Source organism: Eulemur rufifrons, chromosome 2 (genome assembly GCF_041146395.1).
Source record: "Eulemur rufifrons isolate Redbay chromosome 2, OSU_ERuf_1, whole genome shotgun sequence".
Classification (NCBI taxonomy): domain Eukaryota; kingdom Metazoa; phylum Chordata; class Mammalia; order Primates; family Lemuridae; genus Eulemur; species Eulemur rufifrons.
In genome coordinates this window covers 22,162,086-22,229,953 of record NC_090984.1, presented here as the reverse complement: position 1 = coordinate 22,229,953, position 67,868 = coordinate 22,162,086, and the positions used below count along the sequence as shown (strand labels likewise).

General features: G+C 57.0%; 3 protein-coding genes across 9 annotated transcripts; all 3 read left to right on the top strand.

Moving 5' to 3' along the window:
* Nucleotides 1-21,994: 21,994 nt before the first annotated feature.
* On the top strand, nt 21,995-42,786 carry CSK (C-terminal Src kinase). 7 transcript variants are annotated; one of them, XM_069481776.1, is made up of 14 exons: nt 21,995-22,063; nt 22,580-22,632; nt 37,671-37,750; nt 38,094-38,207; nt 38,328-38,440; nt 38,808-39,027; nt 39,911-40,004; nt 40,188-40,253; nt 40,336-40,435; nt 40,528-40,618; nt 41,066-41,139; nt 41,239-41,434; nt 41,544-41,630; nt 41,953-42,786. In XM_069481776.1, the coding sequence occupies exons 3-14, from the start codon at nt 37,736-37,738 to the stop codon at nt 42,133-42,135; spliced, it is 1,353 nt and encodes a 450-aa protein (XP_069337877.1). In that variant the 5' UTR covers nt 21,995-22,063; nt 22,580-22,632; nt 37,671-37,735; the 3' UTR covers nt 42,136-42,786. The 7 variants fall into 7 exon arrangements, with proteins under 7 accessions (XP_069337877.1, XP_069337895.1, XP_069337868.1 ...); XM_069481794.1 differs by having other exon boundaries at nt 21,995-22,632; nt 41,239-41,338; nt 41,381-41,434; XM_069481767.1 differs by adding an exon at nt 30,241-30,373 and having other exon boundaries at nt 21,995-22,632.
* A 6,093-nt stretch (nt 42,787-48,879) lies between these two features.
* Nucleotides 48,880-59,765, top strand: LMAN1L (lectin, mannose binding 1 like). Its single transcript, XM_069457445.1, has 14 exons — nt 48,880-49,051; nt 51,226-51,398; nt 51,514-51,621; nt 51,711-51,769; nt 53,203-53,302; nt 53,671-53,791; nt 54,592-54,647; nt 55,206-55,338; nt 55,641-55,826; nt 56,388-56,443; nt 56,832-56,899; nt 57,754-57,874; nt 58,493-58,620; nt 59,636-59,765. The coding sequence occupies exons 1-14, from the start codon at nt 48,880-48,882 to the stop codon at nt 59,763-59,765; spliced, it is 1,611 nt and encodes a 536-aa protein (XP_069313546.1).
* A 1,070-nt stretch (nt 59,766-60,835) lies between these two features.
* CPLX3 (complexin 3) lies at nt 60,836-64,652 on the top strand. Its single transcript, XM_069457432.1, has 3 exons — nt 60,836-60,999; nt 62,190-62,277; nt 64,428-64,652. The coding sequence occupies exons 1-3, from the start codon at nt 60,836-60,838 to the stop codon at nt 64,650-64,652; spliced, it is 477 nt and encodes a 158-aa protein (XP_069313533.1).
* Nucleotides 64,653-67,868: the final 3,216 nt, after the last annotated feature.

Genomic DNA, 67,868 nt, shown 5'->3' with positions numbered 1-67,868 from the left:
TCTAAAACTCCTCCAGAAACAGTCCATTGACTAAAAAAACAAAAAGGCAAGTAACACGATAAAATACTGCTCAAACATTTTTAAAAGTGCAGGCCCTCCCCTCCCTCCACACAGCTGGGGGGTGCATGGTGCTCACTTCCACAGTGGTAGCGCCCCCCCTTCTACTCTCATGCTCCCTAATTTCACCCCCAATGTTTCCCCCTGCAAAATGCAGGCAGAGTTGGATTAGCTGCTCTCCTAGGAGCTCTAGGTTCTAAGTGCACAATGAATTTCCTTTGTTCTTTCCAAGATGAGAAGGCTGTTCGTTATGTTTTATTTCCTGTGTGCGAGCCAGGTCCCTCCCCACTGAAAAATAGACACAGCAAGACAGAGCTTGAAGATGCTGAGATTTGAGCCTCTCCCTCCACCACACACACACACACACACACACACACACACACACCTGGACTGACCGTCACCCTATCTCCTCGTGCCCCTTAATTTCTGAGGACACAACTTTCTGCCTGGAGGGGCCACTTGGCTATAGTGTGATTCCAAGCTACCTCCCAGGTATGGGGGATGAAGGAAGGAAAATGATGGCAAGAATCCTCAGGGAGAGTCCAAGAAAGAGGCAGAAGAGACATGACCCAGAAGAATGGCCGTGCCCACCCATCTGTCATGACCCCCTGTGCTGTGTTTTGAATGTGTCCCCCAAACGTTCATGTGTTGGAAACGTGGTTCTGATGCTGCAGTATTGAGAGGTGGGACCTTTGGGAGGGCTATGCCCTCATGAGTGGATTAATCCATTCATGGATTCATGGGCTATTGATGGGATGGGTTAGTTACCATGAGAGTAGGTGTCTTATGAGACACTGTCACCTTGCTGTGCAATGCTCTGCACCACCTCAGGACTCTGCAGAGAGTCCCCACCAGCAAGAAGGCCCCTGTCAGATGCATCCCCCTGACCATGGACTTCCCAGCTTCCAGAACCATGAGCTAAATAAGCCTCTATTCTTTATAAATTAGCCAGTCTGTGGTATTCAGTTTTAACGACAGAAAACAGACTAAGGCACCTGGCTTTCTGGAACAGACTCACCCGGACCCATGGGCAGTAGAACGGATCTCTGCAAAGCAAATCCTGTTTTCCTATTGTCTCTTTAATAACTGTATTAGAGGTGTGTTGTGCAGAAAAAAAAATCCACTAATAATTCAAGCTGAAGATTTAGTAAGAAAATGGTTCACACGGTGACCAACCCCTAGGTGTTACAGTTCTAGGAGTGAGGGCTTTGACCCTGCCAGCACCCCTTTCCAAGTAGCCCTCTTGACATCACCAAGAATGTAGCTGCCACTTCTTCTGTCTGAGTAGTTACCACAAAGACTAATAGAGTTGGCTGCAATGCCACTCTTGACCAACACGAGCTGCTGTCTAATATGCCATCTGCACTCTCGCTGAAGAGTTCCTTTGTTTTACTTTTGCTTTCCTTATCATTCATCAAAGCTGGACTATGTCTGTCCTACAAATTATGATACTCTTAGGTGGGCTGAAAATGAGCCAGATCTTCATTTTTAAAGAATTCATCCAGTGGTTGGCCGGGCGAGATAGCTCACGCCTGTAATCCTAGCACTCTGGGAGGCTGAGGTGGGAGGATGGCTTGAGCTCAGGAGTTCGAGACCAGGCTGAGTAAGAGCAAGACCCCATCTCTACCGAAAATAGAAAAATTAGCCAGGCATCCCAGCGTGCGCCTGTAGTCCCAACAACTCAGGAGGCTGAGGCAGGAGGATCACTTCAGCCCAGAAGTTTGAGGTTGCAGTGAGCTATGATGACACCACTGCATTTTACCCACCACTGCACTATACCTGGGGTGACAGAGCAAGACTCTGTCTCAAAAAAAAAAAAAAAAAAATAGAGTTCATCCAGTGGTATTATTGCCCCAACATCCTGGAAATAATTGTGGCCGTCTGTGGCTTTGAAGAGAATAATAATACATTTAAGAAGTTAAATTAGCTGGAGCCCATGCTAAAATCCTAGAGGGAGGCAGCACTTCGCCTGAGCTCTGTCTGTGTCTATGCCTGTCCTCAAACCCCAAGCAAACCCCTAAGGAACTGCCGCCTGAGAGAAGGCCCAGCTCCTCTCCCAGAGTGAAGAAGGCACAGCTCCGCCCTAGGAAACCGCAGTCTGAGAGGGAAGACAGAGTCCTGCCCTGGGATCCCAAGACTTAGCAGGGCATGACCCTGCCCTGGACATGACAGACGGAGAGAGGAGACAGGGCCGAGCCCTGGGAGCTCTAGTCTGAGGGGGACATGGCAGTACCCTGCAGGACCCCGGGACTGGTGGGAAGCTCACTGATGCACCAGATGGCGCATTTAAACACCCCCAGCAAGCAGCAAGCAGACACTGCCATACTTTATCAAGCCACGGCTCAGCAAGGCCCAGCTCCCTGGGGGATTTCAGGACAGGCCTGAGTTGCCGCAGGGTCACCCAACAGTCACTGCTTCATCCAGCTCTGTGGTCAGGAGTTGGCCTGAGCTTCTCACGCACACCTGGCCAATCTTTAACTGGCTGGCCTAGGGCTCCCCTCTGGCCTCAGCCAGGGCAGAAGGAATTGGACACACAGACTTTGCTCCCATGCACGCCATCCCTGTCCCCTGAAACTGGCTGGAGGCAGACTGGACCAGCCTGTCCTGCCCCTTCCCGGCAGGCCCTGGACACACATCATCTCGGGCTCATCATCATGGGATGCGAGCTCCGTTGTCCCCACTTTAGAGATAAGAAACCTGAGGCTCAGAAAGCCCGAGCTGGGAATGGGTCAGGGAGGGACTTGGGAAGGTGCCATTTGCCCTACACCATGTCCACAGTCTCTTCCTGGCCTGTCCCTCACCCCCGAGTCAGGACTGTGTGGCTGGAACAGGGCAGCTTGCAAAGGCAACACGATCCGTGGCCGGTGTGCAGAGCTGGAAAGAGCGCTTGGCGGGAGCGTTAGGAGGCTCTGGGTGCTGGTGCTCGAGCAAGCCCTGCCCTCACGGGCCACGGGTCCCCGTCTTCAGTCTTCAGCCGCCTCCAGCACCATCAGCATGAAGTCCGGGCCACTGACAACGACCCGCTCTGCCAGTGCACTTAAGGCTGTGGGTCGAATCCAGTGAGGGTCTGGAAGACTGAGAAGCGCAGCACACGGGAAGGGTGATTTTGGTGAGGACAGGATAGTGGGGAAAGCCCTGGGCTGGGAATCCCACCTCGGCCTTCCAGGGAAAAGTAAGAGACTTCTCCAGGCCTCTCAGCCTGTCCGGTTCAGATCCTCAACTCCTGTTATCTCACGCATCTGCCACCAACCAGAGCTTTCCATCACATCTCTTAGCTCAGATTCTTTGTTTTTTTTTTTTTTGTTTTTTTCTTTAGACATGAGGTGTCGCTATGTTGCCTGGGCTGGAGTGCGGTGGCTATTCACAGGCGAGATCATGGCGCACTACAGCCTCAAACTCCTGGGCCACCACACTGGGCTAGTTCAAGTTCTAGAGAGAGAAGTTTGATTGGCTCAGGTCATCTTTTTGAACCAGGCCATTCAGGTCAAAGGTCACAGGGCAGTCAGTGGTTGGGTCCCCTGGGAGTGGTGTCCACCGTGGCCCAAATAGCCACAGCCAACAGCAACAGGAGCAGGGTCACAGCACCTTGGCTACCTTGGCAGGGGGGCCGTACACACCAGGCCAGCAGAGACAATGGCATAGGGAAAAGCCAGCAGAGCCACACAAGAGCCTCCACTCGTCACTTTTCCATCCTGCCCTGCCCAGCCCTCCTCACACCCCCAGTGCAAAGCAAGCTCACCCTTGCTCTCAGTCTCCCCTGGGACTCCAACACTGGGACTCCTAACAGATTAGACAAAGATCCATCAGTGTTCTTATTCCAAACCAGCTCACCCCTTCTCTGAAGGAGGCTGTGACGCTGGGTTCGGGGGTCCTGCCTGGCTCTTTTCTGCCTCAGGGTGACCTCCTTCCCAGGATCCCCTCCATCCCTATGCAATTAACCCAGTCACTGGGGTTCCCCTCACCCAGATCTACCCAGATAAATCTCAGTCCTAAGGCAACTTGTCCTCCAAGGAAGGATTTTGCAGCTGTCAAAGGAATCTGAGGGGGAGTGCATGCAGACTGTCTGAAAACATGGTAGTGAGTGCACCGTCTGGGTAGGGGAAACCAAGCTGAGCTGGATTTTCCTAGACCAGAGTTTATGAAATTCAAAGAGTCAGTCCATGAGTTTACCCTCCACCTTCTCACTGCCACTGCCTCCTGTCCCTGGGAGGGCTGCCACCAGAGGTGGCCACACATTGAGCTGAGCTTCCCATCCCTCAGCAGCCTTGTCAAAATCAGCTCCCTGAGACCTCGCACTCTGTTCACCCCTCTGCCCTGGAGTGCAGCTATGATGGGGGCTCTCAGCACAACAGGGGCACTTTTGGGCAAGGAGCCTGCCCGACGCCCCTTGCCCTGATGCCCCTTGCCCTGCTCCCTGAGCACCGAGAGTGCCAGCAGGTTTTTCTGAGTTTAGAGGCATAATAGCGTGACACTTGATAGGCTTCCCAGGCCAGCCCTCCACCCCAGGCCAGTAATTAAGATAACAGAATGCAATCGTCCACAGGGAAAAGAGTGGAGCAGGAAGGCTGGCTTACAGATCGAGATCCAAACTCCAGCTCCCCACTAACCTTGGGCCAGCTGCACAACCTTTCTGAGTCTAGATTTTCTCATCTCGCAACTGGGGATGATAATCCTACCCCACAGGGTTGGTACAGTGCCAGGTACCAGGCCAGTGCACAAAACACACACACGCACACACACACACACCACACACACTTGCATGCCAGGAATGTTGGGAAGGGTGGTCTTGGGGTGGGACGGAGCCCCTGGAGTGTGTGTGGCATGGGCAGGTGTGTGCATAGCGGGCCTACGCATGTGAGCCGGCATTCCCCAAACCCTGCACCCTCCCGCTGAGGTCTTGCCAGGGTCTGGGCTCAGCCCACTTCCTTCCACTGCTCCCCCCACACAGAAGCTGGGGAGGGCTGGGGGTGCTGGCGTGCCAGGAAACAATGGGCCCCCAACCCCTTCCCGCCCATTGCGTGAGAAGGAGCTGCCGGAAGGAAACTCACCTCCCAACGGGACAGGCCACCGCCCCCTGACGCCTGCCCCGGGGAAGCCTGGAGACCCCCAGGCTGCTCAAGGCGAGGGCTTCTGTCCACTCCAGGCCTCTCAGCCTCAGCGCACCCTGTTCCCACCACCTGGACTGGCTTCCCCACCCCTCTTTCAGAGAAGACTGTCCCTGACCCTCTCCCTGGGGCTGGGCTGGGTCCCCCCCATGAGTCAAGGGCCCTGTTCTCATTCACCTCGGTGTCCCCATGTGTAGTCTGCCCCAGAGTAGTCTCAGTGAGTATTGGCCAACAGAATGAGTGACAGTGAAGGCGGACAGTCCAGGGGTGATTGGGGGCCCACAAGCTGAGCCAGAAAGGCTGGGAGAGAGAAGGACTCAACCAGGGTGGCCAGAACTCCCTCACTGCAGACAGGGGTGAGGTTAGGGCCCCAGCAATGCCTCCCCCAGCACAAGGCACACTGCTGGGGTGGGGGGTGCTCTCCCCAAAAACCCTCCCAAAGCTTAGCTCAGAGTTTCACCTACACCCCCAACTTCCTCTCTCACACACAGTCACTCTCATTCCAGGTGGGCCAGTGCGTCCACCATCAGATGAGGGCTCCCTGAGGCAGGGCCGGGGGGAGGAGGGCCAGAGGAGGCGGGGGCTGCTCTCCCACTATGACTGTCCACACCCAGCAGGACAGCTCAGAGGGTCCCCACCAGGCGGGCTGCTGACCAGAGACTCTCAGCATCAGTTTTTCCACCTAGAAAATGGGGGAGAGGGCAGGGGGCCTGGACAAAACCAACCCCGTGCTGGGCCTGCTGGCCTGGGGTGTGTAGTGGAGGCTCTGGCCAGGGCACATCCCGTCTGGAATGCAGGTGGCTGCTCAAGTCTGCCTGATCTTGCCCAGCTACTTGTTTTCCCACCATGGTCCCCCAAAACTTTGGACAGGGTCTCAGCTCCTAATGTCCAGGGAGGCAGTATCACCAGATCCAGGTCTCCTAGTCCTCAGATGTGACCATTGCCAGCCAGCAGGAGAAGAAGCATGCTTCCCAAACCTGCCTGATTACCTGGCCAGCCACCTCCCCACCTCCACTTGCACCTTGGAGGAAGCTCTAATCTGGGGACCAAAAGATTCCTTGATTCCCACGCAAGGAGGACTCTCAGGCACGCAAGCCAGCGGCTCCCTTGGCCCCGAGGGCACAGGAGATAGCAGGCACACCTGCGAACACACGCCTGGCTACAAGCACGCACATACCTGGCTGGTGTGCTGATCCACCTGAACACACACCTGGAGAACTCACGCACACGTGTACACCTGACGCTCCAGGCCCACGTCTGCCCATTCATGTGCACCCACTGAGAACTGGCCCTCCACATCTGCAGCCTTGTGCACACACCCCTGGGACTAGCATTTGACATGTGGGCCCATGCCTGTCCCCACTCCCACAGCCCCACTGTCCTCTTGCCTGCACAACCCCAGGAACTACACCCTCTTGGGGACCCCATACCACCTCCACTGCAGAGGCCCAGAGGACACTAGGGGTGTGACAGGGCTTTGGGAATGGACCCCAGGCGGGGCCCAGGGGTAACCAGGCGGTGCAATGCTGTGTGGTGGGGCATACGGCAGTCAGTGCCCTTCCCCAGAAATCCTACCAATTCATTCATTCATAAAAGTTTTTATTAAAAGATAACATTTTAGATCAGTGGGGAAAAGATATAATATCGAATACATAAGGTCAAAAAAAACTGGATACCTACCTCTCTCCTAACACCAAAATAAATTCAAATAGGTCAAAGATTTAAATGTTAAAAACAGTCCTCCCAGCTAGCTCCATCGGTAAAGCAGGAGACTCTTGAATGTTAAAAATAAAACCATAAAGGGCCAGAAGTAAACATGAAATTGATTTTTTGAAATAATATGAGAGTGGAAAAAGCCTTTCAAAGTTTGACGGAAGTCCAGAAGCTGTAAACTAAAGATTAAATGCTGCTATGTAAAATTCAATCATTTCTGCATCCCAGAGAATCGTAAACACAGTCAGAGGACAGACACCCAATGTGTGCTGGCTGGCTTCTAGCCCCCCTCCTGAGTCCCTCTCCATCCTGTGCTCCATCCCGGGAGGCTGACCTGCAGGGGCCTCACCCGCGGGCTCCCTGGCCCTCTGGTTCCTAGCTGGGTCCATGGAACAGAGGCTCTAATGGGAGACAGGGACACATCCTCTCAGGCGTCCCTCTCCCGGCAGCTCTCTGCCTCAGCAGTATCCTTCAGGCAACTGCATTACCCTTGCAGGTCCCCCTGTTGCCTACCTGCCTCCCTGTAAATAATCCCTGTGTTAAACTCTCCTCGAATTAAACTGATTTGAGCATACCATCTGTTTCCTACCGGGACTCTGAATGATACACAGATAAAAGGTTAATATCCTTAATATGCAAAGAGTTCCCATAAAAAACCAACAATCCAATTAAAAAAATAGACAAAGAACATGAATGGTTAACAGAACACGAAAATATAAATGAATTTTAAAACATAAAGAGATGCTTGGGGCCGGGCGCGGTGGCTCACGCCTGTAATCCTAGCACTCTGGGAGGCCGAGGCGGGTGGATTGCTCAAGGTCAGGAGTTCGAGACCAGCCTGAGCAAGAGCGAGACCCCATCTCTACTAAAAATAGAAAGAAATTATATGGACAACTAAAAATATATATAGAAAAATTAGCCAGGCATAGTGGCGCATGCCTGTAGTCCCAGCTACTCGGGAGGCTGAGGCAGTAGGATCGCTTAAGCCGAGGAGTGTGAGGTTGCTGTGAGCTAGGCTGACGCCACGGCACTCACTCTAGCCTGGGCAACAAAGTGAGACTCTGTCTCAAAAAAAAAAAAAAAAAAGAGATGCTTGGCCTCCCTTCTTACCAGTGAACTGTAACATAAAGATATCACATACAATTTTTCACCAATTAAATTGGCAAAGATAAAACACCAAGTACTATACTGTGTTGGCAAGGGTGTTGAAAAACAGGCACTCGTATTTATTATTGGTGAGAGTGAATTTTAGCTGAAAAGTAAAGCTCTAAACATTATGCTAAGTGAAATAAGCCAGTCACAAAAAGACAAATACTGTATGATTCCACTTATGTGAGATGCCTTGAGTAGTCAAAATCTTAGAGGTAGAAAGTAGAACAGTGGTTGTCAGGACTTGGGGAAGAAGGAATGAAGAGTTGTTGTCAATGGGCACAAGTCTAGTTTCACAGGATGAAAAGCGTTCTGGAGATGGATGGTGGTGGTGGTTGCCCAACACTATGAATGTATTTAGTAACACTGAATTGTACACTTAAAAGTGGTTAAGATGATAAATTTTATGTTATGTGTATTTTACCAAAATAAAAAATGGAAAAAAGCAAAGCTCTAAAAAATAAACTTGATAATATTTATCAAAATTTTAAAAGTACATATCCTTTGACCCAGCAATGCCACGTCTAGAAATTTATTCTTCAGCTAAGCTTACACAAATGGCAATAACATGGCTGGGCATGGTGGCTCACACCTGTAATCCTAGCCCTCTGGGAGGCCGAGGCAGGAGGATCACTTGAGATCAGGAGTTCAAGATCAGCCTGAGCAAGAGCGAGACCACGTCTCTACTAAAAAATAGAAAAAAATTACTTCAGCATGGTGGTGTGTGCCTGTAATCCCAACTACTCGGGACGGTCAGGTAGGAGGACCGCTTGAGCCCAGGAGTTTGAGGTTGCTGTGAGCTAGGCTGATGCATGGCACTATAGCCTGGGCAACAGAGCAAGACCCTATTTCTGAAAAAAAAAAAAAGACAACATGTTCAAGGATTTTGTTGCAGCATTCCATTAATTCTATAATAGCAAAAAATGACTAAAATATATCCATATAAAATAACATGCATGATGTGGAAGAACCTCCAGAACAAGGTGTACAGACAGGTTGTTTTTAAGCAACTTAAAGGAATGAGAACAAGATATATAGTTTTGTTACCATTTATGTTTTTATTTATCTTTTTGCCACTCTAGCTTCAGAAGCATTTATATTTTTAAACACAGATATGTGCTAATATATGCAGAAAGCATCCTGGAAGGATGGATAAGAAAAAGTAAGTTTCTTCTCCAGGAAACGTAACAGATGTATAGGGATGTGACTTTGAGGGAGATTTCATCCTTTCGTAGCTTCTGGACTTTGTACCATGTGTACAGATTTTCTATTTCAAGAAGCAATTTACATTGATTGAACATCTATTATGTACCAGATGCTGTGCTGTGCTGGCTGGTGGAGACATGACGATGAACAACATTAGCATGGTATCTTCTGCTCTCGTGAAGTTTATGGTCCAATGGGGAAAAAGACACTAAAACAATAAATATGCAAATAAATATCCAGTTACAAACTGTAATGAGTGCTATGAAGAAGCAAGCCTCCTAGGAAGGGACAAACAGAGATGATGACTTTAGATAAGTTGATCAGGAAGGCTTCTCAGAGGAGGTAGAATTAAATCAGAGCAGAGGAAAGAGTTCTAGACAGAGGCACCAGCAAGTGCAAAGGCCCTGAGGCAGGAAAGGGCAAACGAGCACCCCTCTTAGGGAAGGCACAGCCTCACCTGTGAAATACCCCATTTTAGAGATGGAGAGACAGAAGCTCAGAGAGGGGTGACGGCTTCCCCAGGAAAGCGAAGAGCCAGAACTGAAACCTAGATCTTTTGGTTCCATGAACTCAGTTAGTTCTATTCTGGCTATGCATTTGGGGACCTTTTGCAGGTTTGTAAAGACCAGGAAGGGAGGAGAAGTGGGGAAGAAGCTGGCCACTCCCCTGGCTTTGTCCCCACATCAGAGACTGAGAGAGGGAAAAAAATCAGAAGGTGCATGCACGTGGGAACCTGTGCACACGTGCCATGGGCACCAACCACAGACCACAAACAGGGGAGCTGCTAACTTACCACAGTCACCTTGGGCCTGAGTCGGACCTTCCTCTTCTTTGCTCCACCCCCACCCCAGCCCTAGAAATGTGCCTGTCCTAAAGTGCTACTGCTTTTGTGTACAAACCTGAGTATGTGTGTCTTTGTGCACCTTTCAGCTTATGGGTGCAGCACTTTCAGTGTGTTTGCACCAGGGGCTCCCTGAGGACAGCAACCAGCTCTCATTTTCCTCATTTCATGATAATGTAATCTTCAGAGACATCCTATTAGGCATACGCTATTATTCACTCCTTTTTACAGGCAAGGAAGCCGAGGCTTGGCGATGTCTCGCAAAGTGCCCATAGCTGAGCGGGCAGGCAGGGGTGGGGCAGGCAAGATTTCCCCCTTGCCAGCCTGGGATCTGCTGGGCTCTGGCTCCTGCCCTGCACCCTCAAGCTGGAGTCCAGTGGGGTCCTGGGATCTTTGCCCTGTGTCCTCAGAGATGCACCTGATGAGTTTGACCGGGCCTGCCTTCTCCCTGAGTGAGTTCCTCTGCCATTTCCTCATCCACAGAGGGCCCCAGTCCAAAGGGGGAGGTGGAATTCCTCGCTGCCCACCCACAGGGGTGCCTGTGCTAACCAGCACAGAGCCCAGGAGCCCTAAAATGAGCACACTCACTACACACAAGCAAGCACCATGACCCTCCCACCCAGGGGATGAAAGAGGGGCTCCAGGAAGACCCCCAGCCCCACATACCCCACCAGCTCAGCACCCTGACTGAAGTCCCCCCTTAACACTTCCCACCTGGGGGTCCGTGCTGTCCTGCGGGGAACCCTCTCCTCCTGAGTACTAGGCCCCCTTCCTCCCAGCAGCCATACTCACGTTCTCCCTGCTCCAGAGGAGGGGACTCTGTCCCTAAATGTCAAGGTGGAAAGCTTCCTAGACAGTTGCTACTATAGTCTTCAAATACTGCAAACTTTTTCCAGTGGCAGGATCCACCGTTCAAAGGAAAGCTTCCAACCTTGCCTGCTCCCACCCACCCAAAAAAGTCGGGCTTGCGCTCTCCGGGAGGAGAATAGCCCCTCCTCGCCATCAGCCGCCTGCCCCTTCCCCGGTCTCGCGCCTCAGCCCTGTTGGTCTCAGGCCAGGATAGGGCCCCACCGCCGGTGAGGAGCGAGAGACTGCAGTCTGTGCCTCCCCCTCGTGGCCACTCCAAGAAACGAACGCATGCTTGCCACCGCCGCGGACCTTCACGCGCAGTGACTCTGTTCTACAAGTGCAGGTTCAAAACAAGTCTTAAGTCCTTCTTATGCATGAATTCTGGAGAAGCCACTAAGAGTGGCCAGGGGATGGTCCCCTCACTCCGTCCCCATCATTCCTTGGCCTGGTCTTCACAGACCCACCTGAAGTAGAAATTCCTTGTCCAACTCCCTGCCAGGAGTTCAACTTCTGTTCTCATACTTCCAGGAACAGGGAGCTCACTACCTCCAAAGCTGACCCATCCATCATCTTTTCTGTGCTGGGAGCACCAGGAACACTGATGTTGCAAACCCATCCCTGACCTTCTGGGACTGTCACACTGCCACTTAGCTGGAGCTACAGGTGAGCAAACAAGGGTTACAGGTGCACCAAAGGTACAGGGATGGAAGTGGCCATTTCCACAAGGACCTACGCCCCAACTACCTCTTCTCAGGGATCTAGTATTCATAGGAATTAAATTCCAGAACCTTGGAGATGCCTGGAGTCTGGATGCTCCCTTAATTTCATCTGGGAGTCACTGAGCACCTGCCCTACGCCAGGTCCTTCCTGGCACTTTGTCCCACCAGACAGGTGGGGGTAGAGGTACAGAGGGGAGGTCACTTGCCCTGGATGATACCTCTAGTCATTTGCAGAGTTGGTTCTAACTTCAGGCTTGCTGGTAGCTCTTGCAGCCCATGCAGAATTGCCCAGGCCAACACATGACACCCCAACCTGGCACCAATGCCCCACGCTGCCCCTCAAAGAGCCTGGCCAAGCCAGAGCCTGCTGAGAAGGCTCAGGCAGACTGTGATGCCAGGAGTTTGACTCCAGCCTGGCTCTTCGTGGGCCTCCTTCCCGGCCCTGACTCCACGCGTGCCCCATCTCTGCCTCCCGCCTGGGGGTCCAGGACCATCGCAGCCAGACCCTCCTGTCCCAGCTGTTTCCAGCAGGAGGCTGCCCTGCACCAGCAGCTCCTGAGTGCCGAGTTGGAGGACTGGTGGGCAGGAGGCAAACATCTCTTCCAGCTCATAGGCCTTTTCTGCCAAGTGAACCTGGGACCCGGCGGCCTGAGGCCTCTGCAGCTGCCCTCTGGGGACCTGCTCATGAGACAGGAGAAGGAGCCCAGGCTTTGGGGTGGTTCTGCAAATCCCCCTCTGCGGGCCTCTTTTGTCATAACAGATAAGATCTAGATGCACCTGTTTCAAATGAGAGTAAATGTACAAACACCCAGCACACAGTAGGTGTTCAACGAAGGGCACCTTCCTGCCCGTCCTCACCTTGCCCTCATTACACTGAAAAATCCAGGCTGTCAGCAATGCTGAGGCCAGTCCAGGAGCCCCTGGGGCCAGCATGGTGGTGGCCTTGGAATCAGGAAGCAGCCCGAGGTAGGGGACCCTAGAGAGTCACGTGCTGGTCTGACTGACCCCCCACCAGCACCCCATCTATTAACAGAAACGCCTTTCCAGAGCCATATGGGGACCTCCGGGGGTGATTTCTGGAAGAGCTGGCTTCTGCCGTCTGAGAATGGATGGCCAACCCGCCCATGCTTTCCGGAAGTGGCCTATCACCTTCCCTTCCAGCTGTCCTTGGTTCCCTGCCCTCAGCCACCGGGGCCAGCCCAGCCCAGCACCTGCCCTGCGACGCTCCCAGTCGGGTACGGCCAGCTTGGGCTCCAGCCCTAGTTCAGCCTGGGACAGGGTCCTCCCCAGGCTCCTAACAACCTAGAGCAGATAGGCGCCCGCTCCGCAGGCTGGCCCCGGGGCCTGCTGGCCAGGGCCACGCGACTTGGCCTGCCTCCAGCCCGGGCTCTTCCCTTCCCCGTGTGATCTGAGCTCTGGCCACCAGGAGACGCTGTTCCCCCTCAGACCTGAGCCGACCTACAGGCCGGCGCCATCGAGCCCAAACTCAGCTCTAAAGGAGCGCAGAAGGCAAGTAACGCCCAAAGTGCAAGGGGAAGACAATGGCCTTTGTCTAATAGCTGCTATGAATCTGGCACTTCCCACGCAAGACCTTACCCCATCCTCCCGCCCGCCACGATGGGGGTGGGGGTGGGGGGCCGAGTCAGGCTAAGTCACAAACAACAGAAACTGACCTCAGGCTAGCATTAGCAAAACCTGAGTGTACTGCTCAGAAAAGTAACAGAAAAGATGGAGAACTGAGCTGGGGAATGGCAGGCACCCAGTGAAGATGAGGGAGGCCTGCAGTGTGGTTTGAACAGGATGCTGCCCCTGAATCGGCTCCCAGGGACCCACACACCCTTGCCCTAGCTTATTGACTCCTCCTTGCCTCTGGTCCTTCACCCCAGCATCTATCCGTCACTCGTTCAACAAAGGCTAGGTCCCTGTCAACACCCAGCACCGGCCCCAGGCAAGGGGATGGTCCCCAGCTGCCCATCAGGCAGGCCTGCCCCTCTGTCCCAGGCTGCCACGCTCGCTTACTGGCCACATGGTGGAGAGCAGCAGTGAGGTCTGGCTACAGTAGTGGCAGCTCAGGACTTGAAGTTGCTGAGGGCTGCAGGTTCCAGGAGCCAAAGCATGGCCATAGGGGTGAGTGTGGCTCTCTCTGGTGGGTAACTGGCCCTGGACCGGGCACAGTGGCTCATGCCTGTAATCCTAGCACTCTGGGAGGCCGAGGCGGGTGGATCACTCTTGATCAGGAGTTCGAAACCAGCCTGAGCAAGAGCGAGACCCTGTCTCTACTAAAAAGAGAAAGAAATTAGCTGGACAACTAAAAATATATAGAAAATATTAGCTGGGCATGGTGGCGCATGCCTGTAGTCCCAGCTCGTCGGGGGGCTGAGGCAGGAGGATTGCTTAAGCCCAGGAGTTTAAGGTTGCTGTGAGCTAGGCTGACACCATGGCACTCACTCTAGCCTGGACAACAAAGCCGGACTCTGTCTCAAAAAACAAAAAAAACTGGCCCTGGCTAGAGGGAGAGGTGACTGGGACCTCTGGCGCCTACTTCTGTCAGAAGGGTGCTGGTGCTCCCAGAAACCCAGTGGTAAGGTTAGGGGTTCAAGAAGATGCACTGGGAAAAGGAAAATAGGATTGCACGCAGAGACCTGAGACCTCTGCTCCAGTGACAGCCAGAGACCCCAGGAAGAATCCATTCGCTCGCTTGTTCATTCCACACACATTTATTGCTACAGGCTATGTGCCGCCTGCCCCATGGAGAGACAGAGGAAAGGGAGCCAGTTGCTGTCCTCACAGAGATCACCCCAGCCAGACACGCACTCTCTAGAACAAAACTCTGAGGGGCTTAGCAGCCAAAGGGAAGGGGTGTTTCCCTCCAGGTCCTCTGGACCCCCTGAAGAAGGGCCCTCTAGGCGTCATCCCTGACTCAGGTGGCTTCTGGAGCCTCCTCTGGCTCAGGGAGGATCTCCCCCAGCTGCACCTCACCCCCAACCAGGCAAGGGGTCTTTCAAAAGCTCCCCGATCTCTGACCTCTGTCTGGGACAGGCTTTGGCACACAGGTTTATGCACAAGTGCAACACCTGGGCAGGAGGATTTGCATGTGATTTGCAAAAGCTGGGCCTGAGGCTCACCAGTGCACAGTTGCTCTTTCTCCGACCCCCCCCCCCACCTCCTTCTCCTCACCTGCCCCACCCTGAGCCAGGTCTCCAAGCTTTGCACTACAGGGAGCCCCAGGGCCTCTTTTCTTGCATTTCCCCAAACAGCTCCCATGAGGAAGCCCCAACAGCACCAACTGGGGCTTCCAGTCAGCAAGGCAGAACATGGGGACTCCTAGGTTGAGGTTGACCCACTGCAAAAATGACAGCTGACACGTGAAGGTCTCTGGGCAGCATTGAGGGGGAAGTGTCAGTCTGCAAAAGGCTCTGTGAGCCCAGGACTCCAGGTGGAAACCAGGTAGCGCTGGCCCTGCCAATCCCAGCTACTCTAGTGCCTGGAAAGTAGTAAACACGCCCTCAGTATTTGGTGAGTGGATGAATGAGGGTTTTCAATGCAACAGCCATTGTGAAACTGTAGGCTCAGCAGCAGACAAAAGCCTTGGCCCTACCCCTCAGACAGCCTGGAGAGCCTGACTGAACCCAGCAGGGGACAACTAGGACTACAAAGCCTGTTTTAGGAGTGAGAGAAAAAATATTCATCCAACCAACGGTGAGGAGGGAAAGTCTGCCTTGTGTTAAAGCACTGTGCTAAGCGATCAACATGGTGACATCTCACAGTAGCATCCTAAGTCCCCTGTGAGGTGGGTCCCCTCATTTCCGTTTTAGAGATGAGGAAACTGAGGTTCAGAAGGGTTCAGTGACGTCTTCTTAAGGTCACACAGTTGGGAAGGGGTGAAGCCAGGACTCTCGCTGGAAGCTGTTAGGATCAATGGAGTGAAAATGATGCGATGGCAACCTGGGTCCCTCCTTCCCTAACTGGGGTCTGACTGAGTTTCCGCATTAAATCCCTCTTCGGCCTCCTTCTCTGCAACATGGAGGTGGTGACGATGCCCACGTTGTGAATATATTGGGAGGATCGAATGACACTCAAACGTGTGAGTGCTTAGGACGGTGCTGGCACTCCGTAAACCCTCCAGTAGTGTTGCCTATTATTATTAATTGACATTCCCATCCCTGTCACTCATTCGTTCCACCAACATTTGAGCACCAGGCTTCAGCCTCCAGCATAGCAGGACACAGGCACAAAGGGGGCAGCCAATGCTATAATACCAAGAAGAAGGCCATGAAGGGAGCATCACAGAGAGGAGGGATGCAGCCTCTGGGATCACCTAAAGGGAAAGGGTCATCTAAGCTTCCTGGAGAACAGCCAGTCACTCTCTACCCAGAAGCAGAAGTGATCTTTTTAACATGCAAATCCGATCAGCTGAGGCTGTGGTGAAACCGTTCAATGGGGGTTGGGGGGGGGGCTTCTACTGTGAGGATGAAGACCAAAGACTTATGTGGTCCCCTCTGGCCTCTGCCCCAAGGCTCTGCCCCCATGCACAGTACCCCCCATGCACAGTACCCCCCATGCACAGTACCCCACCCCATCCTGGCCTGTTTTCCCTTCTCGCAAAGCTCATCCCCTTCCAGCTCCAGGGTCCCTGCCAGCCCCCGCAGGCACCCCTCTTCCTGGCCGTCCTCTGCTGTGCACTCACACCGCACCTACACCACCCTCCTGGGAACCCTCATCACCTGTTGAACATCTGTGCCCCCCACTGGACAGAATATTCCAAGAAGACAGGGACCCAGGAAGAGGAAAACATGTACTCGGGGGAGGCCCTGAGTTTGCAGGGATCCCAGGTGCCTCAGCCAACTTGTGTCATGGACTTGGCTCTGGATCTGCCCTCTCTAGGGGGACACCTAATCCAAATTGGGAAGCCCAGGAGCCATGACTTTTGAGGTCAGGTGTCAGCCAGTTGAGCCCTGAGTTGGTGGAGGCCTGCGAGGCCCTGTGTGCAGGCTCCCTCAAACCCCACCCTACGAGTGGGGTTCTCCAGCTCCCAGTGGCCTCTCAGTTGGGTCACCAACGTGGCTAACACCACTAAAGCCATGAAGCCACCAAACCACCACGAGTAGGACTTCTAGCACCACCATGAAGGAAACAAACACTAACTTCCTGGGAAACCGTCTTGGAGCAAACCAGTGCAATGGAGAGAACAGACCTTGGTCTGTCATGAAAAGTAGTTTTGCATAGTAAGTGCTCAATAAATATTAGTTATCATCATCAATAATAATGATGAAGTGCCTGGCACATAGTAATTGCTCAGTGAATGGTAGTTTCTTGGTCCCAGGGGAACAGAAATTGGAGGCAGTAGGCAGCCCCCCAACCCCCTCCACTCCCAGGGCCCTCGACTTATGCACAAAGAGTTGGACCTACAGATCACCAAATCCAACCCTTCACTACACAGTTGGGGAAACTGAGGCCTAAAAGAGAAGGACTTGCCCAAAGTCAGAAACAAGGTCTGTCCCGAGAACCTGGGGTGTCCAGGCCAATGGCCTCCTAATAAACTCATCCAGCCTTAGGAGGGAGGTTTTCAATGTGTGAGTCCCCTAGATCCAGGCAGGCATGCTTCTTCCTAAAGACAGCTGTGGAAAGGTGGGGGCTCAGGTCCCTAAGGAGAATGATAGGGGCTATCTGCAAGGCCAAGGCTTTGCCTCTCCATGAGACGGGCTCAGCTGCTTGACTTGACGGAGTCCCCAGGAAGCTGCTCTCCCATGGGTCAGAAAGGAGAAAAGGTCACAGGGGAGGCCCCTCCTGGCCCCTAGTTCCCCAAGCCTTTGGTAACTGTGGACATCAGCATGGCCACCCAGTCAATAGGCCCCTGGCATTGAGATGATAGGGACCACTGTGGCCTCTTACCTCCTCCTGGTTTCTGTCCTTCCATAGACTCTCAGCCCCCAGCACTGGTCTGGTCTCCCTGGCCATCTTCCCTTAAGGCCCCCTTTGCACTTTCTTTTTTTTTTTTTTTTTTTTTTTGAGACAGAGTCTCACTTTGTTGCCTGGGCTAGAGTGCCATGGCGTCAGCCTAGCTCACAGCAACCTCAAACTCCTGGGCTTAAGCAATCCCAGCCTCCCGAGTAGCTGGGACTACAGGCATGCGCCACCATGCCCGGCTAATTTTTTCTATACATATTTTTAGTTGGCCAGATAATTTCTTTCTATTTTTAGTAGAGACGGGGTCTCGCTCTTGCTCAGGCTGGTCTCGAACTCCTGACCTCGAGCGATCCACCTGCCTTGGCCTCCCAGAGGGCTAGGATTACAGGCGTGAGCCACCGCGCCCGGCCCCCCTTTGCACTTTCACCCCCAACCCACTCCACAGCTCATTGAGACCCTAAAGCAGGGAAGTGGGATTCACACCAGGCCAAGTGACCCCAAAGCCCCTGTCCTTTCTGCTTGGTCCCACTGCCTCCCGGGTGTCCCTGGGTGCTATTTCCTCTCTGTGCCACCATGAGGCCTCTTTCTCTGCAATGCTCCTTCCATAGCCCCTTTCTGGATGAGGCTTATTCCCCAAGGGCCTGGGTAGAAGCCCCCTGGTGGGATGGTGACAACGAGGCCAAAGGACAGTCCCCAAAACTGGAGGCCAGCCACTGTGAGGGCACCTGGAGGTGCTGTTAGCAAGGAAGCTGGCCCGGCCCCTCTGCTCTCTGCTTGCTGCCAGCTCAGCCTGAGCACCTGCTCTGCAGGAAGTAGAAGGGGACTTTGCTGGAAATCTGCCTTTAATCTTGGCTTCCTGTTTTCTGCCCTAGGGGACCGCCCAGACCGTCTGAGTTTCAAGCTATTTCACACCAGCTTCTCTAAACTGTCATCTCAGAGCAAAGAGGCTGGGGGAGGGGAAGAGGCTGGGTGGAGGAAGGTGCAGCTCTTCTCTTCTCAGGGGACCCTGGGAGCACAGTCCAGCCATAAGGGCACATAAGCTCTGGACTTCTGGCGACCAACTCAACTTTGCATCGAGCTAGCCCATTTGGCTCCTATTGTCAAAATGCAGCCAAAAGTCCCAGCTCTGGTCCCGTTCCCCACATCCAGCCATTCTGCAATAGCCTCTCTCCTCTTTTCTGTATCCCCTGGCCTAGGGACAGGCCCCACCGCACCAGGGACAAGCATCCCAGCCTTGGAAAGCTAGTGTTTAGCTCTCAATGCTGAATGCTGCCTTGGCATCTACATATTTCACAGGCGTTTCAAAATCAGTTTCTCCAAAACCAAAACCAAGCTTTCTTTTTTTTTTAGAGACAGGGTCTCGCTCTGTTGCCCACGCTGGAGTGCAGTGGTGCAATCATAGCTCACTGCAGCCTCAAACTTCCTCCCACCTCAGCCTCCTGAGTAGCTGGGACTACAGGCATGTGCCACCATGCCCAGCTTATTTTTTTTTTTTTTTTTTTTTTGCTAGAAACAGAGTCTCCTATGTTGCCCAGGCTGGTCTTGAACTGCTGGGTGCAAGCGACTCTCCCGCGTTGGCCTCCCAAAGTGATTATAGGCATGAGCCACCGTGCCTGGCCCAAAACCAAGCTCTTGAGTGTTTCCCCAGCGCATCGTCCCTCTCCCACCTCAACAAAGAGTACCACCATCTCCCCAGGTGCTCCAGCCACACCTGAGGAGTCATGCGTGATCTCTTCGGTGGCCTCACTCCCCATAAACTCCCCTCATGGAGAGCTGTCATGGGGACTCCCCTTTGTCCATCCTCTGCTCTACCCACTGCTTCCACCAGGGCCCACGCCCATCATCCCTGGTCTGGACCGTGCAACAGCCTCCTCACTGGTGTTTTAACCTTCACTCTTAATCATGTCACTCCCCTGCTTAAAATCTTTCAGTGGCTCCCCGTTGCTCATATAATAAAATCCAAACTCTAGTATTAAAATCTCTGGCCCACAGCAGCCTACAGGATCTGGACCCTTCCTCTCATACCACTCTGCCCTGCTTGCTAGTGTCCTCACCTTGGCCTTCCGGCTGTCCCTTGACCCACTGAGCCCTTCTGTGCCTCAGGGTCTTTAACCATCCTGTCCCCTCTGTCTGGAACACCCTCCTCCACCTCTCCAACACTGGCTCGGTCCCTTCCTGGGGTCTTGAAGCTGAGATCTGTCTCCCCCAAGGCCTCTCTCATCCATGGGTTGCTCATTGCCTTTATTCCGGTGTCTGATTACCCTATTTACTTAGGTGGTCTTGCTCACTCCTTCATCTCCGGCCTCTGGAGCAATGCTGAGCACTTAGTAGGTGCTCAGTAAGTATTTGCTGAGGTTGGAAGTTAATTGGCTCTGTTCTGTGGGGTGGCGCCCTTATTGATTTGTTCATGGTTTTATCCCCAGTGCCTGGGGTTCAGGAAGGTTAAAAAATGTATTTCACTCTGCTGTGAAGAGGTGGAGTCAGGATTCAAATGCAAGTCTATTTGACTCCAAAGTTCACACGCTGGGCCAAAGCACACCCAGGGAAAACAGTCAAGTGTGTTTGGGGGTAAAAGAGGCTGGGCTGGTGAAAAAAACTGAAACAGAGATTAGAGAGTTTTTCCCAAATCCCCAGCCCTTTCTTTCCCATTCTGCCAGCTGATTCTGCCAGGGGAGGGGAGGAGATGTTAATTTCCCCCTTCCAGAAGCCTTTGCAGAGCTGCCGAAGCACTATCTTTCTGGCTGAGAGGCAGCCCCCATCTGGCCCCATATTATCATTCCATCTTGACCTCAGAGGAAAGAAAGGGAAACCAACTATGCTGAGCACCCTCTCCACCCCCTCACCCCCAGGCCGTTATCTTGCTGAATCTGCACCATCTCTCATGAGAGAAGTATATTCTGAGCCTGATCTTACAGAAGAGGAAACCAAGCCCAGAGACCTTAAGTAACTAGCCCAAGCTCACAAAGCTAGTAAGTGTCCCAGCTGAGATTTAACTCTGAGATGTGGACCCCAGATCTATGTATTTTTTCCATTACATCACACTTACCTCTGAGACTTACTGGATGTGTCCTCAAGGGCCTCCCTCCCCAAAGGGCTGGCTCCAGCTGGGAAGGTGCCCCAGGGGTACACTGGGACGGGGCCAACCTGTAGTTTTTCAGGAGCAGGGGGCATACCCAACTCTTGGCATTCGAGGCTCTTTACAATCTGCGACCACACTGTCTCCCAGCTGTCTCCCACGGGCCCTTTACTCTCCCTGTCACTCCCTTGGGCCCCTTCATACTTATTTTGTGTTCTAAGACTTTGCCAACATGCCTCACATCCCCCTCCCTTCTGTCCACCTAAGCCTGACTCTTCACCTCCTACCTACACTGGAGTCTCTGGTCTCCTCCTCACCACTGCACCCCTTTCTATGCCCCCCATGTCTGAGCACAATGTCTGCTCTGGTAGCTCAGAGCAGATCACCTCTTTGCTCCTCATTAACAATGATATAATAACAGCCCGTGCTTAACTGAGGGCTCACCACATGTCAGCCACTGCACACTAAGCACTTTAAACGTATTAACTCATTTCCTCCCCACAAAACCTTAAGAAGTTGGTGCTATTATATTCCCCATTTTGCCAAATGGGGAAACTAAAGCACAGAGAAGTTAAGTAACTTGCCCAAGGTCACAGAGCTGACAACTTCCTTGTTGCCTCTGGGCAGAAAATAAACTCCAAGAAAGACCCACGGGGCTCTTTGGGGCTCTCTTACCCCCAGGGCTTGCAGGAACCCATCTCCCACCACTCTCCCCCACCCACACTGCCAGCTGCAGCCCGCTGAGCTATTTATAGAGCCCAGAAGCCACCAAGCCTCCCAGACTCCCTCCCTTTGTGCATGCTGTCCCCTCTGCCTGGGTCCCAGCCCTGTGAAGTCTCCCGGTTAGCCCTCCCTTCTTTTGTGCTTCTGGTAGACCTTGTGCACCACCTCCCCACTACTATCAGTTGTTCCTCTGCGACTGTCTGCTGGCCTGTCAATCTACCCCTACCCGACTGAGAACTCCTTGACAGTAATGAAGCGGTCTTGCTAGTGGACCCCAGAGCAGGGTCTGTCTCGTTGTCAGTACTGGGAAATGTTTGTGGATGAATGAATGGATGAATGCTTATTGCTGTGAGTGAGGCCCACTCTCCACAAACAGAGCTGAGGAGAGGGGCCCGGTCCCGGCCTCCGTCGCTCCTACAGCGGGGCAGCTGCGCCCCGAGAAGGCCGGGCAGGAGCTCCAAGGCGGAGGGTCGCCCTCCGGGAGGGCCCTTCGGAGCCTTGGACGCAGGCGGGCAGGTGGGGGCAGGGCGTGAGCGCGGACACACCCCCCGCGGTGCCCCCGGCGCCCAGCAGGGGGCGCGCCCCGCCGGCCCACGCCCCGCCGCGCGCCGGGCAGGCCCCCTCGCGCAGGCGCGCTGCCGCGGGCGGAGGATCCGGGCCGCGCTTCCTCTCGCCAGGCCTGCGAGCTTCCTCCCCGCGGAGCCCCGGGCGAGCCGAGGTTGGCTGCGACGCCGAGCCCGCCGCCGCGCTCCCGCTGCCGCCCCACCCCGCACCCTGCCCCGGGGTCCTGCCGGGGCGGGGTCCGAGCGGGGCGACCGTCCGGCCGCGCCGCTGTCGGGGCAGTGCCCGGCCAGCCGTCCCTCCCGCCCCAGCCAGCCTTGGCCGCCGGAGCCTCTGGGGCGTGGAGCGCGGGGAGCCCCGCAGCCCCGGATCGAGCGTCCGGGGCGGCCCCTGGCAGCCGGCGCGACGTTCCAAAATCGAACCTTGGTGGCGGCCGTTCGGAAGCGGAACTCTGCCGGGGCCGCGCCGGCTACATTGTTTCCTCCCCCCGACTCCCTCCCGCCCCCCTTCCCCCGCCTTTCTTCCCTCCCCGACCCGGGCCGCGCGGCCATCCCCCTGCCTCTGTCTGGCCGGCCCTCCTCCCCTCTTTCCGCACCCATACCTCTTTGTACCGCACCCCCTGGGGACCCCTGCGCCCCTCCCCTCCCCCCTGGCCGCATGGACCGTCCCGCAGGCCGCTGATGCCGCCCGCGGCGAGGTGGCCCGGACCGCAGCGCCCCAAGAGAGGTGAGTGCCTGGCAGCCTCTGAGGAGGTGGGCGTCCGAGTGTCTCCTGTAGGGGAGAGGGTGGAGGTCGCACGTCCAGCCTCCGTTGCCGCTACTGTCGCGTCCACTCCCATCCCCCACCTCATTTACCCCTTCCTTCTCAAGTTCGAATTCTCCCAGGAGCTACTGTCAGACCTGACTGGGAGGGAGCGCACGAGGGAGGTACTCAGGTTATCCCGAGCCCTCCCTGCGAGGAGCATGGAGTAGGGGGTGGCTGGAGAAAGAGGATCAGTATGGGCTAGAGCCCTAGAGAGTGGGCTGGACTCGTGGGAATTTGCCCTTCCCTGCCCAAGGCCTCCCTGCAGATGCCCTGGCCTGCTTGGTTCTGACCCCTCCCTCTTTTCCCCACCGAGGCCCCGCTGGCTGCAGGCAAACCCAGGGCCCAGCCGCCTCACTTGAGCCCTGCTAAAAGCCCAAGTCCTGGGCCTGAGTGTGTCACCCTAGCCCTCCTGGAAGAGCAAGCCTACGCCAAGGGACCTCTGACCCTTGGGTGGGTAACTGGGCCGGGCTTTGAACCTGGGTGAAGGTGACACTGGGGATTAGCACCATGCCCCCACCTCCTAGCACGCTGGTCAGCCCATTCTCCCAGGCTCCTCAGGGCCCCGGCCAGGTGTCAGGAAGGGGTGTGTCCGGCCACCAGATCTTTGGAGCTTAACTAGGGGTTCACTTCCCCGCCTATTTTGTGGACTAGGCAACCGAGGCTCAAAGCGAGAAGTCACTACACTGGGCCTCTGGTAGAGTTAGGCCAGCTGTCCTTTCATCCCCAGCTCTGCAGAGCTGGACTGCTGTGAGTGGAGGAAAACTAGGCAGGTGCCTTCACCCAGCAGGGATGCAGGCCCCCAGCCTGGCCCAGGAGGGACATTGTGGGGTGAGCATGTGCTCCCCTGCAGAGGGCTGGAGGGAGGGAAAGGGCTTCCGGCCCCATCTCTGGCCCTCAGGCAGCATTGGCATTGCCAGTGAGATTTCCCCTGGGTGCCTAAGACTGGGCCCACTAGCAGGGGATGTGGCGAGTGTGTGGCATGGGGGCAACTGTGTGGTGTGCCAGGAAGTCCTGGTCCTGGCCCCTGGCACTGAGTTGAAACAGCCTGATGGTCAGTCCTAACCCAGCCCTCCCCGCACCTGTGGCCCAGCTGGCACAGGAGCAGCCCAGTTCAGAATATGAGTGGGATCAGAATGGGCAAGGTGGGAGCCCTGTCTCCACTGGCAGCGCCCTACAACCTTGGCATGGGTGGGGTGTCAGAGGGAGGACACCCCAGGGGCCTATTTCAGGCTCCTAGTGCCCTATGGGTGTGGCCACAGCAGGAACAGGGCAAAGGCAGCAGGAGTGAGACTGGGAGGGTCGTCTCCTCCCAGGAGAGCAGGCGGTTCCCTGGAGGATGCTGAGCCCTCTTGGAGCTGCTGGCGGTTTCATTCTGCTCGGGCCCCATCCTTGATTTAGGGTTTTTTTCTGGTTGACCTGACATGCACAATGAAGAGGACCCAGGTGTCCTGAGTCTGTGAGGCTCCCCTCACATAGCCCCACACCCAGCCCTAACTTCCTTTCCAGTCTAAGGGGCTGGGGCTGGGGCCTGGCACGGTTGGGTGCTTTTTTACCAACTGTGAGCTGTGAGGGTGCACGCAGGGTCCTAGGGCCTTTGTAGAAAGGAGTCTGGCTTCTGGCTAGCACGTGTGCAGGGGTGTGTTTTTTTATTTGGTGAGTTTGGTGCCATCCTCCCTCTCAGAGGTGGGTGTTCTCTCTGCACTGGGTCAGGGGCAAGGAAGGACTAGAAGATGTTCCCCTTCACCACTGCAAGAACACCAGACCCCAAGAGGCTGAGCCACCACAGAGTGGCCCATGGCAAGGGTTGGAAAGGGGACAGAATTCAGCTTCCCCCAAACAAGTATAGGCAGGGGCTGAGGCCCCCGATCCACAGTGGGCAGCACTGCTTGGGTCAGTCCTGGGCTCCATCATTTGAGGGATTTTGAAGCCTCAACATATCGTTCCCAAAGAACAGAGGTGTTGCATTTGGGAAAGAGAAGGTAGAGAGAGATTCCCACGTGTCTGAGGGACTGTCCCCTATGGGAAAGGCCATCCCATGGCAGAAATGTCCCAGACATCTGGGCTAGAGCTGGTGAGCGGGTCAGTCCCAGGAAAGCGAATCTGAGCTCACTGTAAGGAAACTGTGTACGTACTAATTTTCTTGATTTAGAAAGTAACAAAACAGCACTCTAGAAAATTTAGAAAAATGAAACAAAAATCACCCACTATTTCTTTGCTAAGCGGTGACTGTGTTAGCATTTTGGAGTTCCCTGCCAGTCTTTTCCTGATTTGTTTTTCCTTCCTGGCTGTTAGCGTGTGAGTGTGCCTGCCATGACACCGTTTTTCATTGAATACTGTGTCTGTGGGCATTTGTTCATGGTGCGCCACGGTCTAGGTAACTTTGCCTCTAGAAAGCTACAGAATATTCCAAGCGCTGCTGCCACAGCACCTCACCTGTACCCTTTCCCTGCGGTGTCGTCGTCTCCCCTCTGCTGTTGTGGTTATTACTACGGGCCCCAAAAGCAGCTGGGGTATTGCAGAGAGCAGGTAACTTGGCACCTGACTCATACAGGTTCCAGGCTCAGCCATGCCACTTAGGCCAAGGGTGGAGGGACCCTGGACAAGTCACTGACCTTCTGAGCCTCCTTTGTATAAATAACGGGGATGGTGATTTCCTTCAGAGGAAGGTGTAAAAACAGCGTGAACTAGCCCACCAAGGAACTAGAAAGTGCCTGGCACAGCCCCTCTCCTCTGCTTACCCTTTATAAGTAGGGGTTGGCACTGTTGAAGGAATGCCCACTGCGGGCATTCTCAACATGTGGGGAAGACTTCTGAGCCATGGGCCGAGGTCTCCTGACCACTTACTCAGCAGAGAGATGGTCCCTGCCGAGGGAGCCCCTCTGAAACCCTCTGTCCCTGAGGTTCTGGGCTACTGTGGCCAGTGCCCTGCCCAGCCTCGGTGCCGTCCCTTCTCCCTATCGCCTCGCGATTGGTTGGCCCAGGGCATGGGGCTGGCCCTGGGAATATGGGCTGCTGGTTGCTGTCCTGACCCCACCCATTCCTCTTCCGGTCTCCCAGCATCAGAGCTAAGTAGACAAGGCCTCTTCTCTGAGAGCCCAGCTGCCTCCTGCCTCCCAGCGTAGTCTAGGCCAGCCCAGCCCAGCATTTCCCCAGTGGAAATAGAGGCCTCCTTAGCCTGAGCCTTGGGCAGGGAACCCAGGCAGCCTAGGGACAGCCATGCAAGCCACGTCTTCCCACCCTTTCCCAGTAGCTAAGGAAGGGAAGAAAGCTGGGGAAGGGGGATTCTAGAGCCTTAGAGCCTCCCAGCTGGGAGTTAGAAAGGAACATAAACGCTCCACAGAGTCGCTGGGGAACTCTTGTGTGTTAACATCCTCCTCCTCGGCAGGCGTTCCACAGGCCTAACCTGAGCGTGTACTGCTGTGGCACACCTTGCTTGCTCTTGTTCCGCGTCTGTGGAGACCAGAGTAACTGGGAGTACCCTCCTGCAGCCAGCCCGCGGGCAGTAGGAGGAAACCAGTCTCAGCTGGGCACTCCCTGGGCCTAAGAGACCATAGCCCCAGATGACCCTAGGGTGGCCCAAGAGCAACCTAGACAGGGGGTCCTCCCCCCAGGTGGTCCATTCAATATAGAGGTCCCACAGGCTTGTGACCTCAGACTTTTGCCTGTGGAGTGTCTCCCTCCTCCCTGGTCTTGGTGCAGGGGAAGTAGGCATTACAACTGCCCTCCTGTCCCACAGCTTGCGCTGGGATGAGGTCACAGGGTGGAGTCCTCCCCAAGATGCTGGCCTGGCTCAGGCGAGCACTTTGGGTGTTTCTCAGTTCCCCCCACCCTTAGTTGGGGACAAGCTGGGTGGAGGAGCAGGCCACCCCCACGCATGGCAGGGAGCACTGCCTCCCTTCCTCCCTTCCTCCCTCCCTCTGGGTCCCTTCATCCAAGGGCTGGAAATAGAATCCGCTAAGTAATGATTAAAGTCAAATTCAGACCTAAAAATAAAGAGCTGGGGAAGGAAGAGCTAGTGCTCCCTGCGTGGCTGAGGGGAGAAGCGAGCAGGGAGAGGCTGGTTTCATGTGGCTGAGCCCCTGCTCCCCTGTATCAGGAGTGCTCCACCAATTGAGGGGTGCTCTTTTATCAGGCCTGATGGGGCCCACAGTGCTCATTAGTTATAAACTACACCGATCAGGGCAGACTGGCAGGACCTGGTAGGGAATCCATTTTTCCCCTGGGGAAACTGAGGCCGAAAAGGGAGAAGTGGTTTATCTAGCAGCTATCTGGGAGCTCCGCTTAGCAGGCCCCCAGAGACTGGAGGGCCCCCTGCAGCTCAGCCCGCCCTTTCTGCCTGCTCAGTTTCTCTTCCTGGTTTCGAGGCGCTGTGATGAGGGCAGCTTCTCATCACACACTAGCTGCACACACCCTCCGACCGCAGCTTCCCTCCGCCTCCCCTTCCGTGGTCTGGGCCCAGAGTCGAAGGAACAAGCAGAAGAGAGGCTGCTTGGCCTGTTGGAAGCCTTGTGGGCGGGTGAAAACCTGGTGTCCTCTGACCCCTGTCCACGCTGGCTGCTGCTTCTCAGCCCTGATCAGCCGGCACCTGGTCGCTACTCAGCCTGGTGCATCTGCGGCCTCTGCTGCCTGCGCTGCAGGGAGACAGGAGGGGAGGATGAAGAACAAACCCTGAGAGCTCCCCTGCTGGCCAGCAGAGGAGACTTGGGGGGGGCCTGTGGTTCCAACTTCCTGACAGGGCTGCTGGGAGCACAGAAGCTGGGGATCTGTGTGGGCTGGAGCATCCCAGAGGGCTTCCTGGAGGGGAAGGACCTGGGAAAATCAAGCAGCATTTGAAGGAAAGGCATGTTGAGAGTGAGGTCCTTGGGAGCTTCTACCCTCTCTGGGGCCTGCTAGCTAGTTGCTATGTGGCTCTGGACAAGCTCTTGGCCTCTCTGTGTGAGGTCAGGGTGTGCAGCCGAGTGAGAAATGGGCACAGATGTACCTCCGCTTCCCAGAGCAGAAGAGCCAAGCTCTGGGCAGACGTCCCCTCAGTGCCCCCGGTCTGTCCATTTTCAGGGGGTCATCTGTCTGCCCAAGGAAGGGTTGGAAGAAAGGTCTCCTGACCCAGGATGAGACAAATCTTTGAGCTCAAGTCCCCGTTCTGCCCGGTTGGAAGCTGGGAGACCCGCTCAGAGCTTTGTTTCCTCCTCTGTCAGAGATCAGCAGTACTTGTCCTGTGGGGAGTTTTGAGGATTAAATAACTAATGCCGGGCCTGGCCCGGTTCCGGTTCGGTCAGCAGGCTCTAATGCCTGTGCTTTCATTTTTTTTCACAGCCCATCCTGGTGGGGGAGTGTGTCGATAACGCCCCCTTCTCCCCACGTGGGTAGCAAGCCTGTCTGTCCTTAGTGTTGGCCCCCTCGCTTTACCTCCTGAGCTGTTTGTTCCGCGGGTCCCGGTTCTGAAACGGGGAGACCAGAAATCTGAGGTCAAAGTTCTAGACAGCTCATGGGCCTCAGCCCTCCGTCTCCGCACCTGTAATGTGGCTAGGAGACGTGGGGGTAAGGGACAAGGACACTTCATGACTTTCAAGAGGTTGTTAGAGGTTAGTGCTGAGAGGCCCTATGTAAATGTAGGCAAATGAAGATGCAAAGACCACGGCCTGTGCTGAGGGGGCTGGGGGAGCAGAGGCCTGGGTTAGGGCCCTGGGGAGCCCCGAATCCCCAGTGCCCTGCTCATGTAGGTAATTAGGCTCCTGAGCGGTAATTAGAAAGCTTTCTGGGCCAGGAGAGGCCGCCTCAAGCTGCAGCAGTACCCCAGTGCCCGGGAGGAGGCTCCCCGTTAGCCTGCTCTGGCCGCAGCCCCCACCTCTCCCAAACCGCTGGACGGGATCTCTGGTCCCGCTGAGCCACGGGGGCAGGCTCAGTGAGTTGCTATAATTTAGTTTTTAACATTTCTCAGCCATTAAACCCGGCCCTCCCCCTAGGTCAGGGGTGCTGACGGCTGAAAGGAGCTCAAGGTGGGGTAGGGCGGCATGCACTAGAGCCAGGCATTCTTCTAATCCTTCCTGGCCCCCAGGGAGGCTGAAGCGTCTCCGAGGGTCTGGCGCTCAATTCTGCTGCCTCTCCTGAGACATCTGTGCAGTGGGGGTGCTGAGGGCCCACCTGCCGGGCCCCAGGTTCAGTGGGAGCCCTCCAGCCTGGTGCGTGGCGGCCGGGGTGCCCTCTGCAAAACCAGGGGTGGGGCTGGTTTTATTGCTGCGAAGCCAGCCCAACCGCGGGTGCGTGCCCGCCCTCCTTAGGTGCCCTGCCCTTTCGGAGGGGGTGTGCCCCAGTCTGAAACTTAATTCCGCCTGCATCTGTACTGTGACCTGGAGGCTGGGCTCAGAGCCTCCCTCAGCCTTCTTCAGCCTTAGTTAACTCCCTCTGTGCCACAGTTTGGACTGGTAATCCTGGCCTGCTCCAGCACACCCTTCTCCCAGGTGTTTCCCCCCCACATCCTTCCCGCTCTGGTTCCCTTGCCCGTTCTTCCTGGAAGCCTTCCCGGGTGGCCCCATCTCAATCTCTTGAGGTACCGAGCACACCAGGCCATGACTGACCATCCAGTAGCCAGAAGGACAGGAGCCAGGTTTGCATTTTGTTGGGGTCCCCAGCACCTGGCCCCGGGCTAGGCACAGAGGAGAGGCTGATGAGTGGAGATCTTGGGGGTCCCCAAGGGCAGGACCTTCTAGGCCCTATCCTCATTGCCCACCCTGGCCCTCCAAGCATGGCTCTGGGCACACACACAGGCTCCTGAAACACTGGCTCAAAGAATGAGAAGGCAGGGTGGACCTGGCTATTGCCTGTTGCTTCCAGTGGCTGCCGCCAGAGGGTCCAGCTGGGTCCTGTGGCAGGACCAGTCTCTGGGGGCCATGGCCCCAAGTTCCCCCAGGTCTCTTGTGCACTTCCCTTTTCAGTGGGTATTTTTAGCTGGGTGTAAACAGTTACTGAAGGCTCCCACGCCCCATTAGGCAGAAGAGTTTTGGTGAAGGGGGCTGGGCGAGGAGCCCCTTGACCTGGCCTGGCCCTTAGCACCTGCCTGGCTTTTGGAGGTCCACAGTTGTCTCCAGGGCAGGAAAACGGCAGCCTGGGAGTTTCTGGGCTCCCAATTCCCCTTGATCGCCCCTCCTTACCAGCCTGGGCTCCCAAGAAAGGCCTGCCTGAGGCTGCAGCCACTGACCTCAGTGCTTGGGCACAGTGCCCAGCCTGTTCCTAGGACCCCAGCACAAGGGCTGCTGGGAGCAGGCTTTGGGGCAGGAAGTCAGAATGAAGCACTGGCCCTGTCATATCCCAGGCCCCTGTCCCCCAGCCCTGTGAGGGTAAGGTGACGGCTGCTGTCCCTTTGGGGTTAAATATAGTCTTGTTAGTTATGGGACCTCAGTGTGGCACAGCCAGCCTGGCTTCCCCTTTTGTGCATTCCTTCATCCATTCGTTCAGCACTCGTTTACTGAGCGGCCCTTGTGGGCCCAGCCCATGCTGGGGATGCAACGTCAGGCCCTAGCTTTCCCCCTGCAGAGCTCCCAGTCCACCCCAAGCCGCAGGCCACAACCAGCGAGATTCTCAGTGGAGCACAGGGATGTGAGATGCCGTCGGGCCAGGGTGGGGCCAGCCAGCACAGCTGGGGACCCCAGAAAGGCTCCTGGCAAAGGTGGTTTACAAAAAGTTACTTATCTTCAATTTCATTTTTAAGGGGAAGGTAATAGATGCATGTGGTTAAAAAAAAAATAAAGTCCAAAAGGACAAAATAGCAAATATACAGTAAAAAGTAAGTTTCCCTTGAACTGATCCCTTCCCATCCCAGACGCAACCTCTGTTATCAGTTTCCTCTGTTGCTCCAAAGATAATCTAAGTATATTTGAGTTTAGGGTATGTATTGTATGTCTTGTTTAAAAACACAACTTGTACCGAGGCAGGAGGATCGCTCAAGGTCAGGAGTTCGAAATCAGTCTGAGCAAGAGCAAGACCCCAACTCTACTAAAAAAAAAAACAAAACACAGAAAAAATTAGCCAGACAACTAAAAATAGAAAAAAATAGGCCAGTGTGGTGGCCCATGCCTGTAGTCCCAGCTACTCGGGAGGCTGAGGCAGGAGGATCGCTTGAGCCCAGGAGTTTGAGGTTGCTGTGAGCTAGGCTGACGCCACAGCACTCTAGCCCCGGGCAACAGAGTGAGACTCTGTCTCAAAAAAACAAAAAACAAAAACACACAACTTGTAGTATACCATAGATGATCTACACCTGGCTTTTTTCACAGCCTTTTATGTTGAGTATTTCAAACCTACCAAAAAGTTGTAATAATAGTACAATGAATATTCATAAATCCTTCACCCAGATTTACCAGTTCTTAACATTTTGCCACGTTTACTTTACCTCTTCTTTTATCTACACAAACGTGTGCATGTATTTTTTTTGCTAGTCTGTTAGTTGTAAGCATCATATCTTTTCACTCCTAAGAATGTTAGCATGTGTCTCTTAACTAATCTTAGTACCATGATCACCCTTAAGAAAATTGACTTTAATTCCATAATATTACTTATTATTTTCATTTCTTCAGTTGTTTCAAATGGTTTTTATCACTGGGTTTTTTCCCACCCCCCCATCCAGAATCCAATTCAGGATTGTTCATTGAATCTTGTTGTCATATTTCTTTAATGTCCTATTTAATCTAGAACATTCTCCAGCCTTTTTATTTATTTATTTTTTTATGACAGTGACATTAAGAATCTGTGCCAGTTGTTTTGGATTTATCTGATTGCTTCTTCCTGATTGGAGTCAGGTTAAACAGCTCTGGCAGGAATACCACACAGGTGACGCTGTTTCCTCCTCGGTACATTGTAGAAGGAGGCACTTAGGTCTGCCTGTTGGTGAGGCTTAATTTGGTTACTTGGCTGAGGAGGTGTCCACCCAATCTCCCTGTGGTTCAGGTGCTCTTTACTCTTTCTTTTTTTTTGAGACAGAGTCTCACTCTGTTGCCCCAGCTAGATCGCAGTGGCATCAGCCTAGCTCACAGCAACCTCAAACTCCTGGGCTCAAGCAATCCTCCTGCCTCAGCCTCCCGAGTAGCTGAGACTACAGGCACATGCCACCACACCCAGCTAATTTTTCTATTTTTAGTAAAGACTAGGTCTCGCTCTTGCTCAGGGTGGTCTGGAACTCCTGAGCTCAAGCAATCCTCCCACCTCGGCCTCCGAGGGTGCTAGGATTACAGGCGTGAGCCACCGCACCCGGCCACTCTTTCCTCTTTCTGATTAATGTGTGGGATGGTACTCAGAAGCGGTGCCTCTGCACTGTTCCCCCAACAACTTTTCCTTCTCTGACTTGAGCAGGTATTTGGCCATTTTACTTACTCTAGCATGGGCGCTGTTCCGTATCAGCACCTAAAGATCTGTTCCAGCCCCATTATAGCGGAATGTTATGTTTTCATGCTGTGTTGCTCCCTTCTAGGGACATCTGGTGATTTATTTACCGAGTCCCCCACTGATGGACATAAAGGCTATCTCTCCATCTCTTGTTACCACGTGCAGTACTGCAGGGACTGTTCTGCTGTAGTTTTTTAGGGCATGTGTGCAACAGAAGTGATTCCTCAGCTGCACCCCCAAGACCGAGTGGAAGTTCCTGGGGTAGAGAAGGGGGAGAGAGCAGGGGAGTAATGGCAAGGCAGGGAGGTGGGCAAGGCACAGGTGTCCTGGGAACAGCAGGTGGGAAGCAGGTCTGGCTGACGTCCTGGAAGTCAGCTAATCCCAGAAAGGCTAAGTGACTTTTCCAAGGTCACAAAGCAAGTTAGTGACAGAGCCATGGACAGGACTCAGAGCCCCTGGCATCCAGGACAGTGTTCCTGCAGTGCCTCCATAGATTAGCCTGGCCTTACGTTTAGGTAGCCCGGGGAGGACCCCTCTGCCTGACGCAGGCTGCATTGTGGAGGCCGAAGTTTGCAGTAGCCCCTTCCAGTCACTCACTGTCAGCCTCTGACCTGGCAGGGAGGGTGTGACCTCCTGGGGGCGTCAGAAAGAGGGGCTCCAGTCTAGGTACTGGCTGGGAGGCTGCTGAGCCATCATGGGCTTGTGACCTCACCCGGGAGGAGCTGTCCAAGAGGCCAACAGCTCCAGCTTGCAGGTGTCTGTGGGCAGCGTTCCTGGTGCTGAGAGCTGCAACCCCAGTCCTCAGGGCAGGCCTCAGAGCTGAGAGTTATCACCAACCCATTGCACAAGTGGAGGAGCTGGGGCCAAAGTCACAGCCAGTAGAGTGAAGGTGATGAGTTTAGCTCCTCTTTCCCCTTTCCAGATCCTCTGAGGCCATCAAAGGCTGGCTCCTCCAGGCAGCCCACTCTGACCTCTCCTGGGCCTGTCCCTTCTGAGCCCTGCCGTCTGTGCCCCTCATGGCTGCTTCTCTCCCCTCCCTCCTCTTTCTCTCTTTGTCACTCTGCTGGGCTGGTGTGGTCCCAGCCCTGTAGCAACTCCTGGGCACAGCGTGGGGCACATAAGCCAGGAGGCACCAGGGGTGGGGGACGACTGGCTGAGCAGCCCAGGAGCCTGACACGTGAGCAGGACAGGGTGCTCATTGCAGGTGTGACCCTAGGTGAGGCCACCTTTTCCCTCTGGGCCTCATTCGGGGTCCTTGTCTGCAAAATGGGGATAACGATAGCCCCTCTGTCTCTCAGAGTTATTAGGGGGTTTGGTGAACCATAATGTGCCAAGGACAGGGCCTGGTATGGAACAAGTGCCCAGAAAACAGGGCCTGGTATTATTTTTATTATCATCATCATCCTGGCAGTGGGGAGGCGGCGGCAGCAGCTGCAGGCCAGGAGGGGAGTGTTTGCAAACTGACAGCTGGAAGGGTGACTAACGGTGCCGCAGCCTCCGCGCCCTCCTGTGGTGGCAGCGACTCTGGAAGGAGGGGGAGGCGTGGGGATGTGGAGAGCTAGCAGGGCTCTGCTCAGAGGGGCCTGGAGGTTGGGGGCCCGGCCACCCACAGCGGGACCCCAATTTAAGCTCTGGGCTGTCACCCCTCACTAGCTGTGTGACGTCAGGCAAGTCGTTCCACCATGGGAGCCTCGGTTTCTGCTTCTATAAAATAGGCGTAATGAGTTCACGGGGGCCCGGGGTGGTTCCCGTAGTCATGGTGGCTCAGTCGCGTGGATGTCGAGGGAGAGGTTTCCAGGCTCATCCTCCTTGGGCCTCAGTGTCCCTGCCTAGACAGTGAGGGTTGATGGGCTGGCCTCTGGGGACAGGAAGGGAGGGCGCGCACCAGACACTTCTAAGTTCAGGGTTTCATGCCACTTCCTCCATGGCCTGCTTGTAGGGAACCCCTGTCCTGCCTTTCGGGGTGAGGAATGGGAGGTTCAGAAGGGCCGAGTCACACCCCAAGTTGAACACCCAGCAGAGCCGGGTTTTAAGCCCAGGTCTGCCTGGCTGTAGAACCACGTGTGAGGCCTGGAAGTGGCGGTGGCGGTTTTCCCCGGCCTCCCTTCCCCAGCTCCTTCCGCTCTCTAAGATCACATGCTCCCCTGCTGGAGCCCCGGCCCCAGAATCAAACCCGGGTTCCTCACGTTGACACCGGAAGCCCCCTGCCGCCTGGCTGAGCTCCTGCCAGGCCCACTTGCAGCCATGCCGTGAGCAAGGGTGCTCAGGGTGGGCCCTGGAGCCCAGCGGGGCAGAGTCGGCCTCCCACCCTCCCTCGCGTTTCTCACGCTGTGCCCGTCTCCTACCCCGACACCTCTGCTCAGGCTGCCACACCAAGCTGTGGGGCCTTCCCCGGCCCACCCGCTGCCTTCCTGAGCCCTCCGGTGTTCAGGGCTCGGCCCAGCACTCTCTCCTGGGGGGGGGGGGCTGCCCGAGCTCTGCAGGCCTTGCTCACTTCACACCCCCAGCACTTGCACAGAAAACGTCTTGCCCCACCGCCTGGCCTGGGGGAGGCAGCGTCGTGTGTGACCATCAGCCGGGCCCCCAGACATCCATCCTGTCAAATGAGCCTGGCCATGAGGCTCGTAGAGGAGCTTCTCTTCTAACATACTGTGATCATGGAGAAGCCACTGACCCTGTTGAGGCCTCAGTTTCCCTACCTCTAGAAAAGGAACAGTAACTCTCTGTTTCCTGAGACAGGTCCAGGGGGCCTTTGGGCTGGGGCTACAGTGTGTGTGCAGACAGGGTTGTGTTGCTGCTCTTGGGGTTGGCTGGGATAGCTTTTTAGGGGAGTCACATTTATGAAGATCAACATATAGTTGACCCTTAAACAATGCAGTGGTTAGGGGCACTGAACCCCCTATACAGTCAAAAACCCACATATAACTTTTTTTTTTTTTTTTTTTTTTTTTTTTTTTTTTTTTGAGACAGAGTCTCACTCTGTTGCCCAGGCTAGAGTGAGTGCCGTGGCGTCAGCCTAGCTCACAGCAACCTCAAACTCCTGAGCTCAAGCGATCCTCCTGTCTCAGCCTCCCGAGTAGCTGTGACTACAGGCATGCACCACCATGCCCGGCTAATTTTTTCTATATATATTTTTAGCCGTCCATATAATTTCTTTCTATTTTTAGTAGAGATGGGGTCTCGCTCTTGCTCAGGCTGGTCTTGAACTCCTGAGCTCAAATGATCCGCCCACCTCGGCCTCCCAGAGTGCTAGGATTACAGGCGTGAGCCACCGCGCCCGGCCAACCCACATATAACTTTTGAATGGCAAAAACTTAACCACTAATAATCTATTGACCGGAAGCCTTACCAATAACATAAACAATTGATCAACACATACTTTGTATGTTATATGTATTGTATACTGTATTCTTACAGTAAAGTAAGCTAGAGAAAAGAAAATGTTAATAAGAAAATCATAATGACTGGGCGTGGTGGCTCACACATGTAATCCTAGCACTCTGGAAGGCCAAAGTGAGTGGATCGCTTGAGCTCAGGAGTTCAAGACCAGCCTGAGCAAGAGCGAGACCCCATCTCTACCAAAAATAGAAAAAAATTAGCCAGGTGTGACAACTCGCGCCTATAGTCTCAGTTACTTGGGAGGCTGAGGCAGGAGGATTGCTTGAGCCCAGGAGTTTGAGGTTGCAGTGAGCTATTATGATGCCACTGCACTCTACCCAGGGTGACAGAGCCAGATTCTGTCTCAATAAAAAAAAAAAAAAAGGAAAGAAAGAAAATCATAAGGCTAGGTGTGGTGGCTCATGCCTGTAATCTTAGCACTTTGGGAGGCCAAGGCAAGAGAATCACTTGAGGCCCGGAGTTTGAGACCAGGCTGGACAATATAGCAAGACCCCGTTTCTACAAAAAAATGTAAAATTAGCCAGGCACGGTGGTGCACACCTGTCATCCTAGCTACTCGAAAAGCTGAGGCAGGAGGATTGCTTGAGCCTGGGAGTTGGAGGCTGCAGTGAGCTATGATTGCACCACTGCACTCCAGCCCAGGCAACAGAGCAAGACCTTGTGTCTAAAAAACAGTCTGGACATGGTGGCTCATGCCTGTAATCCTATCACTTTGGGAGGCCAAGGCAGGAGAGTTGCTTGAGGTCAGGAGACTATTGTGAGCAAGAGTGAGACCGTGTCTCTACAAAAAAATAGAAAAATTAGCTGGATGTGTTGGAGCATACCTGTAGTCCCAGCTACTGGGGAGGCTGAGGCAGGAAGATTGCTTGAGCCCAGGAGTTTGAGGTCACAGTGAGCTATCATGATGTCACTGTACTCTAGCCCAGGCAATAGAGTGAGACCCTGTCTCAAAAATAGAAAAAAGACAAAAATCATAAGAGAAAATATATTTACTATTCATTAGGTGGAAGTGGATCATCATAAAGGTCTTCCTTGTCATAAAGTTGAGTAGGCTGAGGGAGAGGAGGTAGAGGAGGGGGTTGGTCTTGCTGTCCTGGGTGGTAGGGGTGGAGGAAGGAGAAGGGGAAACAGGCACATTCGATGTACCTTTTATTGTTAAAAATAAAGTCCACGTGTAAGTGGGCCTGCGCACTCACTTTACACTTGTTATTCAAGGGTCAACTGTACACCAAAAGGTTGCCACTCATTAGGGTATAGCTCAGTTAATTGCCACAGAAGGAACCCACTCCATGATGGGGCTCAGACGGTTCATACTGATATAACCAACACCCAGAGATCCCCCTGTGCCCCTCCAGCGCTGCCCACCCACGGGCCGCCGTCCTGATTGGATTGCTTTGGCCAGATTTTGAACTTGATACAAATGGAATCACACAGTATGTGCTTTTCTGTGTCTGGCTGCTTGGTTGATGCCAGGTTTAGAAAGTCGACGGGGTTATTTCACAGCTGCGGTTTATCTGGTCCATCCGTGTTTGCTGCTACGCAGTATTCCGTTTTGCGAAAACACCACAGTGTATCCATTTGCCTCTCGATGGGCTTCTGGGCCGTTCCCAGGTTGAGGATTGTTACAAATCTTGCTGCTGTTAGTCCTCCGCGCCTGCCTTGGTGGACACGCGCTCTGTGTTCCCTTGCGTGTGGACCCAGGATTGGGATCAGTGTGTATTTGGGATGCGGCCTGGGCAAGGTTTGGCAGGTGAAGGACCTGAGGGCCCACAGAGCATGAGTGACCTTCCCAGGTCGCACAGCACCTTCAGAGCTGCCCCGGGCCCTCCCCCGGCAGACCAGGTAGCTAGCACCCGGCCCGGGGCTGACAGGGCTGCCGGGCACGGGGCTCCCGGGCTGCTGACCCCCGAGCCCCTGTGCTTCTCTTAGTCATGCTGTTGGGCCTGGAGGGCTCCCTGTGGGCTCAGGGATGGTGGCCCCCTCTGTCCCCGGGGGTCCTCGGTCCTTATGTTCCTCTTCCTCTACCCAGTGCTCTGAGCCGGCCAGGACTGCAGAGAACAGCCCTTGCCTCAAGTCCCAGCTCAGAAAGCGCTTGGTGCCTGTTCACAGTCCTCGGGGAAGGAGCTAGATCTCGATGATGGGGGAGCATCCCCTCACACCCCTCCTCAATCTGCACCCTCCTCCCACAGCTCTAATGGTACCCAGTGACAGGTCGGCTTTCCTGTGACACGGGGACGCCAGCGCTCCTGAGAAGATGTCGGCAATACAGGTACGGTGGGGTGGGGGTCGGGGGTACATGAGCAGCCCGCCACCCCCGCGGGGTGCTTAGCAGAGGAGAGTATGTGGGGCTTGGGTCAGCCCACTCCCCTTTCCCCCAACCCTCTGTCCCAGCCCGGGCTTTGAATAGAGAAAGATTCCCATGCACACTGTCGGACACAGGTCTGGGGGTCATTGGGGGACTCTCAGCTGCAAGGCACCCAGAGTTCTCGGGGAGGGGGGCCTCACCCAGGCTCACAGAGGCCTGCTAAGAGGCTGTGACCTCACCGGAGTGCAGGCAGGTGAGTGGAGAAGTGGCCCAGGCCGCACCCACCCACCTGTCGTCTGCCTGGCAGGCCGCCTGGCCATCCGGTACAGAATGTATTGCCAAGTACAACTTCCACGGCACCGCCGAGCAGGACCTGCCCTTCTGCAAAGGAGATGTGCTCACCATTGTGGCCGTCACCAAGGTAAGTTGGGGACCTTATGTGCCCACCCCACCCTCCCACTTCTGGGGCTTGCCTCTGGGGCTAGGTCCCCCTGCAAGGGAGACCAGGTCTGAGAGTGTGTCTGGGCTGCCCTCTCCCCAGGACCCCAACTGGTACAAAGCCAAGAACAAGGTGGGCCGTGAAGGCATCATCCCAGCCAACTACGTGCAGAAGCGGGAGGGCGTGAAGGCGGGTACCAAACTCAGCCTCATGCCGTGAGTACCATGCAGAGGGTCGGGGAGAAAAGGGGAGGAGGCCCTGTCCTCCCTGGAACAGCATCAGAGGAAAGCAGGGAGGCCAGAGTAGGGCTGCAGCGTAGGTGAGGGCTTCCTGAGCAGGGCAGGGCGCGGGTGCTTCCTCCCGGAAGGAAGAGGACAGGAGGGGGACAGAAGAAAGGAGGGACGGGGAGCAGGAGTGGAGGCCCCGGATGCCTGACTGAGCCACTGGGAACCGTGGGAAGGTGCCGAACAGAGGGAGCACCTTCAGAAAGGGGAGCCTCGCAGATGCATGGGGGAGGCTGGCAGGAGGCACCTGGGTCTGTACCCTTGGGCCACCGTGACCTCTGGCCCGGCCACCCCCCAGCTGGTTCCATGGCAAGATCACACGGGAGCAGGCCGAGCGGCTTCTGTACCCACCAGAGACAGGCCTGTTCCTGGTGCGGGAGAGCACCAACTACCCCGGGGACTACACGCTGTGCGTGAGCTGCGACGGCAAGGTGGAGCACTACCGCATCATGTACCACTCCAGCAAGCTCAGCATCGACGAGGAGGTGTACTTCGAGAACCTCATGCAGCTGGTGGAGGTGAGCCGGGAGGGCGCCTGGCCCATGGCCTCACCCCCCACGCTCACACACTCCCGACCCCACCGGGGGCGTGTTGTGCAACCTCTGTGAGCCCTCTTCTCTTCACGCCTCGATGGAGTACCTGTTGCATGCCAGGGTTGACCTCTGACCCCACAGTGCCACCACAAGGAGGTAGCATTATCGCCATTTTGTAGACCAGGAAACAAAGGTTCAGAGCAGTTAAGGGACCTGCCTGAGGTCACACAGCTATAAAGTGGAGGTGCCGGGATTAGAATCTGGGTCTGTCTGACCCCAGAACTAGCTTTCCATCAGCCGGTCACAGACCTTCACGCCCAGATGTCTGCAGATAAGCATGAACCGTGCACCTGCATCGCCGGGGCTTCCCGGGCTCCTGCACCCGCATGGACACACCTGCATGTCCCTTCCAAGGCCATCTCTGCCAGCCCCGGCCAGGCCTTACCTGGCATCTGGTAGCCCCAAGTGGCCTCCCAGATGTCGCCTGCTCTCATCTTCCCCTGCTGGCCTGGCTTAGACTGTGGCAGGGCAGTGTGGGGGTCTTGGGCACATCTGGCTAGAGATCGGTGTCAGGACTGAGCCATGGGTTGCCCTCTGCATTAGGATACTGGTGACTCCCAAAGTGGTAGCAACAACTGAGTGTGCAGCACCGGGGTGTGGGTGACGTGGGAAATGGGCTGCGTGTCAAGAGTCTTCCCTCACCCCTGCCCTGCCAGAGATGAGGAGCCCTCCCTACTCAAAGGGGCTCCTGGCCGGGCGGGACCAGCCTCTGCTGCCCTCCTGTGGTCAGACCGGGGCAGTGCATGTGAGCTGATGGCGCTGGGGCACGGTGGGGGCTGGCTCTGAGTGCCCTGCCCCCACCCCGCAGCACTACACCTCAGACGCAGATGGACTCTGTACTCGCCTCATCAAACCAAAGGTCATGGAGGGCACCGTGGCGGCCCAGGATGAATTCTACCGCAGTGAGTGCGCCCCACCCCACACCTTTGCCCACCGACCTCCTCCTACCCAGGCCTCCTGGCACCGCCCCCATCCTGGAGGCTCTGGAGACCTAGGAAGCCCACACACCTGACAGTGCAGCCCACCTCTGCCATCCCAGTGGGGACCCCAGCCCGACCTCCACGCCCCTCGCTGTCCCCCCGCAGGTGGCTGGGCACTGAACATGAAGGAGCTGAAGCTGCTGCAGACCATCGGGAAGGGGGAGTTTGGAGGTGAGCGGAGGGGCCGGGCGCCCCGGGGGGGCCAAGGGCACTGGGGAGTCCAGGGAACAGCGCCCGCCTCTCTTCCCCCCAGACGTGATGCTAGGCGATTACCGAGGGAACAAAGTCGCCGTCAAGTGCATTAAGAATGACGCCACCGCCCAGGCCTTCCTGGCTGAAGCGTCGGTCATGACGTGAGTTGGGGCAGGGGCGGGTGGGAGGCTGCCCCGGGCAGGAGGCTGGGGAGGAGGCTTGGCAGGCTGTGACCGCCACCGTCCCGTCTCAGGCAACTTCGGCACAGCAACCTGGTGCAGCTCCTGGGTGTGATCGTGGAGGAGAAGGGCGGGCTCTACATCGTCACTGAGTACATGGCCAAGGTGGGTGTCGCCAGGGTTGGCCCCCTGCCGAGCTGAACATGGGCTGCGGACTTCCAGCTGCCCCAGACCCCCACTGTACCCTTGGGTCCCTGATCCCACCGTCCCCCGTCCCAACTGGGCTTTCAGGTCACCAAGGGCTGGGCTCTCATCCTTGTTCACCATTTATTCACCATGACCTTGGATGGGCCACATCAGCTCTCCCAGCCTCAGTTTCACGTCTGTGAAATGGAGACGGGAACAGAGTCTACCTCAGGCTGTGGGAGCGAGAAGCAGTAATGCACGAGTGATTCTGAGCAGTGTGCAGTGGCCACGTCCCGCCCCTCCCTGCCCCCTCCCTGTCCTCTCACCTCCCTGGGTGGCCGTTTACCCACCTCCCAGCCCGCTGTTTCAGGGGCTGCAGGGCAAGTCTGACTGTGGCCTGGTCGGTCTGTCTGTCCTGCCCCCCAGGGGAGCCTGGTGGACTATCTGCGGTCTCGGGGCCGGTCAGTGCTGGGCGGAGACTGTCTCCTCAAGTTTTCACTGTGAGTGAAGCAGCCCCAGGGCTGGGTGGGGTTTGAGGGATTCCCTGCCCTTCAGCGGGAGCCCCAGTCCAAGGGGACATGTGGCTGGTCTGTCCCTAGAGACGTCTGCGAGGCCATGGAATACCTAGAGGGCAACAACTTCGTGCACCGGGACCTGGCTGCCCGCAACGTGCTAGTATCTGAGGACAATGTAGCCAAGGTCAGCGACTTCGGCCTCACCAAGGAGGCTTCCAGCACCCAGGACACAGGCAAACTGCCGGTCAAGTGGACCGCCCCCGAGGCCCTGAGAGAGAAGGTGGGCTGGCCTCCCCCAAGGGCCTGAGCCGTGGTGGGCAGGGGTCCAGGGTCACTCCCCACCCCCAGGTTCCCAGGATCTGACGCTGCTTGTCCCACCCACATGACAGAAATTCTCCACCAAGTCTGATGTGTGGAGTTTCGGAATCCTTCTCTGGGAGATCTACTCCTTTGGGCGAGTGCCTTATCCGAGAATTGTGAGTGTGGCTGCCGGGGCTGGGCTGGGGCCGGGCTGGGCAGAAGCCGGGGCCGGGGCTGGGGCCGGGCTGGGGCGGGGGCTGGGGCCGGGCTGGGCTGAAGCCGGGGCTGGGGCTGGGGCCGGGGCCGGGGCCGGGCTGGGGCTGGGCTGGGGCTGGGGCCGGGGCCGGGCTGAGGCTGGGGCCGGGCTGGGGCTGGGGCTTGGAGCATGGTGGTGTTGGCAGGGGTCTGGGGCCTGGAAGCCTCAGGCCTGCCCTGGGGAGCTTCCGGGCCACCTCTGGGGCCAGGCCCTGCACTGAGTCCCACCATCCCTGCCCCCAGCCCTTGAAGGACGTCGTCCCTCGGGTGGAGAAGGGCTACAAGATGGACGCCCCTGACGGCTGCCCGCCCGCAGTCTACGAGGTCATGAAGAACTGCTGGCACCTGGATGCTGCCACGCGGCCCTCCTTCCTGCAGCTTCGCGAGCAGCTCGAGCGCATCAAAACCCACGAGATGCGCCTGTGACCGCCGGCCTCTGCCCAGGTCATGGGCCTGTGGGGACTGAACCTGGAAGATCACGGACCTGGTGCCCCTGCTTGCTGGGCCCGACCCTGAACTGAGCCCCAGCGGGCTGGCGGGCCTGTCCCTCTGTCCCGCCCTGCGCCCCTCTAGCCCCTTCTCACAGACCCGTGCGCTGGGCTTGGGGAGCCCACCGAGGGGCCGTAGGGGCTGGAGAGCGGGAGGCAGTGCCCACCAGGTCGGGCTTCCCCGGCCTCCCGTCGCTCGCCTTCTTAGAGTTTTATCCCTTCCCTTTTTTGAGATTTTTTTCCGTGTGTTATTTTTTATTATTTTTCAAGATAAGGAGAAAGAAAGTACCCAGCAAATGGGCATTTTACAAGAAGTACGAATCTTATTTTTCCTGTCCTGCCCGTGAGGGTTGGGGGACCCATCGCCCCAGCCTCGTCCCCCATTCTGTGTTTCGTGTCCCGTGTCGCCTCGGTCGCCCGTGTTTGCGCTTGACCATGTTGCACTGTTTGCATGCGCCCGAGGCAGACGTCTGTCAGGGGCTTGGACTTCATGTGCCGCTGCCACCCGCCCACCTGCCTTGTGAGACGGAATTGTAATAAACCACTCCGTGAGGACACCGCCGTCCTGCCTCGGCGCTCCCTCCGCCGAGCCTGCCTGTCCTGCCCGGCCGCCGCCCCATGCCATCTCGTCCATCCCCCTGTCTCTGTGAGGGGGGCCGGGTGGGGAGCATGGCCGGGAGATGTAGCCGCCGCTTTGTGTCAGCTGCACGAGCGAGTGTCCTGTGTCTGCCCGTGGGGGAACGCTCACCGCCCGCCCTGCGCCACCGTCCGGCTGCTGCCCAGGCCTGGCTCTGGGGCCCTGTCCACAGGATGCTGCCTGGGGGTTCCGGCTGCCTCTTCCGCTGTGTTGTTCAAGTCTTCAGCACAGGGAGGGTTGGAGCCAAGGATGGGGGGGCTCGGGTCTGACCAGATGGGGATGGGGTTCTAGTTGGGCCCCTGTCCGAGCGTGAGAAAAAGCCATGGTGGGCCTGGGAGCTGGGTGGGGTCCCCCTGGCAGGAGACAAGATATGTGTTGTGCCTCGGAGGGTGTGGGAAGGAGGAGGCTCTGTCTGAGCTTCTGGTGGTTCTCACGTTTCACCCAGGATGTGACAGCTTTGCCCCGTCCCCACCCCTGGCACGTGCCAAGCCTTGTGCCTTGCTGGACTTTGCAGGGGAGAGGGGAGATCCAGGTGCCTTCCAGTGGGGGAGGGCACAGATGGGGAATGTGGACCTGCCATGGGATCTCACCCAGGATGTGACAGCTTTGCCCTGTCCCACCCCTGGCACGTGCCAAGCCTTGTGCCTTGCTGGACTTTGCGGGGGAGAGGGGAGATCCAGGTGCCTTCCAGTGGGGGAGGGCACAGATGGGGAATGTGGACCTGCCATGGGACCTTCTGTCCCTCACTCAGGTTGTCCAGGGGCAGTGTCAGGACAGAACCCCTGCAGGTGGAGCGTCACTCACAGACACGAGCAGGTGACGGGTTCTCTGTGTCCAGTTGGGGCTCTGACCCTTCCTCTCCCAGCCGGCAGGACCTGAAATCCAGGGCGTTCTGACTCTGGGGTGTGCTCGTGTCTGTGGCTCAGCCCCACCGCGGGTCCACCCACCATTACCTCTGTCCTGGCCCCGGGCAACAGCCCCCTGGCCTCCGGGCCATGCTCTGCAAGCTGGCTGCCAGATGGACCATTCTAAAGCTAGACTATGCATTCAACAACAAATATTTAAGTACCTGCTGTGTGCTAGGACTGGGTTCAGTGGTGAGCAAAATGCCCTGTGAAGTTCACGGTTGGGCAGACAGTCACACAGATGACGACAGACTGAGTACTATAAAAGACAGGCGTAACATGGGAGCCTGGGGGGCGGGGGGCTTCCTGGAAGGAGCCATGTTTCAGCTGAGATCAGAAGGAAGAACAGAAGGCTAGTGGCAGGGCGTGGCAGCCTTGCAGGGAGAGACGCTGAGACGGAGGGAGGGCAGCTTTGTCCCAGGACCTCTGAGAAGGTGGGTGAAGACTACAGACGGCCCAGGGCTGACAGCGGAGGCTGCAGCTGCGGCAGGGACTTGGCTTTCACCAAGTGGAGTCATGGGAAGCCCGTGCAAGTTTTGAACAGGAGGGTGACGTGTCAGATGAGGTTTTTTTTTTTTTTTTGAGACAGAATCTCACACTGTCGCCTAAGCTAGAGTTCCGTGGTGTCAGCCTAGCTCACTGCAACCTCAAACTCCTGGGCTCAAGCAGTCCTCCTGCCTCAGCCTCCTGAGTCGTTGGGACTACAGGCATGCGCCACCGTGCCTGGCTAATTTTTCTATATATATTTTTAGCTGTCCATATGATTTCTTTCTATTTTTAGTAGAGACGGGGTCTCACTCTTGCTCAGGCTGGTCTCGAACTCCTGAGCTCAAACGATCCGCCCGCCTGGGCCTCCCAGAGTGCTAGGATTACAGGCGTGAGCCACTGCGCCCGGCCAGATAAGTATTTTTGAAATACAGAGAAGGTTTGAAGGGAGCCAGCAAGGGCTGGTCCAGGTGAGAGTAGACGGACTCCAGAGGGATGGGAGGGGTGAAGTTGACTGCACTTGGTAATGGACTCAGCGTGCCAGCGAAGGAGTCGTAGCAGGCCTGACTGGCAGGATGGCTATGAGGAGGTGGCAGGGGGCCCCTGCTGAGCGAGGGGACCAGGAGGCTCATAAGTCCTGTTTAGGGCATACTGAGTCTCAAACATGTGCCTTTGAAACTGCCAAGAGGTGTTGAGTCAGTTGTTGGAACCCAGAAGCTGGAGAAGGAAATTCCAGAGTCACCCGCAGATGGATTGAGCCTGACACCGTGGGCAGGCAGGATGAGGCCCACTTTGGGAGGACTCGTAGAGGAGACAAGGGCCACGGCCGAGCCTTGGGGGCCTCTTAGCATTGCAAGGTCAAGAAGAGGAGGCTGACCACCAAGGTGCAGAGGGAGGAAGAGTGTCATGTCACAGAGGCGAGGGAGCCAGTGGGGTCCCTGCTTCCCCAAGGCACAGAGATGAAGGCTGAGCCTGCCTGGTGGATTTAACCTTGAGGAGGAGCAGCACCTGTGTTTTGTAGGAGCCGACTCCAGACTACAGTGGCCAGAGGAGGGGTCAGCAGCCTTGAGAAAGGGGGATGCCAGAGGAGGAGAGTTAGAGGAGGATGTGGGAGATTTGCTTTTGAGGCTTGAGCAAATGTGACTGCCAAAGGAAAGGACATTGACCTTCAGATCATGTCCAAGTGCTGCGGGGGAGGCAGGAGCTACAGAGGGGAAGCCTTGGAGCAGAGGGCGGGCCCCAGACGGGAGAGGGACAGCCCTGAAGTTGCAGAGCAGGAGGGAAACGCCCAGTGGAGCGCTGCTGAATGTGCGACAGCCAAATCTAGGCAGGGGGCTGGGCGGGGAGCTGCGATCTATAGCATTTAGTACTCGCTCACCACGGCCAGTTTCCAGCTACCAACCTGACTTCTCGGGATGCAGGCGGAGATTCCAACAATCGGGGTCAGAAACCTGCAGAGGTGCCTGTGGCTGTGGGGTCACAACAGGGGCCAGGCAGGCAACGCAGAGACTGGGCCACGTGTAAGACAGGAACGAGGGGACAGGGCCCAGCTGGTGGGACCCTGAGGGAAGGCAGGCCCAGGTAGCCGGATGTTCCAGTTCTTTCCACCTGGTGATTTGGGAGCCCTTCCCCTCCGCCCGCGCCCTGCCCCCATTCCGTCATTACCTCCCTCCCCCTCCCCCTCTCTTTCCCAGTTTCTGTATTTTGCTCTCATCTTTCCCGTCGCTTGGTGCTGGCCGCTTGGTGCTGGCCGGTGGCTCACCCTGGACGAGCAAGACGTAGGTCCTACCCTTGAGGAGCTCATGGACTGATGGGGGGACCCTCTCAGGACTCACACTGGTGCCCAGAAATCTGGCGGGGTGTCACCCACTGCCAGCACCCAGCAGTGGGGCCGAGGCAGCAGCAGACATGGGTGGCTACTCAGACATCAGAGGATGACAGGGACGGAGTAAGGGCATTCCTGGCAAAGGAAGGCCACTGCCTGGGCAAAGGCGGTGAGGTGCAACAGGCTGTCGGCGTGGCTGCGGCTCAGGTGCCAAGGGGCGTGGTCTGGGATCAGGTGAGTCCCGAGAGAAAGCAGGGCCGGACCCCACCCTCCTTTGCAGGCCCAGTGAGGAGCTCGACCGCACAAAGGTTTAGGACACCGGAGTGACACGCCCAGATCTGTACTGTGGATCGTTCCGGCGGCAGTCTGGCCTGGAGACGGCAGGACGGCGGGAGGCTGCGGGCAGCTGAGCAGGGGCGATGGGCGGCCGGCTGGAGAAGCAGGGGTGGTGGGGGGTGAGCACGACTGACACTGCGCTGGCCGCCAGGCCCTGTTCTCAGCCCCTTACCCGTGTTATCTTGTGTGACCTCCGACAACTCTTGGAGGTATATATTAACACTACTCGTGTCCCCATTTTACAGATAAACAGGCCCAGAGAGATTAAGGAACAAGGTAACAAATTATGACAGCGGCAAGAGCAGGTTTCAGAGCTTGCTGCTGGCCGGAGGCAGGGGTGAGGCAGCGGGAAGGGTGGGGTGAGGGTGGTGCGGTCCATGAGACCGAGGCCTGGAGGACGATGGGGGGGGCTGGAGAAGAGGAATTCAGTTGAGACATGACGTCTGGAGCCCTGACACCCAAGCAGAGATGTCCCCTGCAGAGAAAGACATTCATTCCGACCTTCCAGGAAGAGGCTGGGCTGGAAGTAGATGTTCCCGAAGCCATGGCCATGAGCGGGCCTGGCCGGGCCTGGGCAGGGAACAGGGAGTGAGGGGCAAGCCCTGGGGCTGAACTTAAGGGGCCACGGTGGGATAGCAGCTGGCAAGGGAGTAGCAAAGGGAGCAGCTAGGGACAGGGAGAGAAGCAGGTGAGCACTGGAGGGGCTCAGGGCACAGGAGGGGGTGGCTTTAGTGACGGGTGGGTGTCGGTAGCATTTCTCTTGGCAGAGGCCGGATGGAGAAGAGTCCGCCGAGTCCAGAGCACCGGGTCACTGCTCAGGCCTTGCTAGAGCATTTCATGGGGCATGGCGGGGGCAGCAGTGGGAAGGCGGGGGCTCCAGGATCGGGTGGAGGCCAGGTGGCCGGGACGGAGTGGGACCACCTGGCATCAGCTTGACTGTGACGGGAACGGGAGCAGGTGGAGGCGGTTGAGGGCTTAGTGTTGAGAAGTGGTTTCTTTTAGCATATCCTACAATTTCCCACTTAGAACCTTGATTTTAAGCGATTTGTAGAGCTTCAGTGACTGAATCCTGCTGGGAACGTACAAAGCACAGTAAAACTTCAGCTATCCAGAATTCTTGGCAAATGAGTCACTCTGGAAAAACGAACTTTATTTGGATGAAAATATATGAAATATAGGATTTCCTACCTTTTAAAAACTTTTATGGCCGGGCACGCTGGCTCACGCCTGTAATCCTAGCACTCTGGGAGGCCAAGGCGGGAGGATTACTTAAGGTCAGGAGTTCGAGGCCAGCCTGAGCAAAAGCGAGACCCCGTCTCTACTAAAAAATAGAAAGAAATTATCCGGACAACTGAAAATACATATAGAAAAAATTAGCCGGGCATGGTGGCACATGCCTGTAGTCCCAGCTACTCGGGAGGCTGAGGCAGGAGGATTGCTTGAGCCCAGGAGTTTGAGGTTGCTGTGAGCTAGGCTGACGCCACCGCACTCTAGTACAGGCAACAGAGTGAGATTCTGTCTCAAAAAAAACCAAAAAAACAAAAAAACTTTTATTATGAAAATCTCCAAACATATATAAGTAGGGAGAAGAGTATAATGAACCCCTCATCCCACCACCCAGCTTCAGCAGTTACCAACTCAAGATCAATTGGGTGTCATCTACACCCCACCCGCACCCCCAGGCCCTGGAATATTTGGAAGCAAATCCCAGACGTAGCAATTCATCCACAAAGCTTTAGTATGTTTCTCCAAAAGACTTTCAAAACATAACCACAATACCATATTATTCCTAAAAATTTTAACAGTAATTCCTTAATATAATCTAGTATCTGTTGTTCAAATTTCCCCAATTGTTTCACTTTTTGCCCAATAGATGAGTTAAAATGTGTCCCCAAACAAGGTCCACACATTGCATTTATTCGCTCTGTCTCTCGAGACTCCCTTTCTTTTTCATGGAATGCATTTGTTGAGAGAACCAGGGTGCTTGGAAGGGTGAGCTTTGGGGATACAGGAGAGAACTGAGCGTCACCGCTGGGGAGGGGAGGCTGAGAAGGAGAGAAGGGTAGGTGGGCGGACAGCCAGGTAGTCGGAACAGCCACGAGCAGGGAGAGAGGCAGGACACGGTGGCCGTCCCCACAACAGGGAGGAGAGGCCAGGGCTGCTGAAGGGTGGGGCCTGTGTATCTCCCCCAGCACACCCCCCAGCTGCTGGAGCCGAGGGGAGGTGGGAAGGTGGCCTGCGCCAGGAGCAGGGGCAGAGCTCGGGTTGGCAAGGGGCTGCCCACACCAGGCTGGAGGTGAAGGAGGCGCAGGCCAGAGAGCCGGCCTGGAAGGAACAGGATGTCTGTGTCGGGGAGGGAGGGAGGGAAAGGACAGTGCCAAGACCCAGCTCCTGCCAGTGCCAAGCTCCTCCCTGCCTGGCCGGGTCCCAGGAGCCCCTCCCTGGCCTCCCAGCTACAGTCTACCACCGGCCTGGACAGCAGCTCCCGAGACAATGCCGGTGGTCAGCGACCCAGATGCCTTGCTGTGCCTCCTCCTGCTCCTGGCCCCCCACGGCGCTGGCCAGGGGCGTCCTCCTCGGCGCAGGTTTGAGTACAAGCTCAGCTTCAAAGGCCCAAGGCTGGCACTGCCCGGGGCTGGAATACCCTTCTGGAGCCACCACGGAGGTGAGGGCAGGGGTGGGTGCCAGCCATGCCCAGGGTCCCTCAGCATGCTGGAGGGGCTGCAACTCGGTAGGAGACGGGCCTGCCAGGGCCAGCCTCTGTCCAGGGTGGGCAGGGCCTGGCGCAGACAGTGCCAGGGGCCTCAGGACCCTTCCCAGGCTGGTCTCCTGCTCCACCACACCCAATCTCAGCTTCTGCTCTCTGCTTCTCTGCCCTGGGACTTCTCTCTCCTCCTCTGCCTCTCCTTGGACCCTCCCCTTCCTCTGCCTCTTGAATCTGTGAACGCACACACGTACACATGCTCACACACTAAGTCCCAGGTACAGAAACAAGGTAACTTGGACCAGCACAAAGCCCCAGGCTCCCGGCTCCATCCTGTCCGCCTGCGCTGTCCATGAGAACCGAGGGACCACCTGCAGGGAGGCATCCTCGTGTCTGGCTGTTTTGCCAGAGCAGCCACTTCCCTGTATGCATGTTGGGGGCGGAAGCAGGTAAGAGAGCATCTTAGCCCATGGGTCTGTGTTCAGGGCCTTCCAAACCCAGACCTATAAAGAGTCTGTCTTCTGCCTGATCTTGTTCCAAAAGGGATTTGTGACTTACAAGGACCTATACAATAGAGAGGAACTTAAATTAGGAGTGAGCAAGAAGAATAAGACTGAGGGTTAGGATGGGACATGAAATGAGTCCAGTTTCCAAAACGTATGCTGTGAGAGCTCAACTCTGAAGTTGGGCCATGGATTTAGCTCAGAGCCTCCCAATAGGCAAAGCAAAAAGAGAAAGCAGATCAGCTGTGTATTTCTATGAGATGTAAGTTCTGAGAAACGGCATGATTCCTAACTGAGACCAGAACAAAATACCCCTTTAAAATGACAGGCTCTGTCAGTAGGGTCTTTCTTCCAGTCCTTCCCAGAGGCGCAGGAGGTGGATGGGGTGGGCTGTCTCTCACAGCACCAAGCCAGGCCCTGCCTCCGAGCCAGGAGGGCAGGGCCTGTATACCACTCACTGCTCTTGGCCTTGCCAGGTCTGGGCTGTCACAGATCATGTGGGGGAGCAGAGGCACATTCTCCAAGGTCACCCAGTCTGTGTCCATTGTCTATTCACTCACCCTGATGCTCCTCTGTGCCCAGCCCAGAGACACAGGGCTGAGTCAGGCTCCAGGAGCCCGCAGTCTGGAGCGAGGTGGCGCGACCGACCCACGCGAGGCTGAATGCATAAGGGCAGCGGGCAGCGGGCAGCCCTTGCCTCCTGAAAGTCACTTCAGAGGCAGTGGCAGCTTCTGGGAGCCCCAGGACTTCTGGCCTTGCACTCTCTGAGCCTCCCTGCCCCCAGCCTGGCCTTTGCAGGGCAAACAGGCGGGATTAGCATCCTCTGGGAAGTCCTGGCAGGGTCTGGGCCTGGGCCAGGTTCCAGCCTGGCGGGGGAGGGAGAAAGACAGCTGGAGTAGGGCTCTGAATGCCCTTCTGGTTCCTGCCAAGTCGCCTCAGTTTCTCTCCCCGTTCCTCCCCGTCATACAGGCTCCGTTCTGCCCACCCTGCCACCGCCAGGACCCTCCTCACCCACACGCTCCGCCCGTTCCTCACGCCCCGGCCGGCTCCCCCCTGCGCCCTGGCGTTCCTGCTGTCACCCTGGAACGCCCCAGGTCCCCTCCCCCAGGAGCCCGCCCTCGCGTCCCCCCAAGCTCCCCAGCCTGCAGTCCCGGGCAGGCTGCCTCTTCTCTCCCAAGTGCTCCGCTGCGCTCTGTGGTCGCAGGCACTGCCTCTTCCCTCACACGGCCTCAGTTTCCTCATCCGAGAAATAGGAGGGCTCAGACACAAACCTCGCCCGTGGTGGGAAAAGCTGCACTTTGGAGACAGATGGAGATGAATTCCAATCCACTCAGTGCCTTAACTGTTATGAGTCTCAGTTTCCTCATCTGTAAAATGGGGTCTTATAAAAACAGACACCGCAGACTGAGGTGGGGCTTAAGGGAGGACGCAGTCCGTGCTGGCATCCGCTGTCCTCCCTGGCACCGGCCCCTCCGGCTGCGCTGGGCTCTGGTTCCCACTTCTCGGTGGATTCCTGCGTCTGACCAGTGGCCGTTATTGAGTGTTCTCCTTCCTCCTCCTGAAGCCAGCCCCGACAGTGGAGGGGACGCAGGGGTGTAGCGGGCCGGGGTCCTGACCTGCCCTGGTCCACAGACGCCATCCCGGGCCTGGGGGAAGTGCGGCTGGCGCCGTCCATGAGGCACCGCAGTGGCGCCGTGTGGAGCAGGGCCTCTGTGCCCTTCTCCGCCTGGGAGGTGGAGACGCAGATGAGGGTGACCGAGCCGGGGCGCCTGACCGAGCCGGGGCGCCGGGGAGCCCAGGGCATGGTGAGTGGCCCCACTCAGGCTCGACAGAGGAGGGTGGATCAGGGAGGTGGGCAATGAGCCCTGGGGTTCCAGTGCCCTGCAGGGACCCCTGAGCTGAGGGATCGGGGACCCGCAGGTCGTGTGGTACACCCGGGACAGGGGCCATGTAGGCTCTGTGCTGGGGGGCTTGGCCCCGTGGGACGGCATCGCGATCTTCTTCGACACCTCTGCCGAGGATACCCAGGTGAGTAGTGGTCTCCTACCCACCTGCCCGCCCGTGCCCTCACCCTCCTCCTGTGCCCACGGCTCAGGCTGATTGTCACCCCCATGCAGAACAGCCCTGTCATCCATGTGCTGGCCAGTGATGGGCACGCCCCCTATGAGCAGCTTGGGTAAGGCCTGTTGGGACTGCCCCCCATTCCTGGGCCAGAGGGGCTCCGGCAGGGAGCCCGCCCCTCCTGGAGCTGTCACCCCTGCTGGCCTTTCACTCTGAGCTGGTGGCTGTCCCCCTGGGACTCTCGCCCACTCAGTCTCAGCTGTGCCCCTGGCGCCCCAGGACCAGACTTTGCTCCCCGTCCCTGGGAACCAGGAACCACCCCAACAGCCCAGGGGAAATGACACAGGCTGCGGCCTGCGATAAGCGTGTCTACCCCATTATCTCATCTCATCCCCGACACTTTGACAAGGGGGAAGTACTACTAGTCCCCATTTGCAGGGGGGGTAGAAAGGTGAGGTGACACGCCCGAGGTCACACAGCTGGGTGCAGAGCTGACATCCAGCCCAGACTCGCCTGTGGAGGGTCCACGCCCTTCCCCGCACCAGCTGCTCCTTCCCTTCCCCAGATGACGTGGCTTCTGTGGCTTCTGTCCCTCCCCGGCCTCCAGTAGCTGGGCCGGTTTGTCCGTGTCTCTCAGCAAACCTCCCTCAACCCGTGACAGTCATACGAACTGCTGGCGTTGGTGGCGCTGAGCTTGCTGCAGCCAGGCCAGCCCCAGGCCCTTCGCAGGCCCTGTCTTAGCTACCCTCGTAAGACGGTTACCAGCCACTTTCACTTATCGTCCTCCTCCTCCTCGTTTTAAAGACGGGAGCACCTGGGTTCGGGAGGATGAGGTAACTCGCCAAGGTCACGCAGCTGGGAGTGCAAACCCAGGCGGCCGCTCTGTGCTGCCTCCCTCTGGGCTGAGGGCGGCAAGGCCAGCTGCCCTGGCATGAGCCACACGCCCATAGTGTCGCAGTGTCTGTGCGCCCCTGTCCCGTGGGCCCAGAGACACTCAGAACTCCACACTCTTCTTCTAATTCCCCAGAGCCTGCTGCGCCACCCCGTGGGGAAGGTGGGCTGTCATATTGTCCTTGGCCACGAGGACATGTCCCATGTCATCTGCCCTGAGTCTGTCCTGCCACAGTCTGAGCCGCGGCAGCAGGGAGAGGAGAAAGAAGCTCTAGCCAGAGGCGTGGGGACTTGGGGGAAAGGACAACAGGGAGAGGTGGTGGGTTGGAGGATGGAGGGCAGAAACCCACTGTTGATCCAGGCCTCTGTCCCCCTGGGGAAGCGTCGCAGGGCGGCCCCTGCCCCTTCCTCTGTAGACTCCAGGTTCCAACGTTCTGCCAGGCAGGGCTTGCTCCCCTGCCCTTCTCCCTCCTGCTAAGAGAGCAGACGACAGCAAGAGAGACTCAAGCTAGACAACAGGTCCCATACCAGCTCACCCCTTCCCCACGGCAGTGCCACCCCCAGTGGGGAAGCACTGGGCAGAGTGGCTTCTAGGACTTCCCTCACCAGCCAGCCCTTGGGTCCTGCGTGACCCGGCTGGATTCCAAGTGCCCACAGGGACGGAGCTGGCTGGGTGCTGGGCTCCTGTCATCGGGACTTCCGGAACCGGCCACACCCCTTCAGAGTGAGGATCACCTACTGGCAGCAGAGGCTGCGTGTGAGTGGCCCCTCCTGCTTTTGGGGTCCTCCAGGTGGGGAGTGCGGAATACAGGGCCCCGGGGACAGAGGTGCTGCATGTGGGTGCCCCAACAGACTGGCGCCTGGGCACCGCGCAGGGTCCCTGGCCCATGCGAGTCAACACCCACCTGGGCTCCTGCACCCGACACAGGCTCCTAACACTCACACAGAGCACAGGTGTGGAAGGGCCAACTTGAGACCAGGCGTGCAGGTCACCTCCGTGCCATTCTGGCACCAAGCCCTGTGGCCGTCTGCCCTGCACGGCAGCCCACGAGTCAGAGGGCAGGACGATGCCCCACTGCTGGGGTCGGGGGAGCAGAGGGACCTCACTCCCTCCACGCCCCTCAGGTGTCCTTGAACAGCGGCCTCACTCCCAGCGATCCGGATGAGGTCTGTGTGGATGTGGGGCCCCTGCTTTTGGTCCCTGGAGGTTTCTTTGGGGTCTCGGCAGCCACCAGCACGCTGGCAGGTGAGGAGCCCACTGGGCAGGTAAGAGCAGAGTGGGGACTAATGCATCGTCCTGAGCACACCTTCCCCAGAGCGCTGTGTGTGGGCTGGCCACTTCCCCACCATGTGACCTGGGCCAGTCCTGAGTCCTCTCTGGGGCTCTGTGGCCATCGGGACAAGTCACGTCTGCCTTGAGACTTGGAAGTCTCAAATGGGATAAAACAAGAGAAGCTTGTATTCCAGTGTTGGCCCCATAGGTGCCCCCAGGTGGGAGCTGTGGGGCAGGTAGAAGAGGGACAGCCACGAGGAATATCTAGGGAAATGGAGCAAAGAGGAGTGATGCGATAGAGAGCCATGGAGGGTCCTGCAGGTGGACAGCAGGGGAGTCGGAGTCTTTGAATGCCAGGACTTAGTCTTTAGACACTGGGTACTGGGGAGCCATGGAAGGTTTTGGAGGAGGAGCACGACATGGTCAGAGCCACACCAGGGAGGCAGCCACTGCGAGGGTGCCTCTGCCAGTAGCATCTGTACTCTGGCGCCTGAGGGTGTGTATTACTCACTTTGCTACCAGGGCTCTAGCCCAGGGTGTTTTGTGATTTCCAGTTTTCCCACTCATGGGGGCCCATCTCTGCTGAGTGTGAGGTTCAACCCTCACAGCCAATCCACCCCTCTACTCGTCTGCCCCCCTCACCCGTCCTGTGATGTGAGCAAGACAAGGGCCCGAGAGCTGCCTCCCTGGGGTGCGATGGGGACTGGGGTGAGGGCCAAGGGAGGGGCTCTGGGTGAAGTGGTCATATTTCTTCTCCATCCACTCCCTTCCAGGTGATCATGACATCCTGTCCTTCCTGACCTTCAGTCTCAGCGAGCCGAGCCCAGAGGTGATGCCACCCTGGCCACCTGGGAGAGGCCAGCCAGGGACACTTCCCTTGTCCGTGTCCTAGTGCCCTCAAGCCTGCCACTCCAGCCCTCTCCCCACCTGTCCTCTGAGCTCCGCGCAGGCCAGGCCTCGTGTTGGGCAGTGCTGGGGCCGGGCCCCGTTCTCAAGGCCTCCCAGGCTGGCAGGGCCACGTTGTTACATCACAGTTCAGAGTGATCAGAGCTGGGTCTCGAAAGGTGCAGGAGGCCATGGGAGCAGAGAGAGGGGGTCTGAGCTAGCCAGGGGATCGGGGCAGGCTGCTTGGAGGAGATAGGCTGGAAGGACCGGAGGAGCAGCGTGCCCAGGCCCCGGCTGCAGCGGGAGGGGAGGTTGTGGGGATCTGCACAGGTGCAGAGCTCAGAGGGCTGGAGCTCGGAGGGTTGGAGCCCGCAGGGCTGGGTGGCCGAGCTGAGAGCTCTTCCCTGGCTGGGGAGCATGTCTGGTCAGGGAGGGAGACTGGCTTGTGGGGGAGCCCCTAGATCTCCCACGGGTCCCAGGCCCCCCTTTCTTCCTCCTGCAGCCTCCTCCTCTGCCCTCCCTGGAGATGGAGCAGCTCCGCCTGCAGAGGCAGCTGGAACGGCTGCAGGCAAGGCTGGCCCTGGGCACCAGGGAGGACACAACTCCACAGCCAGACTCTGAAGCTCCAGGAGATGGTAGGGACCCAGGGAGTAGGCAGGTGGGGCAGGGGCCCATCTGAGTCACAGGATCCTCTTCCCTTAGAACCAGCAGTCCTTTAACCAACGGGGAGATGGAGGCCTGGGGAGGCCATATCTAAGTGGGACCTGGGGCCCAGGTGTTCTGTCCTAGCCCCGCCTCCCAACCCAGATGCATTTTCCTGGGAAGGGTCTTGGAGGCAGCAGCCATGCCTTCTGACAACCCTCTCCAAGATGCCCCCCAGAGATAGGCTGTGTTGCCCCAGCCCAGCTGCCCAGCCCAGCTCTGCTCCAATCCCCAGGGGAAAGGCTCTCTGACCTGGAGGAGACGCTGAGCAGACACAGCCGGGTCCTGCAGGCTCTCCAGGGCCTCTCCGAGCAGTTGGCCCAGGCTGACAGGCAATGGAAGAAGCAGATGGGGGCCCCAGGCCAGGCCAGGCCTGAGGGCAGCTGGGTGAGTGACCCTTCTGACATCCAAGGCTCCACCTGCAGCCTTGAAAGAGGAGCAGGCGCTACAGCCAGGAACCAGCCCCCCACCCAAGTTCTGGAGGGAAGAGGGGAGGGGGTGAAATGCCGCAGGTCACAGGACAGGACAGGGCAGCATACAGGAGGGCATCTCTGCACAAGCAAGTGCCCACAGAACCACAGAGCTGGGGCTGGGGAAAGGAGATGCCAGGTATTTGGACTCGGGTCTGTAGATGAATGACAGAAATAGACTAGGTGCTAATTTGCATGTAGCTTCACATGTATTTGCATACAGCTTGCTTAATGCTCAGTTGCATGAAAATCCTCATTTCAACCCCAGTGCCATCTGGCTCCTCCCCCAGGGAGTCCTGCCTCAGGTCATGCCCAGCCTGGGGGCCTGGGAGCTGAACTCAGCCAAGGTGCTAGGCACTGGGCAGAGGGGGCCCGCAGCTCCCGTAGGCTTTGACAGTTCAAGGTTTTAATCTGTGTCCTCGCGCCAGAGCAGCTTAGGCTGGGCTGCTGGAGTGGGGAAGAGGGGAGGGGGCCCTCGCTCCAGGGCCAGGCCTCTCTGATCCTACCTTGAGGCCCTGCACCCCTCCTGCCAGGTTTCACCGGCCACCTCTGCAGGTCACTCAGCGAGGCAGGGACCCAAGCACTGGGTGTTGACCAGCACTGGCCCCAGCTTGGATGGTGCCCTGGGAGAAGGGGGCAGACAGGACTGGGCTGGGCCTGTGCCTCCTTCAGGGGACAGGGCCACTTTTAGAAAGGGGAGGGATTTTGAGAAAGCCCATGGGTGGCCACTGTTGCGGGAAACAATCACCTTTAGGGAGAGGGGTTTGGGAAGGGGGCGGGAAGCAGAAACCCGGATGGACGGGGGATCAGATAAGCTCCGTGTGTCCAGAATGAGGCGGCCCCGGTAATCTGGCAAGGCCTCCGAGAGGAGGAGGCTGCAGTATTCCTGGGGACGGTGGCCTCAGAAGAGAGGGGCTGTGCCCTGGGCGCTAGACAAGAGGCTGGCTCTCCTGTAGGACTCCGCCAAAGTCAGTGCCCTGCTCCATGGACAGCGGACTCTGCTCCAGACCCTGCAAGAGATGCGGTAAGGGATAGGGGGAGGAGAGGGACCTGGGGGACCCCCTGCACCTTGCTCCTCTTCCTGAAATTCCTCCATTCGCCCTTCATTCCTTTTGTCATTTCCTGAGCACCCAGCACAAAGCCTGGCAATTGGAAGGGCTGGGGGTGGAGTTAGGTTTGTTGAGTTGACTTGAATTTAACTGAATCAAATTTAAAGTTTTGAAAGTCCTAGTTCAAAAGCAACTCTCTCTGGGAGAAGCCCAACATGAAGGCCCCGGTGAGACATTCCCGCCCCAGCGAGGGTTGGTAAATCTGAGCCTTCCTTCAGTGACAGCTCCTGGAAGGAGGGGACATTTTGATGGGGGTTCTTGGACGGTGCCCAGCCAAGATCAGGCCAGCTGGAGGAGGCGGTCCCTGCCTTCGTTTTGCCCCTTTCAGCCTCCCAGCATCCACTCCAGACCAGGCCTCTGGGGCTACCCACAGAGCCCTGGGTGTACGGGGAGCACTGGGGATGCCTGGGAGGAGGAGGCTTCAGGCTGGCTGCTGTGCCTGAAGCCTAACCCTGCCCCCCACACACATCTAGAAGCCTGAGCTGGTCCGTGGGAAGAGGGAAAGGAACTCAGTCCCCTGGGGGCCGGGGCTGGAAGGCAGAGCCCAGGGGAGGCTGGGCTTTAGGGAGATCCCTACCTGAGCTAAAGCTGTCTCAGGATCTAGGAAGAAGGTTTGGGGTGAAAAGACCAGCCCCCAGGAAGAGGCCCCCTGGGTGGTGCCTGTTCCCCACCCCTGTGCTGCCCCTAGGGATTATGGGAAATGATTAGGTGATTTGGGTGCAACCAGAAGGGGTAATGAGTCATCTCCTTTGGTTTCCACCCCCACTAGGGAGGCAGCAGCCCGCATGGCCTCAGAAGCCGGGGTCTACCTGCCTGTGGGTGCCGAGCATCATTTCCTAGAGCTGGACCAGATCCTGAGCCTCCTGCACAAGGACCTTCGGAGCCCAGTGGTGAGGCGGCAGTATCGAGCTGCATAGGGGCCCCATCCCTGAGGTCCAGGCTCAGCCACCCTTCTTCCAGCACCCCTGCAGCCCCCAGGCCCCTCCTGCCCTTGCCCTCCCCGCCCAGGACGCCTGGCAGGCACAGCTGTGTCTGTGTGTGCATGCCCACACGCAAGGACACAGATCTCGCCCTCTCTGCCCTCTGCTCTCGGGAGAGTCCCACAGACTCAGCATCAGCAGGGCCCTGGAGAGCCCCTGGTCCAACCCCCAGTGTCCAGAAGCGAAATGGGGTGGGCTGGTGGAGTGGGTTCTTCCCCACACCCCTGTCTCGTCCTGCTCTTGCCCTCGCCCTCACCCGGTCTTTTGCTCTCTGCTTCTCTCTTTCTCTTCTTTTGAGCCTTTGATGATTCCAGGCCCCAGGCCCTCCCTGCTGTCCCCAGATGGAGCCAAGGGAGCTGGGGTCGGGGAGGCAGCTTTGTAGCTGCCCCTTCTCCAGGTTCCTGGATGAGAGCCAGTGGCCCCAAGCCTGGGGAAGGAAAACAGAGAGAGCACACACATGGCCCAGATTCTAGGTCCCCTCCCTCCTGGATGAGAAGCTGAGGCAGGACCTTGGACTTGCCCTTTCAGAAAGCAGCAGCCAAGGCTCTCCGCACACCTGGCTGGCCCCCAGGGGCCTTCTCATGCCTGCGGCCCGGCCTCTTCCTCTTCTTCCTCCTCATTCAGACTGTAGGCTTCTTCTGCTACGTGCACTTCAGGTGGGCCTCCCTGTGGGCAGGACTTCCCATTCCACCCAGCATCTCTTGGTTCTGGGCTGCAGCCATTCAATTGGAGGGGAGGGCACTGAGGCCCAGAGGGGACCCACCTAGTCCCCAGACAGCAAAGAGCACAGGGCAAGCCAGGACGAATTCTTTTTCCAGGCACTACTGCCCATCTGCTCAGGCCCCAGCCCCATCTGGGTCCTTCCCTCCCAGAGCTCACTCTCTGGAGTGAGAAACTGACAAGTAACTGACAGTATCACCCCGAGCAGTCAGTGCCATGATGGCAGGAAGCTCAGGGGCTGTAGGAGTGCAGGAGAAAACACGTGATCTAACCTGACGGGACCAGGGAATCGGCCTGGAAGGGACACTTGATATGGGCCATCAAGGCAACCAAGAGTTTTCCAGCCTGACAAGATAGGTAAAGGCATTAATGCAGGGGCAACAGCATGGAAAAAGACACAGAGGCATGAAAAAGAACCATAATATTTTGGAGAAAAAGTGGCAAGTTCAGTACTGTTGGAGCAAAGGGCGGGACCAGTTTGTGAAATTGGGCAGAGAGAATTGAAAAGGTGGGGGGAGGTCACTCATTTTTCCTGGTGCTTATTTACTGCATGAATGTGCACCCTTCAGAGATGTGGGTGTGCTAAGGGCCTCAGAAATGGGACTGACAGCCCCTCCTGGTGGAATTTCAAGACCAGCAGCGTCAGTGCGGGCTGGGACGGTCCTAGAGAAGGACTGAAATATGTTCAGCTTTAAAAGGCACAAGGTGGAATGATCACGGGCTACGCACATACTTAGGGGTGCAAGGGTGGTAGTAAGCCTAGAGCCACCTGCGCAGACCTTAAATGCCAGGGGGAAAGTGTGGACCTTCTGTGGCAGGCCAAGGGAGACACAGAAGGTCCCAGAGCAGGGGAGACTGGTGCAGTGAGCGGAGCCAGGCAACTGTGACAGTCTTGGTTTCAAAAGCCCAGAAGGCAGAGACCCAGATAACCTCTTCTCTCTCTGGCAGCAGACAGGAGCGGGACAAGAGCCTTTGGGAGTGCCTGTCCATAGGCAGCCCTCCTCCGGTTCCTGCGGCACACATCCCTAGGGCCCCGGGGGCTCTGAGGAGGCAGCCGCTGCCCCCCAGCATGCATGCCTGACCCACCTGGAAGCCGCTGCTCATCCCGGGCAGGCAGGCAGTGTCTGGGGTGGGAGAGGGCTTGGCCAGTATCCTCTGTCTCTGGTGCCCAGCTCCTACCACACCTCAGCTTTTGGTGAGCTCCCACCTTATTAAAGGTGATTTCCCTTTGCCAGTGCTTTGATATCCTCATTTACCTTCCAGCTTCACCTTAGTCTCTGCGAAGGCGTCCACCTCCTCTGGGTAGGCAGCTGGGAGTGGGCTCCAGGCAGGCAAGGAGGCCAAGGACTTGCCCAAGTGCCAAAAGACCAGATACCCCACAGGCTTTGAGCCCAGGACTACAGAGGGAGAGGGAGTCATAACTGTGTGTAATTCTGTCCCCAAATTCACCCAGAGCAAGGAGCAGTATCTCCCAATGTCCCTCATGGCCCAGCCCAGCCAGCATCACCAAACAACTCTCCCTCCCCACTCCAAGCTGCTCCAGGGCCAGCAGGGCAGGCGCGTGACAGAGGAACTCTGAGAGGCCACCTCATGGAACCATAATTGGGATTCCCGCTCTCGCCCTCCGGCCTCCCTCCCTTTCCCAGCTGCTGCTTTCAGCGGGTCGGTGGGGGGCTAGGAGAGAGCGGGATGGGGCCCCAGGTTTTTGCCCCTTGCTGCTACCCGGATCTTGCAGCTGAAATCCTGGCCATCAGTGACCCAGGAGAGGAGAAAGTTGGAGGAGGGTAGAGAACAGGGTTCTGGGCGTGTACCAGCTCAGCCCCTTCCCAGGGAAGCGACCCCACCACCGCAGGCCCTAATCCGCTGTCAGCAGTGCCCAGCGGAGCTTGGCGTGGAAGGAGGCACGTGGGGGAGGCGGGAGAGGGGAGCGGGCACGTGGTCCAGCCTTCCCAGCCCCGTGCATGCCCCCCGCCCCCCGTGAGGAGGGGTTTGGGGAGGTGGGGGCGGGCCCAGGCGGGGGCGGGCGGCTGGCGGCGCCCAGCGCGGACCGCGGCGGGAGCTGTCCGCCAGACCTAGTGCTGAAGTAGGCGCGGACGTGCCCGGTGCTTGGCGCGCGGCACCAAGCGCCCCGTGCCCGGGCCGGCGAAGACCATGGCGTTCATGGTGAAGACCATGGTGGGCGGCCAGCTGAAGAACCTCACCGGGAGCCTGGGGGGCGGCGAGGACAAGGGGGACGGGGACAAGTCGGCGGCCGAAGCGCAGGGCATGAGCCGAGAGGAGTACGAGGAGTATCAGAAGCAACTGGTGGAAGAGAAGTGAGTGGGATCCCTTCCTGGTTCCAACGACCCCCACCCTCACCCCCGCGCGCGCGCACACACAGAGGCTTGGCCCACCCCTGGGCCAGCCTCAGGCCCCAATCCCCCCTTCCCTACTTTCCTGGACACAGTGAGAGTCTGGGAGGTGTCCTCTAGGCTGCCCCCAGACCCACCCCATCTCCAACCCAGGACCCGCTCCAGCTTCATACTCCGGCCAAGGGGGAGCGGGGGGAGGGGCGACAGAGCCTGGGACGGGGAGGGGGTGCACGTGCATTTCTGACGAAACAAGTAATCCCTTAATCCGATCTGGTCCCAGCTGCCTATGTCTTCCAACTGGGGCTCCTCTGAGCCTGAGGCTCTTAGGAAAGCGGTGCAGCCACAGGGGCTGAGAATCATGGAGACAGATCCTGAGAGGAGGGTGCTCACAGATACTGAGCCTACTTGTGCGCCAGCAGTGCTGGGCCGGAGAGGCACCCCAGTAGAGTTAGCGGCTGGACTCTGCAGCTAGGCCACTTGGATTCAGATCCTGCCTTTGCTTCTTATTAGCTGGGTAACTTTAGGCAAGTTATCCTTTCTGTGCCTCCGTTTCGTCTTCTGTAAAATGGAGATGGTCATCATAATGCCTTACGAAGATTAAGTGACAATGCATGTAAACTGTTTAGCACAGCACCTGGCACATGGTAAATTCTGATAGCTATTATTGCACTTAAACCTGATAACAGTTTTGTGAGTTGCAAAATCCTTATCCCCATTTTACAGAAGAGGAAAGTAAGTGATTTACCCAAGGACATACCTAAAATGGTGGTGTAGCTAGGAGGAGAACCCACGTTTGTCTCAAATTCTTTTCCCCACACGACACAGCTTTTCAGGGAGGGAAAGAAAGATGGGGGCGGAGGCCACTAGAGACAAATATTAGAGTCTGCAGAGGGAGCCAGATGGGCTAACTCCCCTTCCCTCCTGGCTCAGCCCAGCGGTGGGTGCAGAGATGAGCACAAAGTGTGCTGTGATGGGAAGAGCCAGCAAAGACTAGCCTAGGTCGGTCATGTCAGAAAGCCCTCGCTACACACAGGCTGACCACACGCAGGGACCAATGCAGCAGCTGCCAGGACTCAAAGACCCCTTACCCCCTCCCTCACAGACCCCTGCTTCTCTCAGCCCTTGCAGTGATTCTGCCCCTGCTGTCCCCACAGGATGGAGCGGGATGCGCAGTTCACACAGAGGAAGGCAGAGCGGGCCACGTTGCGGAGCCACTTCCGAGACAAATACCGGCTGCCCAAGGTAAGCTGGCCAGGGCTGCAAGGTGCAACCAGGACCTTGAGCTCCCAAGCCTGGACTTCTTCGCCCCATTCTGGATATTGCAGTTCTCAGCCATAAACTCACAGGGAGCTTGGTTAGATCCTTTCCTCCCTGACTCATTCACTTGTTCATTCATTCATTAATTCACAATTAACCAACCCCAGGCAAGGGCCACGGCTTGGCGGGGAGGGGAAGCCCAGTTCTCAGGATACTGACAGGTTTGTGTTTCTTGAGCCAAATCCAGGCCTCTTCTCTCCTTCACCCCCACCTCCCAACCCCAGAAAGCAGTAGATCTTACTGGACGGATGAGTGCTCTTGGAAAGCAATAGACTTTACAGCAGGGGTGAGTGCTCTTGGGGCCTCTGAACATATATGGAGGGCAGGGTCGGGGAGAGAAGGTCCCACCCTTTATGTGCCAGGTACTTGATCTTCATATCCTCATCTAACCCCCCAATAATGCTGCCAGGTAGCTATCACCCACATCTACAAACTGAGGCTCAGAGAGATTAAGGGACTTGGCTATGGTCATACAGCCAATAAGTGATGGAGCTGGGGTTAGTCCTCAAGCCTGTGAATACTGAGCTTGCACTTGCTCCAGGACCCCAGGCTGCCCTCCAGGGTATGGAGTCTGCCTACAGGCAGCAAAGTACCCCCGTGGCTGGCCCATCAGCCAGGCAGTATGTCTCAGGACCCCCGTGTGCCCCTGCTCCCCTAGGCACCTCAGCGCCAGATGGGCATGTAGGTGTGCTGCTCCAGTTGCCCAAGGAGCACAAGCCCCTCCCAGCATAGTGTGCCCAGAACTGTGTTAGACTCTGAGGGGAAAATACAAGTAAAATGCTATAGCACTCCTGACCTTGATCTTCCACTTGAATCAAAAGATCATGTATGTGAACATCACATTCACTTATTCAACAAATATTTACTGAGCCCCCAGCTGCCTCGGACTCGCCACAGGGCACAGTCTTTTGGAAGTCTCTTGAAGGGAAAACCAGTCCAGAAAGCCTGCCTCGCTGCAAACCCAGTAGGAACGGATGCTTGCACTAAGCATTTAAAAGACGAAACTCCTGCCATCAGGGAGCTCTGAGGCCAGTAGAAGAGGCAAGACTTGGATGCAACTGAGTAGGACACAAAGTGGAAAGCCCAAGCCCCCCAGCACCCCCAGAGGGACAGGGAGTGCAATGGCCATCAGTAGGTGCTATGCAAAGAAAGCATAGACATTGGAATCGGTGGAATCGGTTTGAATCTAGCTCTCCCACTTCCTAGTTGTATGACCTTGGGCAATTTAAGTTACCCCAAGTTACTTACTTAAAGTAAGTAACTTAAATTTAAAGTGAGTTATTTGCTTAAATTATCTGAGCTTCAATTTGCTTATTTGTGAAGTGAAGATAACCATCCATATACCTGTCTCGGCCAGGCATGGTGGCTCATGCCTCTAATCCTAGCACTCTGGGAGGCCAAGGCAGCAGGTTCACTTGAGCTCAGAAGTTCAAGACCAGCTGCAGCAAGAGCGAGACCCAGTCTCTACTAAAAATAGTAAAAATTAGCCGGGCATGGTGGTGGGCGCCTGGAGTCCCAGCTACTCGGGAGGCTGAGGCAGGAGGATCTCTTGAGCCCAGGAGTTTGAGGTTGCTGTGAGCTGGGCTGATGCCACGGCACTCTAGCCCGGGCAACAGAGTGAGACTCTGTCTCAAAAAACCAAAACAAAAACAGACCAAAAAACCCCGATATACCTGTCTCCCAGGGTTATGACAAGAATTAAGAGCACTCAGCTCAATGTCAGCCCTATAACAGGTGTTTGATAAATGGTACCCATCACTATTACTGGTTACATCCTTCAACAGTCAGCACACAACATCACCGGCTGTAACAATGTGTCCCCTGGGTCTTTTCATTTTGTCTTCCCTTGCAGCGCTAGTCCTTCAGTATCTCCGAGTGCGGTGAGGTGATAGTGCAAGGGCTCCATGTCCAGCCATCCAGTGCGTGATCCTGGGGCGTGAGGGTGGGGGCTGAGCGCACTGCAACATGGGGCCCAAGAGTCTGGGAGCCCGGGGACCCCGGCCAGGCCTCTCCCTGCCCCTCAACCCTGGGTCCTTACAGACCTCCACCCCCTCCCCACACCCTCTTTCCTTCAGAATGAGACGGATGAGAGCCAGATCCAGATGGCAGGCGGAGACGTGGAGCTGCCCCGGGAGCTGGCCAAGATGATTGAGGAGGACACGGAGGAGGAGGAGGAGAGGGCCTCAGTGCTCGGGCAGCTGGCCAGCCTCCCTGGCTTGGATCTCGGCTCACTCAAGGACAAGGCCCAGGCCACCCTGGGGGACCTCAAGCAATCAGCTGAGAAGTGCCACATCATGTAACCACTTCCCTGGAGTTGGCCACTGGGATGACCAGGGGGCTGAGCCCCCATGAGGGCTGAGTGTGTCTCACCTTCCAGGGACCCATATCCCATTTTGAGCTTTGTGTCCCTTGCCCCACCCTAGCCCCAGGATCCCTCTCATCCGTGCCCCAAGTCTGCCTTCTGGTCTCTCCCTCTCCATGGAAAGCAAGGTCCCCGTTCCTCACTCTGCCCCTCAGGACCCACCCCCTACTTAGCCTGTGGAGCCTCCCAAGGTAGCAATAGGCCCACTCCTCTCTGGCCGTGGTCCCAAGTCCCTGCACACAGGAGCACCCTTAGAGAGACACACAGAGGGTACAGAAACTCTGGCATGTGCAGAGGCGTAAGCCGCAGAGGCACCCTGCACACACAGACACACACGCCAAGTCCGGCCCCCCTGGTACCCAGCCCCTCCAGACACCAAGACGCAGATGCTCTCAGCAGACGGGAGGCCTGGGTTTAAGTTTCCACTTTTATTGTCCTTGACAGCCACTGCTCTTTCTGGGCCTCATTTTGTCATCTGTAAAATGGGAACAGACTGGCTAATTTCTCAGACTCTTTCTGGCTTGGCCTCCCTGGCCTCTCAGAGCCAAACCCGCACCCGTCCTCGGGCAGGGCAGCAGCTGCAGCCGTAGCCTCCAGTGGCTGCCACCGTGGGCTCTGGGAGCCGAGTGACGCCATGCGAGGGGAGGAGTGCCAAGGATGAAGCTGGCACTGAACAGTAGCCCAGGCAGCTCCAGGCCTTCTCTGGGCCCAGGGCCCAGCCAATTTCTGTTCTGTTCCTGTAGAACTCTCTTCTGGATTCTGTAGCTGGAATCTCCTCTCCTAGCTCAGTGGAAAATAAAAGTCCCAAATGCGGTGCCCATCTTCCCGCATCTTACTGACCCCCCCGAGCCTGCCTGGAAGGGGTGTCCTTTAGCTCCTCACCCACAGCTTCATGGGAGGGAGGGGACACCCAGTGCTAGGAGTGGAAGTGTCTTTCGTGGAACCCCTCTGGCTCCATCCGTAAGATGGTCCAGTTCTATCTTCTCAGGGGCCTGGGCGAGGGCGGGCTCTGGGGCCATGTGACATAGGTCTGGGCTTTGAGGAAGATGTGGCAGCCAGCAGGACGCTGATGTACAGGGGCATTACTGAGACCACGGGGCTGTCTCCGGCACCTGTGCCTACACACCCTGGCCTTGGAGATGGAAGATGTAACAAAAAGGCAGAGCAACTGCATTCCAGCCCGGCACTGCTGTGTGACTGTGAGCAGGTCCTTTCCCTCTCTGAGCCTGTTTTGTTCCCTGTAAAATGAAGAGTTCCACACCCCCCCCACTCTGAATAATGATAGTATTGTTTCAAAGGGTGACCATATATAAAGCCCTTGGCATGTGACAGACCATATCAATAAATGACTCATTTCTTTAAGAAAATGAAGAGCCCACATCTCATCCAGCTCACCTGTGCCAGGGGTGTTTGTCCAGGAAACCAGCCAGGAAGTTCCCAAGCAGGTCATCACGGGGGCCTGGGCCGGAAGAAGGTGCTACAGGCTTGCCCGGGTGCCCCCCGTGGGGTCTGGGTCCCTGGCCTGCTGCCGAGGTGCTGGCCTGCAGGGAGTCCAGCCAGGACCTGCAGCAGGAACGGACATCTGAACGTTTGGTCGCAAGGGCAACATCTCCATGAGGTCTCCCTTGTAAAATAAGAGCAAGGAACATAAACCTGTTGGGTAGGTAATGTGGGGCGGGATGGCGAGAGGGCAGGGAGGGACCCAGGCCAGGACTGGGGCTGCTGCCTGGGCTGTCACACTTGGCTTCACTCTCCTGAGCATCCAGGGAAGGGGCCTGGCCCTCTGAGCTGTCCCTGGGCTGCCTCCTGCCCTTCTCAGCTGGAGGAGACCCACGCCAAGCCCCAGGCTGAGGGCGTGGGGGCATGGGCGGCCTCGGCGTCAGCAGCGGGGCCCACGTCAGCACTCCGCCCTCCGGGGCCTTCCGCCTAATGGGATTGGACAGGGCCGAGAGGGAGAGGCAGGGCGGCAGCAGCGGGGGCTGGGAGGCAGCACTCACTGAACCCTGTCGAAGCAGGGCTGGCCGGGGCCTGGGGTCAGGGACTGGGGAGGGCTGAGCCCCCACACCTGCTCCCCCCTCAGCCTGAGAACGGAACCCCGAGAAGCCCTGACCGTCTACACTGTCCCTGGAAGGAGGCGGAGGTGGCTCTGGGCAGAAGGAGCTTGTTCTAGACCCAGGCAGAGATGGGCTGGGGGCTCCCAGCGCTGTTGGCCTCCCCTGTTCCTCGCCCTGTCCGCCAGCCGGTGCCCCTCTCATCTGTGTCCCCTCAGCCTCTGCCTCGTTCCTGGCTCCGGGCCTGTGCGGCACCACGCCCTCAGCTGGGGCGGGCCCGTCCACCTGGAGCCCCTCTTCTGCGCCTGCCCCCATTGCCAGCCCCCAGGCCCTGGGGACATCCTTGCCACTCTTCCTGTCCTGCCCTCCTTTCTGGGCAATCACGTGCTCCATGACTGGTCCACCCTCCTAGTGTGATAGGAAGGCCACAAAGCCACTGGCACCCAACTTCCCTTGTCACGGGGCCGAAAACCCCAGCATTTGTGCATCACAGTTTGGACTCTGATGCTCCGAGCCCCTCCTTCCTCCCTCCCTCCCTCCCTCCCTCCCGCTCTTCTCCCTCCCGCCTTCTTTCTTCTTCCCCTTGCAGGCAGTCTGAAGATACAGGAAGCACCAACTCATATTCCTGCAGGGCTGGGGGAGGAGAGCTGGCTGGCCTGTCCCCCACCCTGCTGGCCCTCAGGGCTCTGGCTCCCCAGTGCAAATGATTTCAGGGAGCCCCTGCCCAGGGAGCCTGCAGCACCTTCTCCTGCCTCCCCCCACCCAGACAGCTCAGGCCCAGTTCCCAGTGGGAAAAGAGGTGTAGAGAGAATAAGTGACTCTCCTGAAGCCAGCTGGTCCCCAGGGAGTTTGGGGGGTGACCAGGGCTTGGAGCACTGAGGATCTCCCTTTCCCTCAATAGCCAGATGGTCCCTCCTCAGACCCTGGAGGCCACAGGCAGGCACTGGGGACATCTGGGGCATGTTCCTTTGCTGAGCCAAGAGGCTGACAGGCCTATTGACCCAGCTGATGCTCAGCCCTGTGAGGTGGAGCTTCTGTCCTGCCGAGGCTGGGCTAGGGGTGAGAGCCACAGGGCCCACTGCTGGGCAGAGCTGTTCCCAGAC

What these genes read in the sequence shown, in the direction of transcription:
- CSK (XM_069481776.1), top strand. An exon ending in GCTGAAGCGTCGGTCATGAC is followed by an intron (nt 40,436 to 40,527) that starts GTGAGTTGGGGC and finishes GTCCCGTCTCAG; the next exon opens with GCAACTTCGGCACAGCAACC. An exon ending in CCGAGGCCCTGAGAGAGAAG is followed by an intron (nt 41,435 to 41,543) that starts GTGGGCTGGCCT and finishes CCCACATGACAG; the next exon opens with AAATTCTCCACCAAGTCTGA.
- LMAN1L (XM_069457445.1), top strand. Translation starts at nt 48,880, where the DNA reads ATGCCGGTGGTCAGCGACCCAGATGCCTTGCTGTGCCTCCTCCTGCTC. An exon ending in ACTGGCAGCAGAGGCTGCGT is followed by an intron (nt 53,303 to 53,670) that starts GTGAGTGGCCCC and finishes CACGCCCCTCAG; the next exon opens with GTGTCCTTGAACAGCGGCCT. An exon ending in AGCCACCAGCACGCTGGCAG is followed by an intron (nt 53,792 to 54,591) that starts GTGAGGAGCCCA and finishes ACTCCCTTCCAG; the next exon opens with GTGATCATGACATCCTGTCC.
- CPLX3 (XM_069457432.1), top strand. Translation starts at nt 60,836, where the DNA reads ATGGCGTTCATGGTGAAGACCATGGTGGGCGGCCAGCTGAAGAACCTC. An exon ending in AAGCAACTGGTGGAAGAGAA is followed by an intron (nt 61,000 to 62,189) that starts GTGAGTGGGATC and finishes CTGTCCCCACAG; the next exon opens with GATGGAGCGGGATGCGCAGT. An exon ending in ACAAATACCGGCTGCCCAAG is followed by an intron (nt 62,278 to 64,427) that starts GTAAGCTGGCCA and finishes TCTTTCCTTCAG; the next exon opens with AATGAGACGGATGAGAGCCA.